We start from the raw sequence: 72,089 nt of genomic DNA on the forward strand, positions 1-72,089 counted from the left end.
CAGATGCAGCAAAACAGGCCCAAACCATGATACTACCACCACCATGTTTCACAGATGGGATAAGGTTCTTATGCTGGAATGCAGTGTTTTCCTTTCTCCAAACATAACGCTTCTCATTTAAACCAAAAATTCTATTTTGGTCTCATCCGTCCACAAAACATTTTTCCAATAGCCTTCTGGCTTGTCCACGTGATCTTTAGCAAACTGCAAATGTGCAGCAATGTTCTTTTTGGAGAGCAGTGGCTTTCTCCTTGCAACCCTGCCATGCACACCATTGTTGTTCAGTGTTCTCCTGATGGTGGACTCATGAACATTAACATTAGCCAATGTGAGAGAGGCCTTCAGTTGCTTAGAAGTTACCCTGGGGTCCTTTGTGACCTCGCTGACGATTACACACCTTGCTCTTGGAGTGATCTTTGTTGGTCGACCACTCCTGGGGAGGGTAACAATGGTCTTGAATTTTCTCCATTTGTACACAATCTGTCTGACTGTGGATTGGTGGAGTCCAAACTCTTTAGAGATGGTTTTGTAACCTTTTCCAGCCTGATGAGCATCAACAACACTTTTTCTGAGGTCCTCAGAAATCTCCTTTGTTTGTGCCATGATACACTTCCACAAACATGTGTTGTGAAGATCAGACTTTGATAGATCCCTGTTCCTTACATAAAACAGGGTGCCCACTCACACCTGATTGTCATCCCATTGATTGAAAACACCTGACTCTAATTTCACCTTCAAATTAACTGCTAATCCTAGAGGTTCACATACTTTTGCCACTCACAAAGATGTAATATTGGATCATTTTCCTCAATAAATAAATGACCAAGTATAATATTTTTTGTCTCATTTGTTTCACTGGGTTCTTTTTATCTACTTTTAGGACTTGTGTGAAAATCTGATGATGTTTTCGGTCATATTTATGCAGAAATATAGAAAATTCTAAAGGGTTCACAAACTTTCAAGCACCACTGTACTTGAAATCCTTGAAGATGTTTCATCTCTCATCCAAAAGGCTTCTTCAGTTCTGTCTGACTAGTGGGGAGTTCCAGGTATTTATCCTCTAGTGGACCAAAAGCAACCCTAAGGAGAGTTGTTGAGGTCACATGGGTCATTGACCCTCTCAGTCATCCTGTAGGTGTTAGGGTCACTGGGGACCGGCTGTGAACTGCGTTAGCAGCCTAAAGAGTCATGAGGGTGATCTGTGGGTCATTGGCTCTCTGCCATCATGTGAGTCTTTGAAATCAGCTGAGTGTTGGTGTGGATGTGTATTCAGTTTTCTGGGAAGTATGTCAAAGACTGCATTGTAGGTGGCTGATAAGTGGTGTCTCAGACCACCTCCTCTGTTCAGTGATGGTCATTCCAGGTTGACGAAGATGGCTTCTTTTACTCATCCTTCAAACCACCGGTCTTCTCTGGCTAAAATGCGTACATTGCAGTCCTGAAATGAGTGTCCTTTGTTATTAAGATGAAGATACACTGCAGAGTCCTGGCCTGAGGAACTGGCTGTCCTGTGTTGAGCAATGCGCCTGTGAAGTGGTTGTTTTGTTTCCCCAGTGTTCAGCTATGTGCATTCCTCACTACATTGAATCACTACATCATTTACATCACCGTCAGCAATGTTACGTCTGTAACGACATGTAAATCTGACGGTTCGTGTTCCCACTGGAGCCCTAACAAAAGATCTCCATAAATGTTATCCGATCAACAGGGAGGAGTAACCTTTCGATTTTGCCGTTTTGCTCCCATTCACACAGGACACTGTAATAATAGAACATTTACAACTTTCCCTGTGAGGTGAGTGGGACTGAGGTTTAATACACAATAATTCATCCATCCATCATCTGTAGCCACTTATCCTGTGCAGGGTCGTGGGCGGGCTGGAGCCTATCCCAGCTGACTACGGGCGAAAGGCGGGGTTCACCCTGGACAAGTCGCCAGGTCATCACAGGGCTGACACATAGACACAGACAACCATTCACACTCACATTCACACCTACGCTCAATTTAGAGTCACCAGTTAACCTAACCTGCATGTCTTTGGACTGTGGGGGAAACCGGAGCACCCGGAGGAAACCCACGCGGACACGGGGAGAACATGCAAACTCCACACAGAAAGGCCCTCGCCAGCCACGGGGCTCGAACCCGGACCTTCTTGCTGTGAGGCGACAGCGCTAACCACTACACCACCGTGCCACTCCACACTAATACACACAACTCAAAACTGTAAATGTGTCGTAAATATTAACCCGGGCTTCTAAACACTTATTATGGAGCAGGTCATGATTGTGGACACTCAACCCCGTGTGTGTGTGTGTTAGCTGTTGTGTCGTTTGGATGACTGAAATAAACGTTTGTAATCTATCAGAGCTGCTGGTTTGTCGTTTTCGTCAGAGAAATGTTGTCACAACTTCATCTCCTCTTGCTGTCATTCCTGTTTATGCTGTTGGTTGTGTAGCACAGGAGGTCATCTATCACTTCTTTTTGGTAGCGCACACACACACACACACACACACACACACACACACACACACACACACAGAAATTTCACAATAGTCAGTGTACAATAATACAAATCTATGACTATGTTTTATTCAGTAGTAAGAGCCCCGTCCCCCCTCAGACACGTGTGTATTCCAGGAAGAAACACAGAGGCCAGGTTCGGAAGCAGTGTGTGTGTGTGTGTGTGTGTGTGTTTTGAGTATTCACTGCTTTAAAGTCTCCTCATTGGCCTCTGGTGTGTCCTGGCTGGTGGAAGACTTTTCCTCTCATTCGGAAGACAATAACATGGGACTGGCTTTTGTTTTTTCCTTCCGGAAGACTACATCTTTTTTTTTTTTACACAGAAATTAAAACATTTCAAAATTTAATATATATATATATATTTTTTCCCTTTGAGGTCACATTGCTCACATGAAAAGCAGTTACTATGAGTTTCAGAGTTTCAGAGTTCTTTTCCCGTCAAAAGGAATCGGATGTTATTGCAGCGGCGAGATCGTCATTTTACAAAATCGCAAATCAGATTTGTAAATCTGCGAAAATCTGTTGACAAACATTGACATTGCGATTACAAATGACCATCGATGTATTTTTGCCAGGAATGATCTTTTTGTACAAATGAAGGAAGCAACTCCCAATTCTGATGTTTTCAGAGGTGGGAGAGAGGGGTACGAAGGGGGCGGGGCCAAAACAAACATTCCACAAGATGTGTCTAAAGTGATTTCGAGAAGCACGTGCACAAAACGATAGATTTTCTTTCTTTTTTAAAAAAATCACGATTAGAGCACTGTGATCACATGACTGACAGGAAACGAATCCCAACAGACACTCTCATCGCCAAAACACAGCAGGAAGTAAAATATGAGGGTAGGCATGTGCTCATATTCAGTTAAATCATCTCATCTCGTCATCTCTAGCCGCTTTATCCTGTTCTACAGGGTCGCAGGCAAGCTGGAGCCTATCCCAGCTGACTACGGGCGAAAGGCGGGGTACACCCTGGACAAGTCGCCAGGTCATCACAGGGCTGACACATAGACACAGACAACCATTCACACTCACATTCACACCTACGCTCAATTTAGAGTCACCAGTTAACCTAACCTGCATGTCTTTGGACTGTGGGGGAAACCGGAGCACCCAGAGGAAACCCACGTGGACACGAGGAGAACATGCAAACTCCACACAGAAAGGCCCTCGCTGGCCCCGGGGCTCGAACCCGGACCTTCTTGCTGTGAGGCGACAGCGCTAACCACTACACCACCGTGCCGCCCCAGTTAAATCATATGCTGCGTTATTTAATGCACTCAGTACTGTTGTCATGGCGATATGGCTTTGATGTAATGCTATGTTTATTTTTTATCCAAATAAACAGGGATTTAAGATATTTAAAGTAATTTTATTTAATTAAATAAACAGCACAGTTTGAACGGGAGAAATGTTTTACAAAACGTTCCTAAAACCCCATCTAGACTCGAGTAGAGAACTGTTTCAGTGGGCGTGGTCTAATAGGCTAATATTCTAATGAGCAGTGTGATTGACATGCGAAGACGAGACGTCGTCTATGATGTCAGTCAAGCAATTACTCAAGTGGACTCGTGAGATGAACTTCCACTCGTTTGGGATGAGACATGGGATGGGTCAGGGCGGATCTTCTACACATTTTACCCAAGACTAGCCACGCCCACTTTACAGTTAAAAGGGGAAAATTGTGGCCGAGTATGAGCACATGCCCATCATCTGTAGACAAACAAAACTCGTACAAACCCGAGTCAAAGATCATTCACAGAAAATTAAATATTAAAAATAACAATAAAAATAAAACTCATTACACATAATTTCTGTACAGTATTTCAAGATCATTATAGCTTTAAGAATTCTTAGGTGAAGGAAGGAAGCACCTGAAATCATCATCATCATCATCATCATCATGTCGTCCCTGGAACTCCATTTGTTCACCAGAGAAATAAATTATTTTGTACATATTCTCATTATGGCTCTTTTATATTTTGTCAAAATAAGACGAGCGATTTTATATATATATACTTTATATACACCTCTTTATTGGTTATTTACATTCCCTTTATCTGTGTTGTTTAATTCTCTGAGATAAATCGTATGAAATTCTTCATTTCTCATAAAAATAGAGGATCGTTTAAAAAAAAAATTCAGTTTGCAGCTCGTTTGCGAGCTCAACTCGAGGGCGAAGGGAGCGGTAAGTGACCGAACATGTCCTTGAGACGTCTCTGTACCTGGCCTGATTTATAATGAGAGAGAGAGAGAGAGCCCTGAGGCGGGCGGAGACACCGGGGATGATGGGAAATTTGGCCGGGGATAAATCCATGGCCCCGTTCCAACACTGTTTTTACTGCGCCCTCGTCGACTCCCTCCTTTGTTTCTTCTTCATGTCCTTGACGACAGTCTTTAAGGGCAACTATTTATCAGTGAAGAAGAGTGGGCGTGGCTATGTAGGATTATAGCATGCCTTTGAGGAAATGTAGAGAAGAGAATGCACGAAACCGGAAGTGTGACTGAGTATATATGTGAAAATGGGTGTTGCTCTGAGTGGGTGTGGCTTTTTAGGATTTTGGGTGTGTCTTTAAGCTCATATATGGAAATCGGAACTCGTTGCAATAGGCGTGGCGATATGGGATTGTGAGTGTGTCTTTGAGACCATATATGGAAATGGGAGTTGCTCTGAGTGGGTGTGACTAATAGGATTGTGGGCGTTTTATCTGAGTCCAGGTATTTAAAAGACTATATGGGATTGTGGGTGTGTCTTTGAGTCCAGAGATGAAAGTAGGAAGTGATGGTTCATGTATTGTATGTATGTCTGTGCATTTTGGCGAGCTAACATGAGTCATAATCTTTGCTGCTAACGCTACGCAGCTAGCTAACAAAAGCTCACTGGGTTTGAAGTATATTGATAAATGCTGATAATATTCTTGCTCACAGCTCTGAGGTCTGCGTACGGTAATGATGTTTAACATGTCGAAGCGTTTCGTCGGCTGTGTTTCATTTACTCCGACTTCTCCTCCCTGCAGCTTCCAGCAAAACTCGCGCTAATTAGCAAGAGGGCTAGTTAGCACAACATGACATTATATATGGTTTGCAGGAAGTAGAGTTTCTCTCCGCTGCACACTCGTCCACGAGGGGAAGTGAACAAGGGCGTGTGAAGTGTTATTGGAACACAAGTCATGTGACTGTTTCGAGGAGATTCCCTCTGCAGAATCGCTCCTGAGTTCATCGTGTGCTAAACGTCCTTCTGCTCACGGCGCTGTTCTATCGCTCTCCACTTCAGCTTTTATTGACTCAATCGATCGTTACTGCGCTGCTTCTCTCTCTCACTCTCTCACACACACACACACACACACACACACACACACACACACACACACTGCGCAGGAGTGAAGGTTAATGGACATTGGTTGGACACACAGAACGGGGTTTGGGGAGATTGCTCAGGAAGTGGAGCATGTCTTGTGTGTGTGTGTGTGTGTGTGTGTATGAACCTATTTGCCCTTGTGTTCCTCTGAGGAACCTCCCCTTCTGCCAGCTCAGCCATTTTCCAATAAAGAGGCAGCCGAGTCTTGAACTGTCTCACTCTCAGCACTAAAAGTACAGTAACACCTGAAACTGTCTCACTCTCAGCACAACAATTCAAGGAAAGCTTAAAAAATGTCTCACTGTCTGCATTAAATGTCTATTTAAACACTAAACTGTCTCACTCTCTGCACTAAAAGTAAAAACTGTCTCACTCTCTGCACTAAAAGCAAAAACTGTCTCACTCTCAGCTCAAAAACTAAAGGAAGGCTTAAAACTGTCTCACTCCCTGCACACTCTGAAACTGTCTCATTCTCAGCACTAAAACTAAAGGAAGGCTTAAAACTGTCTCACTCCCCGTACTCTCTCTCTCTGAAACTGTCTCACTCTCTGCACTGAAACTAAAGGAAGGCTTAAAACTGTCTCACTCCTTGCACTCTCTCTCTGAATCTGTCTCACTCTCAGTACTAAAAGTACAGTCACACTTAAAACTGTCTCACTCTCAGCACTAAAACTAAAGGAAGGCTTAAAACTGTCTCACTCCCTGCACTCTCTCTCTGAAACTGTCTCACTCTCAGCACTAAAACTAAAGGGAGGCTTAAAACTGTCTCACTCGCTGCACTCTCTCTCTGAAACTGTCTCACTCAGCACTAAAACTAAAGGGAGGTTTAAAACTGTCTCACTCCCTGCACTCTCTCTGAAACTGTCTCACTCTCAGTACTAAAAGCACAGTCACACTTAAAACTGTCTCACTCTCAGCACTAAAACTAAAGGAAGGCTTAAAACTGTCTCATGCCCTGCACTTTCTCTGAAACTGTCTCACTCTCAGCACTAAAACTAAAGGAAGGCTTAAAACTGTCTCATGCCCTGCACTCTCTCTCTGAAACTGTTTCTCTCTCAGCACTGAAAGTCCAGTATCTCTCTCACTTGCAGTATTAAAATCAATCAGAGTCAAAATCTGATTCACTTTTAGCACGACAAAGTAAACAAAGCCTAAAGCTGTCTCTCGCTCTCTCTCGCTCTCTGTCTCCTCGTCTCTTTCCATCTGAGCAGCTTCACATCGTCCATCATGTGAACACAAGCTCATGACTCAAACACTGAATCTCTCTCGCACTGCGTACTGTTACACATCACGTGAGGTCATGTGACTTTGCTTTGCTTTGAGTTTCAACACTTCGAGCGGGCCGTGATCCAACAATAACATTCCGCTGAACAACTTCTGCAAACATGACGTGACTTGCAGTAACCTCACGACAGCCGTCTTTGGACAACTTTTCAAAAACATTCCCCGTGACATTCTTCAGCCTTGTTTTCTTACATTTCATTTTTACATTCGACCTTCACACGACCTTGTATCCACCTTGCTCTACTTGCAGAAACGTTTCTTTTGACCTACTGTGACCTTCAGCGACTTTCACTAACCCGTTTTCTTTGAAGTTCAGTGATTATTCGTATTCACTCTTTCACATTTCAACTTTTCGATTAAACAAATCAGTTCTAGCTGCTTCTGTCGCTTCCAGTCTGGCTTGGAGTTTTATTTGCTTTGACCTTTGCATGACCTGCACTGGACTTGACTCTTGGACTTTGGGAAATCGTATTCAGCTCGAGAGTCAGTCGATGCTATGCTGTCATTCAAACGCTGCACAATTTTTACGTGAATTTCCAAAAAGTCTGCGGAAGAAAAAAAATGCAAAAGAACTTAAGTTTCACATGAAAAGATGACGTGAAGAGAACGAAAAGTGATGAGACTGAAATTTAATCTGCGTCTGTAAAGAAAAGAGACGGCGCAGGAGCATCAGGGAGAGTTTTGAAGTTAATTAGCTAAATCGAGGAAAAAAGCGTTTTGTGTGAAGGACATCCTTCAGGCGGTGTGGGTGGAAGGGTGGGTGGGGAATGCAAATGGATTAGCAATCTCTCTCATGTATAACACACACACACACACACACACACACTCGGAAAACAGCGCTGTGTCATTAAACCCTGCAAAGCGCTAATCATCTTTGATGAACTTTGGCCCATCGTTCCCATGATGCACTCTCAACAATAAAAGCAATCATGACTGAAATCCCTGGAAAGAATCGGATCAGGGAGTTAGCGCAGTGGAATGTACTGCCTGTGTATTCGGCCCTGATTAAAACCATAATTAAAATTTTTAAAAATTATTTGTGACGTTCTAAATTTAGTTAGAACATTCGTCTCTTCACCAAAACAGAGTTAGCTTAACTGGTAAACACATCCACATCCTCATCCTCGTCCTCATGAAATCCACTTTCCTTCGCGTCTCATGTTGTGTCCCCCCCCCCCCGCCGGTGATGGAAAGAGTACGGACTGAGAGGAAATAGATAGAGAGGAGACAGAATGGTGAACTAATTAGCATTCCTGTTAGCATTATTGCTAGCAGTTAGCTGAATTTATCTGACATAAATTCTGCATTTGGGGAAAAAGCAACAGTTCAGTTTTTAACAACTTGACAAATCGCGTTGCTGAAGTTACTCCAGGAGGTTATTGCTTGCTTGGTGATGTTTTGTTGCAAACGAGGAAATATTTGCTTTTGAACTTTTTAAAAATGGAAACGTATCTTTTATAATCTGCAGTTAAGAAGTTAATAAAACTTCTGGTGAAAGTCACCAGGAGGTTATTACTCGCATGTGAACATTGCAAACAGGAAGTGCTTTCTGATAAAAAATATAAAACAAATTTACAGTTTAGACATTGATCGTACAAAGTTATTTTTAAAAAAAGTTAAATATTTATTTTTTTTCCCCCCGAAACAAATTCTACCTCGTGGTAACTAAATTAAAAATGTAAAAGTGTTTGGTCTCCACATGAGTTTGTTCTTGTTATAAAGTCACCAGTGGACATGCTTGTTATTTGGTATCAAGTATTATTATTATTATTATTATTATTATTATTATTATTATTATTTTAGCGATGTGACGCGAAGAAACAGAAACGTTTGATTCTTATTTCAGAAACCCTGACTGTTGGTTTCATGATGTTAAAAATGCTAACTTTTCTGTGAAATTGTTTTATTTTGCTGCTTAGCAGAGAGAACTCCTCCGTGTGCTGGTGGATGCTAAGGCTAACGCTAATCACTGGACGCTAAGTGTTTGCTCTTCTCTCCCTCTTTCTCTGTCAAACACACTCTTCATTTTCAACACTAACAGAATCTGACAAAATAAACCACAAACGTAAACATAAATAAATAAATAAATAAGTAACCAATCAGGCCGCAGTATAATAAAGCGGTATAAGAGGATGACTCGTAATGTCGGAGTGCGTAAATGGCGGCCATCTTGTTCCACAGGACTGTTGCATGCTGGGAAATCCGAGTGTGAGTGTAACGACGCGGCTGAGGAAGCTCATGCTGAATCAGAAGGAAGGAAGGCGTGGGGTTCTCCTCGCTCAGGTCCCACCAGGACACCTCCCAGAATGTGAGAACTTCCTGCCATGGTGCATGATGGGAAATAGAGTTCCTGGAGTTGTTGGAGTTCTTTGAGTTCCGCCTCCCTCTCCTTCTGACCTCCCTGTGTTATAAGGAGGCGTCGGATCTTTGCGCCCCGTTGCGTTCGTTCTGCGGCGAGTCCGATGTCTTTGCTGTCTTTCGAGGCGGGCTCTGCTCGGACTCGAGCTCGTGCAGCGCAGGTTCCTTATACATGGCAACTAGGGGAAAGGAAAGATGCAAGTAACCATAGCAACCAGGTGTGAGCTCCTCCAGATGATGATATGAGCATCGTGACATTTTGGCTTGTTAACATAAAGGTTTGTGTTGGTGAGGAATAGAACATGACGGAAACTGACCTTCGATGACTTTGGGAAGGAAGTGGGCGGCGCCTTTGGTCTTCTTCACCCGGTTGCCCTTCATGACCTGGCCATCGCGGTTGATGCCGATGTACCACGAGCGACCCGACTGGCTCTGACGGTACAGCATGGACGAGTACGTCACATAGTAGTTCTCAAACACGCTCTCTTTAAACTTACACTCTGGGTTGAAGTTCTCCTGGAAATGTGAAAAAAAACAGTAAATAACAATTCTGATGGGTTATTTATTTATTTATTTATTTATTTTATTTATCTGCTCCTGTTGTTTGTTTGTTTGTTTGTTTATACTGTCCTGTCAGGATTTTTTCTCTTCCCATAAAAAGTAGGTGGAGCTAATTCTGTCTAAATTCCCATGGTCTCTTTAAGGACGAGCCACTGAGCAAGTGAAGGCGAACCAACAAAACGAAACCTAACTGACTGAAGGGTCACCGAGTGAACAAACATAATTTTAATGGTGCCAATACTTATGGAATTTACTCTACTTCTGCCCAGGGGCTTCATATTGCTGCATCTATAAACTACTGTATGAAAGCACTGATCCATTCACAGATTAAACATCTTACGGTACAAATTTTTAAAACTAAATAAATAAAAGAATTGTTAAATATTTATAAAATGAAGTAATTGTAAACAAGCAAACCTCGAAACGACCATGTAAACAATTGTAAAAAAAATTTGTTTCAAATTAATACTGCAAAAATTATTACAAGAAAGCATCGACTGTAAAAACATAAATTAGATTAAAAATAAATTACAAGATATTTAAATTATATAAAATATTATAATGCGATGTAAAAGGTGTAAAAATGTAATGTTTAAATGTAAAATCTTTGAATGTGAAGAACTGAAAAAAGTAAAAATTCATTTATATCAAAAATACACTCGTGTAAAGATTAATAGAAAACGTAAAAAAATTTTTAAAGTAAAAAGTATCAGAATGTAAAGAATAGTGGAAAATTGTAAAAATAAAAAAAGTTGTGATACTTTACGGCGGCACGGTGGTGTAGTGGTTAGCGCTGTCGCCTCACAGCAAGAAGGTCCGGGTTCGAGCCCCGGGGCCGGCGAGGGCCTTTCTGTGCGGAGTTTGCATGTTCTCCGTGTGGGTTTCCTCCGGGTGCTCCGGTTTCCCCCACAGTCCAAAGACATGCAGGTTAGGTTAACTGGTGACTCTAAATTGAGCGTAGGTGTGAATGTGAGTGTGAATGGTTGTCTGTGTCTATGTGTCAGCCCTGTGATGACCTGGCGACTTGTCCAGGGTGTACCCCGCCTTTCGCCCGTAGTCAGCTGGGATAGGCTCCAGCTTGCCTGCGACCCTGTAGAACAGGATAAAGTGCCTAGAGATAATGAGATGAGATACTTTGCTTGTTTGTTTGTTTTTGTGGATGTTGTGTATTTAAATCGTGATCACCACCTGAGAGGAAAAAAAAAAAAGACCAGGGTTCTGACTCGGCCTTTTCAGCGTATCAGGCCGCTACGCTGTGTTTCCTTACCGCTACGCCCACAATATCACTGACACGCCTGTAAAAGTTGCCACTACAATCATAAAAATACGTCAATCTTGAAAATGTGGTCTTTTGTTTAATTTTCTCTTGCTATCCCGATGCAGTGGTGACGGCGCACCGCCATGCGAATGTTCTACACTTGGACACGCTCCACGCCCCGTCCACATCAACACCCAGCGCAGAGCTGCTCAAGTAGCGCCTTGTGGAGATGGTCACTGATCATGCGAGTCCGGTTTACCGCCTTCCTTACGCTGTGTTCGCGGTAAAGTTCCATCCGTGTTGAAAGGTGCTGCCACGCCACCCACATAATCCGCGCCGGTCCCCAAGTTAGATCTGGATCGTCATGTTTTGTAATTGAACGGCTGAAGCTGAAAATAAAGCTGACACTTGGTGAACATCAACTGGTCGTTTTATTCTTATTCTATAAATATGTCTCTAATATAGTTGAATATTAATTATAATACGTCTTCAATCAAAAACAGTCATATTAATATTACCAAAAAAGAGTGACTTTCAGGGAGGACTGCAAGTGCCAGGAAATGTACTAGAATGCCTCTCCGAGCCGAGCATGTAGAACCCATGAGCTTCTGGGAGCCTAATGTGGCCCCCGAACCCCCCGGCCGTTATGACTGGTGTCACTACGCTGATATTTTGGTCTCGTTAGAACCCTGAAGACGTTCAGCTGCAGTCAGTGCACTTCCTGTGAATCCATCATCCCTCCTGAAACCTCAATTTAGTGAGTAAACGAGTCGGCACTCTTCATCTCTCCTTCACTCCATCCGTCCTCTGACACCAAGCCAGAGATCTGTCCATCATGTTCCGAGTTCCCGCTCTGTCAGGAGTCAGGGTCACAAACTCCCTCTGCAGGCGTGAAAGCAGAAACAGCTGACTGAAAAGAAACTCGTCCTGAAACTCTGCTGTTCTGTCTCCACCTTTCTGTCTCCATCCACTGCTTCGATGGAGAGATGAAGGTTTTCTGGATTCTGATTGGTCGTCAGGTGTTGATTTTTTTTCGATAACAGCAGCTCTGTAGTGCAGCAGGACGATATTAACGTGCTTGTTCTACTAGGTGATTGTTTCTATAGCAACAGCTCATTCACAGGGACGTGTCCAGCGGACGCTAAGGAGAGGTGATGTGATGTGATGTGATGTTTGAACATTAATGGAACACTGGAGTCTCCAGAGTCAGTGCTTTGTAACAGTCATGTTCTCAGTAACATGCCAAGCTGCATTTATTTTTTTTTGTCTTATTAACTTGAAGAGAGAAGAAAGAGAGGCTGGTGAGAGAACGAGTGTTTATCGCTGCTATAACGTAAGTGATAACAGGAACTAACACGTTCCATGGAACATTAAATGGAACCAAACAGCCAGAAAACACATCAACAATCTGTTTGAGACGCTCAACACCTCCATGAAGGTGAGTTTGGGGGGGGGGGGGGGGAGGCAAAATGTGATTCAGGCTGCAGATGAAGCGCCACCTTGTGGAGAAACTTCAGCCTGATGTGAGGCCCATGTGGTGCTCGGTGTCTAAAAATGGCCGAATTGCGTCTCCTGGCAGAATCTTAATGAAACGATTAGAGGGATTAGAGTGTGTGGTGCAGCCTTCTGACCTTCTCTCTCTGTCCCTCTGTCTGCGTGGTGTTTGATTACATCTCGAAGTGAATGTCCTCTGCGTTCATAAACCAGGCGTCTGAAACAGGAGACGTGTCTCTCAAACCGTCTGCAGATCAGCACTGAGACCTAAACATCGAACCCTCCTCTGTGTGCATCTTAATTCAGGAATAAAACACACCGTGTCGTGCTGTTATAGGAAACTAATCAACAACGACCTGGTGTGATGAAGCGGAGTCACTGTTACTGCTCTGAAGTGTATTCTTTTCTGAAAATAGAAGTGTTTTATTCCTCTGACACCACAGCGATTTAAAAATGAATACATTTTAATAATAATCTAATAAAGAGAATGGCATTTCATACTTTTTATCTGTTTGTTGTTGCGTCTCATGTTGCAGAAACAAGTTGGTTCTCGATGTCGCTTGCATTATAGCAGCGATAAACAGCCAGTCGTCCCTTCATCACCCTCTTTTTCTATCTTTCTCTCTCTCTCAGATTTTGAAAAAAATTAAAATTACTGCTTTATCTCGGAGACTGGAGACGCCGTCCTTAAGTGTTAATAATAAACATCTTACAGCAGTGTTGAAGTTCAAATCCTCCTCATTTAGTATTTAATTAAAAAAATTTAAAATAATAAAACTGACATGAAAAGAAACAATAAATAGATGCAAAAACAAGACGTAGAGAAGACTAAAATACTTGCTGAAAATAAATATATAAGTATAAAGTGTGTGTGTGTGTGTGTTCTCTAACTCGTCTCTGTATTACACACCACTTTGTAATCACTCCGACTCAGCAGTGTGTGTAAAGTGTCGCTGCTGATAAACTCCATCATTAACCTGATAAATCTGAAAAGCTCGGAGCGACGACGTCACCGACCCACACGTCCCGCAATCAATAAACTTCCTTCTCCTTTTTTTTGTTCAGCGAGCATGAAATTGACAGACGGAGGCGTGCGGATCTAATCGTCCCACAAATCTGTCCTCCTCCTCCTCCTGCTCCTCCTCTGACGAAGATGTCGAGGACAAACGAATGCCCTTCTGAAAATCAGAAACGCTTCACGACGAAGACACGCAAAAGGAAGATGTGTCGACGAGCTCCGAGTCACAGGAGCGGATTTGACCTCATGTAACCTTAATGTGTTTATGTGGAGCGTCCGCTGTACGTACACTCCCGTTCAAAAGTTTGGGGTCACTTTGAAATGTCCTTATTTTTGAAAGAAAAGCGCTGTTCTTTTCAATGAAGCTCGCTTTAAACTAATCAGAAATCCACTCTATACATTGCTAATGTGGTAAATGACTATTCTAGCTGCAAATGTCTGGTTTTTGGTGCAATATCTCCATAGGTGTATAGAGGCCCATTTCCAGCAACTCTCACTCCAGTGTTCTAATGGTACAATGTGTTTGCTCATTGCCTCAGAAGGCTAATGGATGATTAGAAAACCCTTGTACAATCATGTTAGCACAGCTGAAAACAGTTGAGCTCTTTAGAGAAGCTATAAAACTGACCTTCCTTTGAGCAGATTGAGTTTCTGGAGCATCACATCTGTGGGGTCGATTAAATGCTCAAAATGGCCAGAAAAATGTCTCGACTATATTTTCTATTCATTTTACAACTTATGGTGGGAAATAAAAGTGTGACTTTTCATGGAAAACACAAAATTGTCTGGGTGACCCCAAACTTTTGAACGGTAGTGTATCCCTGCGAAGGAGCTGTTGCTATAGAAACAATAGCATATCAGAATGTTACTGCGCTCCTGTCAGAGCTGCTGTTAGAGGAAATTAATCAACACCTTCCGACCAATCAGAATCCTGCACTCCACAGCTGTGTGGTGTAAAGTAAGATGTACAGCAAATATCATCATCAGCTGTTTCTCTTTAATAACCACGTAATTATGAAAGTGTTCGATTCCATTCAAGCTGACGAGAACATTAGAGATCCTTCACTGAGCTGTGTAATTCATCACACCTGCTACAGGAACAGTCCGACTTATAGCCTGGAAAATTCTGAGGTGTGTAGTTTTCCGAGATCGGGAAAGTCACTCTCTGTGTAATAATGAATATTTACCCCCTGTTCTGTTGAATTCTGGATTCTGATTGGTTGGAAGGCATTGATTAATTTTCTACAGCAGGTTTATATTGATGTGCTCATTCTAACGATCGCGATCGTTTCTATAGTAACAGTTTATACAGCGGGTGCTCCGCCTTCTAAAACACAGGCGTAACTTTAATAAGGACAGGTGGGGACATGTCCCCACCAACTTTGACAGGGCAGGGGACAGTCCCCACCAACATTTCACGCCTTTTCCGAACGTTTAGAGACACGCGCGACTGTTTTCCCCTGTTTTATCCCATGAATGACAAGCCCCGCTGTTGCCGCCGCTTAGCTGCTGTTTTGAGAGCTGTAACCTGATTGGCGGCAGCTCTCTGCTATGTGTGTAGCAACCAACGACTCATTGGACCAAACTGGACAATGTGAACATTAAAGACATTTGTCAGCAGTTTGTGGAAGTAAGTGAGAGGAGAAGGAAGGTGTTTGGTACTTGTAAATGAATACTGTGGTGCATAGTCTTACATGGAGGGCAAGGGAAGTTTCATTTTTTTGTTTCTTTTTAATTATTATTATTTTTTAAATAACTGTAAACTGGAGGCTTTTTTTACATTATTGTGATGTTCGTCCCTAATGTTGAGATGTTCGTTTCTTTTTGAAATGTTTTAAATTTTGTAATAATTTGAATTGAATTGTTTGACTTGCAAATACATTTTGTGGTTTGCACAAATTACACAGATTATAAAATCACCTAGATTTCCTTTATATGTAAGATTATATTATTAATTTGTGCCTTGTTGAAACTGCTACACCTGTTTCTTCCCAGACCTGGTGTAATCCTGGTTTAGTCATATTAATTCTAGTTTAGTATGCTCTTGTTTGTGGTTTAGCCTTGGTTTAGTCCTGATGTGATCCGTGTTTGCCCTGGCTGAAACATTGAAGTTCTGGTTTAGACCTGGCTCGTGTATAGTCCTGGTTTAGTTTTGAGTAGTCCTGTTTATGTGCTATCCCTTACCCCTTAGTTTGTATCTGTTTTGACTGAGCATTGTTGGTGGCCCTATTGTTTTTTTGTGACACTAGAATCAACAATAAAAAGATGGCAATGAATGTTTTAAGATGATACTATTTATTGTGTATTTTTTCATATAGCGGTTGTACTGCAGGACACAAGTCCTTCCACAGAATCTAGTAATAATGTGTAATGTGTATATAGTTCATATGTAAAGTATGTTCAATCAATCAGTGTGCAAGAGAGTATTTGGTAGGTGTATTTTACCACCTTTTACCCATCAGAGTGCATCAGATTGCTTTATTTATGTGTGAAGATTCACAAAATTTTCTGGGGCAGGATCCCCCCCAGTTCTACATTTGTTTGGTCCATCATGTTTCCAGCCTTTCACTGCATACCCATTGACAGCCTGCCCTGAAATGGTTTTCATAAAAGTAGTGAGGCCATAGTACGCATCTCAAAATGCATCAAAATTAAGCCTTAAAACGGGATCTTTCTAAATTTTCTCCAGGGGGACCATGCCCCCTGACCCCCCTTGAAGGGAAGTATCGTGCCTGGAAATGTCCCCACCAACTTTGAACACAAAGTTACGCCCTTGTTCTAAAACGTGTGTAATCTTTGATCTGGTGAAGTTTAAGTTACAACAAGAACCAACCAGATTCTCAAATATTAAATGGATTAAAAATGTATGACTTCATTCCTTCATAAATAAATTGCGATCACTGCAGAGTGCTGTGTGTCGGAGGAATAAAACTCTTCACCCTGGGGTTGAGTATTAAAGGGTTCAACTGGGAACCTTTTCGAGAAGGTGAACTCTCTACTGGAGCTCGACATGGAACCTTTACCTGAAGAATCAAGTGTGTCAAAAAGAGTCGACTCAGAGTCGATTCATTCACAAATGATACATCACCATCTCTTTCATACAAATTCTCTCTCTTTCTCTCTCTCTCTCTCTTGCTTCCTTTTTCTCTTTGTCTGCACCAGTGTCTGTACTTTTGTCTCTGTACACACACACACACACACACACACACACACACACACACACACACACACAAGTGGAGCTTAGTGAACTCTCTCTCTCTCTCTCTCTCTCTCTCTCTCTCTCTCTGCCTTTCTTTATTCTCTATTTTCTCTCTGCCAGGATTGAAGTGATTGCATCTCAGCTCTCTGCATCGTTCTGAATCTCAATACAGTTCAGAGTAAAACACACACACACACACACACACACACACACATACAAATGAATAATGTTCAATCATCAGGCATTTATTTTTTCTTTTTCTATTCCATATTGGGAGAAAGATGAAAGTTTCTCTCTCTCTGTCTGTCTTTCTCTCTCTCTCTCTCTGTCTCCCTCTCTCTCTCTGTCTCTCTCTTGCTTTCTCTCTCTCTCTGTCTCCCTCTCTCTCTTTGTCTCTCTCTCTCTGTCTCTCTCTTGCTTTCTGTCTCTCTCTCTCTGTCTCCTTCTCTCTCTTTGTCTCTCTCTGTCTCTCTCTGTGTCTGTCTCTCTCTCTCTCTCTCTGAGGGTGTTTCCACACTGAGTGATGATTATTAAGTGGGTCAGGATGAAGGGATGTAGCACTATTTTTATCAAGAAACCATTTTCACCACACACACACACACACACACCATGGGTGAGGAGATTCCCTCAGCATCTCAAATAACAAAGCAAAAAATTGAAATCCCTTTTTACACACACACACACACACACACACACACACACACACACACACACACACACACACTTGTCTCCTGATGACTGCAGCATTCTGTTATACACAACTACACAATACACTCATACAGAAAGATACTGTATATACAGTTGTATGCAAAAGTTTGTGCACCCCTGCCCATCTCTCATTCTCTCTCATTATCTGTAGCCGCTTTATCCTGTTCTACAGGGTCGCAGGCAAGCTGGAGCCTATCCCAGCTGACTACGGGCGAAAGGCGGGGTTCACCCTGGACAAGTCGCCAGGTCATCATAGGGCTGACACATAGACACAGACAACCATTCACACTCACATTCACACCTACGCTCAATTTAGAGTCACCAGTTAACCTAACCTGCATGTCTTTGGACTGTGGGGGAAACCGGAGCACCCGGAGGAAACCCACGCGGACACGGGGAGAACATGCAAACTCCACACAGAAAGGCCCTCGCCGGCCACGGGGCTCGAACCCGGACCTTCTTGCTGTGAGGCGACAGTGCTAACCACTACACCACCGTGCCGCCCACCCCTGCCCATATTACATAAATACAACCACTGCACCAAATGAGATTTTCAAAAATAACTTTTCTTCTGTATTTCATCATCTTAAAAATTTGAACAAATAGTATCGTAGTAATTGTATTATGTGCAAAAGTTTAGACACCAGAATAAGTCGGTTAGTGAGTAACTCCTCCTTTGTCAGATCCCATGCTTTTGTCGCCAGCTTCAAGTCTTTCTATTCTTTTCTCTGTGCATGAAGATTTCAGCACCATGGACAACTCTACCCCTGCTCTCATTTCTCATCATCAGGCATTTAACACACGGTGTGGCTCCTCCTCCTCCTCCTCCTCCTCATCATCATCATCATCACCACAAAGTTTCTTTCAGACATCATCCATCTCCATTACAGACAAATTTCAAATATAACACCAGAATTAAATCGTTTTAAAAACTGAATGTTTCTTATCCAAAATTCTGCCTTGAGACTTTAGGCCACGCCCCTTGTCTCAGTCTGACGCTAACCCGTGAGTGACATCACTAACGCTACAGGCCGTGACTTACAGAGGTGTAGAGGTAGCCTTCACTGTTCATGCCCAGGTACAGCCCCGTCTTCGCCCCCTGAATGGCCACGATCCTCAGACCCACAGGAATCAAGTTGAACTGAGCTGAAACACACACACACACACACACACACACACATTTATTTATTAAAAACCACAAATCATCTCTTTCCTCTTCATCTGATCAATAAAACATTACATAAACAAATCTGATGGAAACTGAGCTGCGACAAATCCCGTCTCACACTCAACGATCCTCCTCCTCCTCCTGAGATACGAGATGGTGTTCAAAATCATTTCTAACTTTCTCGCCCAGCTATTCTCGGAGGTGAAATGACCTGAACATCATTTCTCTAACAGGAAATCATTTTTAAAAATCACATTCAAAATAAATATTTCCTAGAGTACATAAACTGGCATGTTTTATTCATGTATTTCACAAAATACTTTTTATCAAGTGATATTTAACAGTTATTCCACGAAATCGAGTCGTACATGAGCTGATAGCCGACGAGGTGCATAGCACCGAGTTGTCTAGAATCCATGTATGATGAGATTGAGTAGAATAACTGTTTTATTCTATTCAAATTCACTGGATTTTGAGAAACAGAGCATTTTAATTTTTATTTTTTGCAAATTTGATAAATTAAAACTTTATACAAAATGTCCAGGGCGGCACGGTAGTGTAGTGGTTAGCGCTGTCGCCTCACAGCAAGAAGGTCCGGGTTCGAGCCCCGTGGCCGGCGAGGGCCTTTCTGTGCGGAGTTTGCATGTTCTCCCCGTGTCCACGTGGGTTTCCTCCGGGTGCTCCGGTTTCCCCCACAGTCCAAAGACATGCAGGTTAGGTTAACTGGTGACTCTAAATTGAGCGTAGGTGTGAATGTGAGTGTGAATGGTTGTCTGTGTCTATGTGTCAGCCCTGTGATGACCTGGTGACTTGTCCAGGGTGTACCCCGCCTTTCGCCCGTAGTCAGCTGGGATAGGATCCAGCTTGCCTGCGACCCTGTAGAACAGGATAAGCGGTGATGGATGATGGACGGACAGACAAAATGTCCGACAAAATAATTTCCGCTTAGAATGTAAACAAACCAGTGAAATGGCAGGAGCAATTTGTGAAAAATGCGATAATAATAATGATTCTTGAAAAATAAAAAAGATACATTCTTACCATCAAATACTTTTATTCCATATTTTGTTGCTTTTTTGTATTTTTTAGGGTTTTGTTTTTGAGTAGAGTTTTTATTTCGTTCTCGATTGGTTCAGTAACACTCTCCAGTTGGCGGTTGGGAAACCAACTTAAACCAAATTACCACCACCGACTGGGCTGGAGTGTGGAACAGGAGATATGGGGGGAGGAGAGACTATATTCTTTTATCTATTTCTGTTTCTTTTAAACACTTGATAACAAAGTGATATATCTGACTTGATGCGCTTCGCCATTTTGTTTTTCTCTACTCATGGTATATGAGCTGATATCCTAGAAGTAAAGTAACCAATCAGAGCACGCGATTGCTCATATATCCAGTGAATGGGGATAGAATAATAGTTAAATATTATGCCAACTAGGCTTATAGTGTGTGTGTGTGTGTTTGTGTGAGAGAGAGAGAGAGAGAGAGAGAGAGAGAGAATGAATGGTGAGGTGTAAAACACTTGGCACGTTTACACACGAACTCACGCACGGATGCAAGCAAGCGAGTGGTGAGAGTTCCAGCTCTGAGCTCTCAAATTGATTATTAGTAAATAGCACACTAAAAGGGCGGAGACATGGAGAGAATACAGGTGGAGACAGAGGAAGAATATGGGCGGAGACAGAGAGAACGCAGGCGGAGAGAACACAGATGGAGAGAACACAGGCGGAGAGAACACAGATGGAGAGAACACAGATGGAGAGAACACAGGCGGAGAGAACACAGGCGGAGAGAACACAGATGGAGAGAACACAGATGGAGAGAACACAGATGGAGAGAGTGTTTCAAGTGTTTAACGTGAATAAAAATTTCTGCACAACATGAGCTCGTCTGTTTCAGTGTGTTCGCCTTGAGTATGAGCTCGTCAGGTAAAATCACCTGCATTAGCAAAGGTACAGTTTGGTAACATCTGCTGATGTTGAATCACATTCAGTTGCACCAATGACACCTAACCAACTCGTGAATAACACCTTTTCACACCTTTAACACCTTTCACACTTTAGTATGGAGCTGTTAGCCCATGAGGAATATTAGCCTGTTTAGCATTAGCTGTGATCTGTGTCCCTGTGTCCACATCAGCACAGACTAAACGTCTCAGTATTTCGTATTGATTTCGTATTTGAACGATGTGAACAAACTTATTTCCTCAGATCTTTTTAAGACTAAATAAAGTTAAAGTATAAATTGAATAAATAGATGAACTGGTAAATATGTAAATGAATGAATATACAACTAAGTATTAAATTAAAAAATTAACAAGATTAATAATAGATGGGTAGGTATGTGGAGGAATGTAAAAGAAATATGTCGATAATTGAGTGAATTTTTTTTCACACAAATAGAAATACATAGAATAAATAGATGTCAATATTTAACAGGATTAGATTAAAAAACAAATAAATAAACTAATTGTCATGTTACCTGGAAATCCATCCTGAAAATCTGTACAGTTTATCTGCTTAACTGCATTTGATTCTTTACACACACACACACACACACACACACACTTACAGAAGGAGCTGCTCTCGTCCCTTGTGCCGTCCATGGTTCCATCTGGCTGCATCTGGAGGTAAAAGCCATGCTGACTGTACAGGCGTGTGACAATCCCTTTTAGCTGAGGCTCTGTGAAACACACACACACACACTCACAAAATGAAAAGATTAAAGGACATTAATCTTTAAAGGACCTTAAAGGTGCAGTCAGTGATTTTATCCATTACTGACAGGCAGTTAGACATGTGATTGACAAGTGAATAGACACACCTCCTCATCCTGATTGGTCGGATATTGATGGTCCAATACAAGTTTAATTTATTTACAGTCAGGGGCCTCAGAGAGAAGGAGAGAAGCTTCATCAAGTATTACTCATTTAAACATCACTGACCGCACCTTTAAACCCACACCGGTGTGGCTGTGAGCCTGCTGTCGTTACTCCCCGAGCAAGAAGAAGTTCAGGTTCCACGCTATAAAAGATGGATTAGTGTCGGGAGAGTGTTTGTGACTGAGGGAACAAGAGAAGAACAGAGTCTGAATGTTTTATGAGCTGCGTCCCTCAGGACTGTTATGTGTTCGTTCGCGAAATCAAAGAGGAAAAAACAGAGGCGTGACCATTCGTCCTCTCGCTTTATCTTCTGAAATGTCGGTCTGAGTGTGAACACTGACCCTCACGCTGAACACTGCTGAGCCCTGGTTCTGATTGGTGTTGATTAATTTTCTATAACAGCAGCTCTGGCAGTAGCGCAGCTGCAGATCACAGGTTTATATTAACATACTTTTCTAATACATTGTCGTTTCTATAGCAACAGCTGGTTCACAGGGACATGTTCAGTGGATATGGTGAAGTTTCAGTAAGGGGAGGAGGCGGGGTCTATATGTCTAAGTCCGTCTGTCCTAAAGAAGGAGGTGTGGCCTCTGTGTGTGTGTGTGTGTGTGTGTGTGTGTGTGTGTGTGTGTGTGTGTGTGTGTGTGTGAGTTCTAAAGAAGGAGGTGTGACCTATGTTTGTCTGTCCTAAAGAGAAGGAGTTGTGGCGTGTGTGTGTGTGTGAGTTCTAAAGAAGGAGACGTGGCCTGTGTGTGTGTGTGTGTGTGTGTGTGTGTGTGTGTGTGTGTGTGTGTGTGTGTGTGTGTTCTAAAGGATATGTAGCCTGTGTGTGTCAGTTCTAAAGAAGGAGGAATGGCTTGTGTGTGTGTGTGTGTGTGTGTACTATTTCTGTTCCTCCATCCTGATGTCGGCGCCATTAGGCCTCATGAATTACAGGCACTAATGAGTCATTATTCTCTCACACACCAGCGAGTGAAGCAAATTATTTGTATGGCTCGTGTTTATCGAGACTCATTTTGTACTCAGAGGAGGGAGGCGATGAGCGAGAGGGAGTGAGAGCGTGACAGGAGGAGGACTGCAGAGAGCCGCATAGCAATTGGGGAAATGGGGAAGAGAAAAAAGAAGGAAAAGATACCAGAGAGAGAAGAAGAGCAGAAATAATCAGTTTCTGGAATGAAAGCAGTCGAGTTGAGAGAGAGAGAGAGAGAGAGAGAGAGAGAGAGAGAGAGAGAGAGATTAGTGATTGTACAATTTTCTGGCCACAAGCTTCAGAATCATGAAGTTATAATCTCATTAAAGAGCCACATTTCTGTGTACGCACATACATGCAACAGAGACTTTTATTTTACTTTTATTTTTATTTTAAATTTGTCGTATTTTATGCCAGAAAATGTTTTTATATTAAAACATTGGAATAAATATTATTGTCTTGAATGAACTATCTATATATATATTTTTTTTCTAAAATGTTCCACCAAAAGAGTGTCTTCACAGTGAAATAAATATTTCTGTTCTAATTTCATACAAAAATAGACTTGAGAAAATTAAAATAATTAAATTAGATAAAAATTAGAGACAAATGATAGAATCCCCAAAGAACCTTTTCATCGATACATTTGCCAAATATCAAGAAAGATAGCTTGTTAAATAAATAAATAAATAAATTCAAATACAAAAAATACTACTATTGTACGACTATGAAGAGCTGCTGTTCTAGAAAATCCATTAACATTCTTCTGAGTAATCAGAACTGAGCAACAGACACAGCTGGGGTGGAAATATATCAGGGAAATTCCATCATTTCTCAATCACTCATAATTGCAGTAATTCTGTCTTTACATGCATTCGCAGAGGAACGTGGGCAGCTGATCACCTGCGTTCGATATAAAGGGAAAATTTGTGGACGTTTGATTTTTCATGTAACTGTTCCTTTAAAGCGCACCGCAGTAACCCGAGGTTGACCCTCAATGACAGATGGACGTTCGGCGCGATCGATTGACGTTCCACACATTAACCTTGACTGTTCTGCATTCTTGTCTTGTGTGTGTGTGTGTGTGTGTGTAAAGCGCTGCGGCTCCGTCTCGCTGTATCTGGATTAGAGAGCGGTGTAATTACGGGCTCCACGCCACTGAGCAGCCGAGGGCATTTCTCACTCCGCCGTCGGAGCCGAGCTCTGAGACACAGGGCTTCCCTCAGTGTGGATTAACTCCATCCAGCTTCCCACCAATCCCTGCTCTCCATCTGTTTACTGCTTCACTCGTTTAATCTCCCACTCTCTCCAACATGTCCATCATGATCACAAGCCGGAAAATCCACCCAAACGCTGCAGAAGATATGATCAGTCTGCCCTGGTGGGATGGTGGTGTTTATGTGGACGGTTTGGAGGAAATGGCACCTGAAGATCAAAAGCCACATGACTGTTTACACGGGGAAAGTTTCCCTGATTCAGAGTCGGGATACACACCTGCTCACGGAGGGGTTTACACCATTAGAATCATCAACGTGGAGTTTATGCTTCCAAATTTGGCAAATTAAACACTCACTCATCTGTAAATGGCTTTAAACGCAAACACTCCCCTTTAAATGCCTTTTAATCCAAACAGTCTCCTTTAAGCACAAACACCACATGAAAGCAGATACGCAGAGCCATGGCCTCACTTTTGCTTATAAATGCCTTGAGACTTCAAGAATGGCACAGGAATAGTTTTAAGCGTTAACAATAAATGTAATATCGTAATTTTTATGATTAAAGTGATTTATATAAGTAGCGGTCTGAGTGAATGACCTTGACGTCCTTAACGTCACAGCAGGAAGTCTATCGGTCTCCTCGCCATTTCCGCTATACTAAAACACAGATCTGACGGCAACCCAGATCCTCCATTTTGAGCTAATTTATCACCATGACACGTAGATGTGTTTTTGGCTGGTGCAGCAACATGACAGAAGGTGGATTTACATTGCATTCATGGCCCAAGAATGTTCAAACTGCAAAGATTTGGAAGCATTTTGCGAGAAGTTCACGGGCACGTTGGGTGCCTACGAAGTGGTCTCTCCTCTGCTCTGCACATTTTACTGAAGACTCATATGAGACCTCTGATCTGTTGAGGAGCGTTGGCTGTAAGCCTGTATTGAAAGAGGGTGCAGAACCAACAATTCAAGGAAAAGAAAACTACAAGAAAAGGAAAGTATTTACAACCCTGATTCCAAAAAAGTTGGGACAAAGTACAAATTGTAAATAAAAACGGAATGCAATGATGTGGAAGTTTCAAAATTCCATATTGTATTCAGAATAGAACATAGATGACATATCAAATGTTTAAACTGAGAAAATGTATCATTTAAAGAGAAAAATTAGGTGATTTTAAATTTCATGGCAACAACACATCTCAAAAAAGTTGGGACAAGGCCATGTTTACCACTGTGAGACATCCCCTTTTCTCTTTACAACAGTCTGTAAACGTCTGGGGACTGAGGAGACAAGTTGCTCAAGTTTAGGGATAGGAATGTTAACCCATTCTTGTCTAATGTAGGATTCTAGTTGTTCAACTGTCTTAGGTCTTTTTTGTCGTACCTTCCGTTTTATGATGCGCCAAATGTTTTCTATGGGTGAAAGATCTGGACTGCAGGCTGGCCAGTTCAGTACCCGGACCCTTCTTCTACGCAGCCATGATGCTGTAATTGATGCAGTATGTGGTTTGGCATTGTCATGTTGGAAAATGCAAGGTCTTCCCTGAAAGAGACGTCGTCTGGATGGGAGCATATGTTGCTCTAGAACCTGGATATACCTTTCAGCATTGATGGTGTCTTTCCAGATGTGTAAGCTGCCCGTGCCACACGCACTAATGCAACCCCGTACCATCAGAGATGCAGGCTTCTGAACTGAGCGCCGATAACAACTTGGGTCGTCCTTCTCCTTTTTAGTCCGAATGACACGGCGTCCCTGATTTCCATAAAGAACTTCAAATTTTGATTCGTCTGACCACAGAACAGTTTTCCACTTTGCCACAGTCCATTTTAAATGAGCCTTGGCCCAGAGAAGACGTCTGCGCTTCTGGATCATGTTTAGATACGGCTTCTTCTTTGAACTATAGAGTTTTAGCTGGCAACGGCGGATGGCACGATGAGTTGTGTTCACAGATAATGTTCTCTGGAAATATTCCTGAGCCCATTTTGTGATTTCCAATACAGAAGCATGCCTGTATGTGATGCAGTGCCGTCTAAGGGCCCGAAGATCACGGGCACCCAGTATGGTTTTCCAGCCTTGACCCTTACGCACAGAGATTCTTCCAGATTCTCTGAATCTTTTGATGATATTATGCACTGTAGATGATGATGTGTCCAAACTCTTTGCAATTTTACACTGTCGAACTCCTTTCTGATATTGCTCCACTTTTTGTCGGCGCAGAATTAGGGGGATTGGTGATCCTCTTCCCATCTTTACTTCTGAGAGCCGCTGCCACTCCAAGATGCTCTTTTTATACCCAGTCATGTTAATGACCGGCGGCACGGTGGTGTAGTGGTTAGCGCTGTCGCCTCACAGCAAGAAGGTCCTGGGTTCGAGCCCCGGGGCCGGCAAGGGCCTTTCTGTGTGGAGTTTGCATGTTCTCCCCGTGTCTGCGTGGGTTTCCTCTGGGTGCTCCGGTTTCCCCCACAGTCCAAAGACATGCAGGTTAGGTTAACTGGTGACTCTAAATTGAGCGTAGGTGTGAATGTGAGTGTGAATGGTTGTCTGTGTCTATGTGTCAGCCCTGTGATGACCTGGCGACTTGTCCAGGGTGTACCCCGCCTTTCGCCCGTAGTCAGCTGGGATAGGCTCCAGCTTGCCTGCGACCCTGTAGAAGGATAAAGCGGCTAGAGATAATGAGATGAGATGTTAATGACCTATTGCCAATTGACCTAATGAGTTGCAATTTGGTCCTCCAGCTGTTCCTTTTTTGGACCTTTAACTTTTCCAGCCTCTTATTGCCCCTGTCCCAACTTTTTTGAGATGTGTTGCTTTCATGAAATTTCAAATAAGCCAATATTTGGCATGAAATTTCAAAATGTCTCACTTTCGACATTTGATATGTTGTCTATGTTCTATTGTGAATACAATATCAGTTTTTGAGATTTGTAAATGATTGCATTCTATTTTTATTTACAATTTGTACTTTGTCCCAACTTTTTTGGAATCGGGGTTGTATTTTATTTATTTATTTTTTTAAAACACAAAGTTCAGTTGCACCAGTCCTCCCGGAGTGAGCTGAGGATTGTTGCTAAAACCCGGGATGGAATGGGACGTGACATATCGCTCGGTGCAGTGACCTCCCCGCAGTTGTTGCTAAAACCGGTGACATCTCGTTTCGTCCCGGGTTTTAGTGATTGCCTGAGCCAAGCAGTAATGGCGGAATACACAGTATGGAGAGAATGAGTGGAGCAGCTGTCTGATTTCGAAACTGGATATCGCTGCCATCTTGCCCTTACATGGAAGAAGTGAATGAATGGAGAACTGAACGAACAACTGAAAGTCAGATTGTTTCAAAACAGTCGGCCACAAGATCGTCCTTCAAGAAGGGAGAACGCAGACGGGTTACGCGCCGACTTTCATTTGGATACAAAAGAACAAAAACAACTCGTTGTTTCCCTGCGTTTAGATTAATCCATGTAACTTGTATTGTGTGTTTAAGTTAGTGGTATAAGATTATTTAATTTGCTTCAGAATGTGATTGTCTCAGTTCATCTGATTATTTAATGAGCCTTTTACGTTTTATCAGTGAAAATGCATGCGTGTACATGTATGTTGCATAAGTTATAACACCCATTCTGTTTTAATGAGAGTCAACCCACAATCAGTGAAGTCAAATAAGTCTTAGTTGAGCAAGTCGGTAACGCTATTTCTTACTTTCACCATAAATTTTTATTTATGTGAGTTTGGTCAATAGCTGTAAAAGGCCTCGGCCTTAAAACTGGTTCCCGCTGTGACGTCACGCGCTCAGGGCTGGCCGGCTCAGCGGGGCAGCGCCAATCACAACTTTGCGGTCAATTTTAACTCTCAAAAATATATATTTTTATTCCCATTTATGCAGCATACAAGAGTCAGGGATGGAGATACTATCCACTCAGAAATGTATTTACAAATAAAGGCTCTGCGTATCTCCTTTAAAGGGGAATGTTTACATTTAATGGGGAGTATTTACATTTAAAGGGGGTACATAGGTAGGCGCCCAATGTGGCCGTGAACAACTCGCATAACGCATCCAAATCTTTGCAGTTTGAACATTCTTGGGCCATGAATGCAACGTAAATCCACCTTCTGTCGTATTGCTGCCGCAGCCAGCAACACATCTACGTGGCATGTCGATAAATTAGCTCAAAATGGAGGATCGGAGTTGCAGTCAGCTCTGTGTTTTAGTATAGCGGAAATGGCGATGAGACCGATAGACTTCCTGCTGTGACGTTACGGACGTCAAGGTCATTCACTCAGACCGCTACCTATATAAATCACTTTAATCATAAAAATTACGATATTAGATTTATTGTTAACGCTTAAAACTATTCCTGTGCCATTCTTAAGGTCTCAAGGCATTTATAAACGAAAGTGAGGCCTTGGCTCTGCGTATTTAAATGCCTTTAAACACAAACACTCGCTGTTAAACGCCTTTAAAATCAACACTCATGATGGTGTTTGTGTTCTGAGTAGTGTGGTTTGGGACACGCCCACAGTAACGAGCAATAACGGTTAAGCGTTATCAGTGATGAGCGCAATCCATTGAAGAAAACTCACTCATTCTTGTCCCCAAATTAGTGTTTCACACAGGGCTCCTCTGCAGAGAACAGACACATGATGAACTTCTATCAGGTGATTGTGGAAAAATATAAAAGCACCACTTTCTGAAAGCTCGAGTGCCACGTTTCTGTCAGTTTGTGTGTTTCCAGCGTTCAGTACCCGGGGCGTGGGACGCACAGGTGAACCCCTCGGAGTGAATAAAACATCCTCGTCACGTCATTCAGAGCTCTCAGGATGGTCCCTTGAAACCGGATTTCCCACCGGGAGTGGACTAGTCGTGGTGTGTGAACATTAGAGGAACACGTCGTTGTCTTTACACCATACGGAGTCGATCAGCTGAGACGTAGTGCTTCTTTAGTGAAGGAAGTCAAACTCGTTCCATTCCCGAATGTCTTTTTGTGAAAAGTTGTGTACAGTATGAATACGATGAATGATTTGGAACGGGTCCACTAAGAAGTCCACTAAGAAGATTGTCATTGTGTTTGTACACTCATGAATAAAGTGCATGTGTTTGGTCTGTGATGATGTTCGTGCTGCCTAAGTAGTGATCAGGACGTGTGGATTTAGGACATGTCCATGTTGGACTGATGGTGTAAGGTGAATAGTGAGCAGTGGGGTAATGATGGGAACACACTGCAGATATGTGATGCTGATGACAGGATGCAGCCTGTCTTGGTTTGGGACGCGTCCACAGGGCAATTCCATGTAAATGTCAACCTCACCATGCAAAATTAAAGCAACATGTAATACATCAAAACCACTCCCAGAGATCTCACCTAGGCCTGTATTTTACAGATGTGAATAAGTTGAACCAATTTGTAACCAACCTAATCTGTCACTGTCAGTCTTTCTTTCTTATAATGTAAAACCCAAGCTAAAATCAACTTTGATCATGTACAATTCTATATTATTGCCACAAGCCACAGAAATGTATGCTAAAATCCACAAAACAGCAAAACAATAGCCATCCTAAATATTATTTAAGAACTTTGATAGTTTTAGCTGATATTTAGAGAGTTTTTCAAAGGGTTATGGTGGTTAAATTGCTGATTTTCTAAACATATGCCATGTCTATTTCAGACGCATCACATCCATAACGGAATTTCGTCACATCCATAACGCTGACTTTTCCTTCTGAAACTCTGCATGAAATACAAAATATTTTAAACAAAGATTTTTTAATATTCACCTTGGACCCCTCTGTCAAATGGATATCTCCATTTCGACATTAGGTTTACAGTTTCACAGAGTTTGATAAAAATGTACAGTCACCCAAGAAAAGTGATACTTTTTCTGTCACATCCATAACGCATCTTTTATTGGCACTTTCTGGCATGCCCTAGATGTACTATGGGAATTGTTCTTGTTCTATCACTTCTCCAGTATGGTACAGCCTTAAAATATGCAACACCTGTTTAAATACTGGGAGACAATAAAACATGCACTGGGCCATTTGTTGCCATTTTGAGTTCAAGTGTCATGTCCATAACGCTGGAATTGCTCCACAGTGGACTGATGATGGGGATGGTGTTTGTTTAGTTCCCTCTGGGATTGAAAAGTTCTATATTGTTAGTAAGTCAATTCAAAGATGGCGGAAGCACCTTTCTGGACCTTCCAGTATTTCTGTCACCAATGCACCGAAGAGATTAGTTCTCATCTCCCGGATTACATCTGTCCACGGTATAAGTCTGACTTCATTGAGGAGAAAAGTACAGAGACTGGGTCCACATCCACACCGTCCACCGGTGATCAGAATCTTCATCTGTTTGAGAATGTGGACCCGACTCTGTTTACCTTGCCACACCTGTACAGCCAACTGGCTTTGGGCGTCTTCAGAGAAGCTTTGGCTCTCTGGATGGGCATGCCATCTGAGAACTGGCACGAGAGGGAGATGTCATCATGCCCGTCTGTGAATTTTATGAGGCTTGGAACTCATGACTGATGTCCAGTGTACCCATTAAAGGTCCAAAGAACCCTGAAAGAACGCCAGCTTCAGTACTCCATCAGAGAACTAGCTGGCATGGTAGCGTAAATTAGCACTGTAACAGCATCAGTGATCAGAAAGTGAAAGTTAATTCCAGAGTCAGTGATGTTTTAGTGTTAGATGATGATGATGATGATGATGATGATGATGACACAGTGTAGATGGTGCTGAAAACACGAGAGATGGTGACTGTGTGTTTGTGCGAAGATTAATGCTGAATGTGCAGAGCAGCGGTTTGAAGTGTAAACCAACACTGCAGTGTGTGTGTGTGTGTGTGTATCTGCCTGCTTTATTTTTCTGCCTCGTTTTCAGGACTCGATGTGTCGTGTTTTGTAAAGAAATGTCCTGCAACACGAGGCTCTGGGACGGCGGCCCACCGGTAACGAAACCTGGAACCGCCGCTGACGTCAACACACTCACAGAGCTCAGAGATTAGAAATGGAAATGTCTCTCTGTGTCTACTTATCTTAACCCCCCCACACACACACACACACGGATAGCGTCTCTCCGTATCTCCTCTCGTTAGATTCGAGGTCAAACTCAATCTGTCCTTGTCGCTTTTAATCAGACCGTCTATGAATTTCATTTCAGCCGAGACGATCTCGAGGTCTCCGCTGTCACGCTGCACTCGTGATTCCTTTAACGATTTGAGACAAAATGTTAAACGAGTGTTTCTGCAGAGTTTGTGTTTACTGCATGCCAAGGAATTAACCTTCAGCTCTTCTACATATATTTATCTCCGGAGTCTCTGTAAATTCTCCTCCTGTAGACACCACGATGTTCTCGTCCCACATTTTCGGTTAAAGCCTTAGTTAAAAAAATTCTCTTCTTTTATAAATGTGAGCTGTTTTATATCGCTGTTGTCTCTTTTTGAGGAACCTTTAAAAATGACAAGTAGAACCATATCAAAGGAGGCTTTTTGAGAAATAGTTCTGAAGAAAAGTGTTTTGGGGAACAAAGAACCCGATAAGTATTTCCCAATCAGAATGAGTTCCAAGAAGAACCTTTCACCTTTAATGTCTTAGAACCGAGTACCACATGTTAAACCTCCGACAGCTTCTAAGAAGAACCCGAGCAGGTGTTTGAAGTTTGTTACACACACACACACACACACACACTGGAGAAAAAATGCTTTGCTGATAAGTTTTTATTCCTTTTATACCACAGAAACGTACCAACTTTCTGAGGAACAACACGTCATACTTTGAGAGTACGTCGTGCGCATTCTGGCTGCTGCTTCTCACCGGAGCTTTTTTATTTTATTTTCTCTTTTTTATTTTAATTTTTTTTTCTTTTTTCTGTGTTTGATGTTTGTTTGAGTGTTTTGTCCGCCAGCTGTGGTGTAGCCCCCTCCTTTGTTTTTCTTTTTGTGTTTGTATAGTTTGATGTTTGTTCTTTGTTTGAATGTTTTGTCCGCCGGTTGTGGTGTTGTGCTTGACCCAGTTTTGGGCGTCGGTTCCCTCCAGGCCTTGGTTCGCTGTGGGTGATGCCTGTGCTCCCAGCTATGGACTGCAGTGAGCTCGTTGCTCATTTTAACATCGTGGTTGTCCAGCGCTCTGTGCTTTAGTGCTTGGCGTGATGTTCCGAGCAATTGTTGCTCGGTGGCGTCGCGGCAGCTGTGCAGGCGGTTTGGGACACACCAACGCTCTGCATGGCGGTGCTTCTGTGCTCGCTTTGTGGATCCATGGCGTGGTGTTCGAGCGATGTTGCTGGCGGCATCACGGCGGTGGTGCTGGAGATGTGGGACTGTGGCTGCTACACCACTGGAATGATATCCTGACCTCTATTTGGTGGACTTTTTTCTTTTCTTTTTTCTGCCTATTATTGTAAAGTGACCTTGGGTTTTGAGAAAGGTGCTATATAAATTGAACTTCTTCTTCTTATTATTATTATTATTATTATTATTATTATTATTATTATTATTATTATTATATACTTTTTATCTGTTTCTAGTTACATTTAATACGCAGGGAAACAAACAAGTTCCTGTTCTCACTTACGTTAAAGCAGCTGTAAAAATCCATTCCCTCACCAACCTTTCTTTCCTTCTTGTAGAATAAAACTGAGAAACCGAACACCGTATTAAAAAAAAAGTCAGAAAATGTTCCAGTTTCACCTCTGACTGTTAGAAAGCACTGACACTGGAGACTCCTTCCACAAATACAGAGAACTTCACCATGTCAACAACTCCAAACATGGTTTTAATCCGTCCCTGAGAACGAGCTGTTGCTATGGAAATGATAACGTATTAGCGAGGTGTATATATAGAACGAGCGAATGATTATAATCCGCAGCTGCATCATTATACACGCAGTTATATAATAATCTGTTCTCGTGTTTCATTTATTTGACATGATTCACTGGGCTTTCTCAAGCAAACACGTGTCAAAGACCCAAAAAACAATCATCGTTAATATTCATCAGCTCCGCTGTAATAATCGCAGCGTGACGGATCGTACATGGGGCACACAGGAGGCTGTTCTTTCATTCTTTCTTTTTATTTTTTTCCTCTTTAAAAAGCTGTGATGAATGTGGGTCGGTGAATCTCCTGGAAAGATTCTCACATGATCCTGATCAAAAATGTCCGTATTATTTTCATTTGAGTGAGAAAAGAAAAGAATTCACGTGTAATGGAAGATGAAGAGCAGATTTTCAAATCAATAAAATGTAAATTTATTGGTGTTTTTGGTGAAAACCGTCAGTCGAAGATGTTTTGTGCATAAAAGAATCTGGAAATCTGCTGGATTTGTTCGTACCGAGATTCTGATGGCGCATGAGCACAAAAAAACAAACAAACAAAACCTTCAGAAAGTCAAAGAAACTGGAACTCGGAACTACTTGATGGAACGTGAAAGAAAAAACAAGTTCATGTCTAAAATATTTAATATTGATGTTTAAAGTTATGACCAAAAGATAACGATGTTCTTCACGTGTAAACATTGACACAGTTTACGAATGTTGGATGATTTGGAAGGGAAAAAAAATCTACCGTCAATTAAAACAAAACTTCCCTGTAGTTGAGCACAAAGTTTTATGATTTAATTTAAGATTTTGTGTTGAAGTTTGTAAAGATGGAACAGAGACGTGCTGCACTGAGACAAAATTCACGAGCGTGGACACGACACACGACACGACAGAGTTCAGTTCATATTAAACGAGCCATTAAATATCCACAAATGCGTGTTTATTAACTAACTTTTGGTGATGTGTGATAAATGACAATAATTTTGCGTTTTTAATACTTTATACAGCTGATAACATTGCCTTTATTCACGTTGTGCTTTATTTACATAAATTTAAATGTAAATGTGTAAAAGTTTGAGTAAATAAATCACTGTGCAGTAGCTCGTGAATTAATGATCGATTTATACAAATGTTGAAGTTTGTGAAATAAAAGATTGAACCATAAAAGTCCTGTATATTTAATGTTGATGATGAAATCTGTTTTAAATCTGGATTTACAAAGAAATCAAATGAAAGTGAATTTCAGATATAAAATGCACAGCCGTTTATTTTTTTTAAATGTGTATTTTTCAGAATATCATTATTTGTATGTTCCAGGTGATCACAGCTTTATTTATTGTAAAAGCTCAGTATTGTATAATTTAATTATTATTTTTTATTTCCTCTACTCATTTTCACACAACCAGAGAGAGACATGGTCTGTCTCATACTCTGTCTCTCTCTCTCTCTGTCTGTAGGTTTTTCTGTTGGTGTCTTACACTCTGTGTGTGTGTGTGTGTGTGTGTGTGTGTGTGTGTGTTTCTCGCTCTGTCTGTCTCTGTGTGTGTGTGTGTCTCTCTCTCTCTCCCTGTCTCCCTCTCAGTAGGTTTTTCTGTTGCTGTCTCTCTCTCTCTCTGTCTCCCTCTCTCTGTTTGTCTCTCTATCTCTGTTTCTTTCTCTCTGTTTCACTCTCTCTGTCTCTCTCTTGCTATGTGTGTGTGTATGTGTTTTTCTGTCTCTCTGTTTCTCTCTCTCTCTGTTTCTCTCTCTCTGTTTCTCTCTCTCTCTGTCTCTCTCTCAGTTTCTCTTGCTCTCTGTCTCTCTCTCTCTCTCTCTGTTTCTCTCCCCCTCTGTCTCTCTCTCTCTGTTTCTTTCTCTCTCTCTGTCTCTCTCTCTGTTTCTCTCCCCCTCTCTGTCTCTCTCTCTCTCTGTTTCTCTCCCCTCTCTCTCTGTCTCTCTCTCTCTGTTTCTCTTTCTCTGTCTCTCCCCCTCTCTCTGTTTCTCTGTCTGTCTGTTTCTCTCTCTCTCTCTCTCTCTCTCTGTTTCTTTCTCTGTTTCTCTCCCTGTTTCTCTCTCTCTCTCTCTCTCTCTCGCTGTTTCTCTCTCTCTCTCTCTCTCTCTCTCTCTCTGATGAGGGTATCTTACACTGTGCAGTGTGATCAGATGTTGTTGACGAAGCAGAATAAAACGTGCGTCTTTAACGGTCAGCTTAATGCTATCCTCCTCCTCCGGGCCGAGTTGAGTGTGTCCTCGTGTCCTGAGCAGGACACACACACACACACACACTCTCACACACACACACTCACAGGAGGTTCACTTATCAGACATTTTCTCCAGGCTGAAACAGTCGTAATATAGTGATCAGTCAAAATTCGCCACCTATAATCATCATTTATTGACAAAAGTTAGCGGAGTTACTGTATTTACTTCCTGACTCACTCATTTATTTGCTTCCCTACTAACTAACTTACTGACTTATTGAGTTAGTTAACAAAATAACACTCGTGTAAACACAATCATGGCATAAAATATAAAATGACGAATAATATTTCTCCAGGAGTGGAATGTTGCCTTGGCTAAGAATTCTCCTTGCTGGCTCCATGTTTTTAGCTCGCGCTTTACTAAATCACCAGCATCAGTTCCACCGGTAATCCTTTACGGAAGCGTCTCTCACTCACTGATACTTGTCGGATCCAGCATGCCACTTCATTTTCTTCATGAACGCTTTTAAATAATGAGCTAACAAACGATAATACTGCTTTAGATCAGCGAGCTGCAGAAGGAGTGTGTATAAAACACTGTGTAAAGGTAACTCTCAACAAGATGCTACCACCACCATGCTTCACAGAGGGGATGATGTTCTCAGTGTCGAGTTTCCCACAAATGTAACACTTTGTGCCAGGGCAAAAAAAAAAAAAAAAACATTCGTTTTTGGGTCTCATCGGACCAGAGAACCCGTTTCCTGTACGTTTGATGGATCTCCTACACTTCAGCTGCCTGAAGAACCCTGAAGGAAGGATTCCTTTTTTTTAATGAGAGTATCAGAAAAGATTCAGACTGAATGTTCTCACTGCAGAAAAAAAGCTTCCTCTGGGGCACAAAACAACATTCTCGTGTTCTAGAGTTCAAGAGTTCTGATGTTTTCTTTCAGAATCTCCTTTCTCAGGTTCGAAAAACGTTTTTATCATCAACCATTTTAGGAAAAAATTCTCAAGCCAAGTGCTTTATAAACCTGCACTTGAAAGGTGTGTGTGTGTGTGTGTGTGTGTGTGTGTGTGTGTGTGTGTGTGTGTGTGTGTGTGTAAGGGGGTACAGGGAAAACAGAGAGCTCAGTTATTGATTAGTTGCCACACGTTAATGAGCAACATTGATCCACAGTGTGTGAGAGAGAATCTTAAAAATGCTGACGCAGCTGTAACCAGGGTTCCGTGTGTGTGTGTGTGTGTGTGTGTGTGTGTGTCCGTGCACTATTTTATCGTAGTAACAGTAGAAAAGCACAATGTTCTCAGTGGATATCATGGCAGTATTCGAAAACAGCACACACACACACACACACACACACACACACACACACACACACACGCAGAGATACATACACACAGCATTTCCGTCCTTCAGAAACGTTTGTTTATTTCAGTGTTTCTGCTCTGTAGGTTGTCAAATGAAATATGTATGTGTGTGTGTGTGTGTGTGTGTGTGTGTGTGTAATATGAGAGTGTGTGTTTCTTTCTCTCGCCAGTGGCAAGGTTACCTGTGACTTAAACATGAGCTGCCATTTCTAAATGACCTGAGTGTGTACTGTAGCATGGATTAAACATGTATGTAGGACACACACACACACACACACACACACACACACACAGGGAGCTATTATAGGTCTGAGTGTAATATTTCATGTCCCAGAGGACTTAAAGGTGAAAGAAACCCAGAATAGCACATACATGTGGGACACTTCAACACACACACACACACACACACACACACACACACTCCATATTAACCGAATTAAAGAAACAAATTCCTGAAGCATTTTGCCAATGTTAAAAAAAATAGTGTGTTAAATACCTCAATAAAAAAGTGCTCAAAAATTAATTTATAAACATTATTTCTAAAACAATTAAAGTGTTACATTTTTTTACGTATTTTTAAATCATAAAAATCATATTTAAACCTAACTAGCAATTTAATAGGTTTCATACTTGTACATGTAAATAATGTATGATGTTTGTATGATGGTATACATTTATTTCAGTAAGCCCCGCCTCCTCTCTCCACTCATTGGTTGTTATTCAGAAGATTGACTTTACATGAATCACATCGATTAAAAACCGACGGAACGATGATGTCACAAGGATAACGATGTACAGAGCTCACGATAGAGATCATTAATCTTAACGAATAGTCAATTAATATGTTAATTAAAGATAATCGATGATTCAGTGACCTTCAAACGGAACTCTCGTGTTCTGTGTTATTTCTCACGTGATGTGGAACCTGGTTTATTTTACAGAAAACTAAGTTGAAACCCTATAAAAAACAAACCTTATAGAACCGCAGTTTCATCTCCTCTTCGTGTCATGAATGTGTATAGAGACGTGATGTGTTACGAAGAAATATAAAGCTTGGAAGAAAAGAGCCGACATCGTTGGAGTCCCTGGAGAGTGTTTGTGAGTGACAGTGCTAATCTGCTAATCTGCTAATAGCTGATACGAACACGAAGCCTGGCATGTAGCGTCCATCAAACAAACCATTTTCACAAGTTCTTTTATATTTGTTAAAACATTTGAGCTCATTTTAAAGATGAATAAATCGTATTCTGGAGTAAACTAGTCATTGAGCCTCTGATCAGTGTATTGTTAGCTGGTAGCTCCTTCATCACCTGGCCCTGACTGCTCCACCACCTCGTCCTCTTCCTCAAACCTCCATCACATTACCACGTGGTCTATCTAAGAGTATTTGACTCTTCAAATGGAGAAAAAAATCTGTAACATTAACAATAAAACGCTAAAACCACGCAGAACAAGTCAACAATATTCACGATCATACATAGAAGTTATGACCTATAGTTTAACAGATTAAATACAATTTCTAAACATCTATTTAAAGTAGCATCGTCAGTCAACAGGCTGCTTGACTCGATGATGAAATAGTTTTGGAAGGACACTACGTTTACCTGTATGTTATAATCCGTGCGCAGAAAGGGAGGGCTGAGAGCAGGGCATTCAGCTGGTTGTAATCTGCATCCTCACCACTAGAGGCCAGTAGATCTGACATAGTGTCTCTTTTTTATTAAATAACATATTAATGAATTGGTATTAATAGCTAATAATTACTCAGTTAGTTGATGAGTTACTATATTACATCTTAATGACCACTAGATTAATTCTTCATCACATCGCTGTTAACTGAGCAACACTGAATTATTGACTCTGTGATAAATCCTTCCAGGTTACTTATTAAATCAATTATAGATAATCAATGATGTAATAAATGATTCATCAGCGACCTGTTACATGATTCTGCGATCTGCGATGCCACACAGGGAGCGGAAATGAGACAAAATTGTCTGGAAAGTCAACGTGTCCCTCAGATGTTCTGGTAACAAAGTCTCTGTGTGAATAAAATTTCTCTAAACGTGTTCGTCACGCTTTTCAACAACTTGATAGAAAAATTTACTTTCGAAATCATGAACTCATAAGAAAAAAATCAACGATGTTCAGATTACAAACAAACCCCGTTTAAACGTAGCATGTTGCTCGGCAACTGAAAAAACAATTGACACTAAGCCCAAAGCAGCTAAAATCTGAGGTGATTTAGCGAGCTAGCCACCACATATCTGTTAACGCATTTGTACAGATGAAAGAAAATGATCAGGAATGTTAACGTTTACCTCAGAAGTGTTGGAAAATTACTGAGAAGAGTCTCAGAATGACTCAGAAGTTACTACACAAGTTCCCGTGAAACATCAGCCAAACATGTAGCAGATCAGTCAAATCACAGATCTTCATTTATATGAGTGTGCTTATTTATTTCAACTCTCAAGTGGATGTGAAATCAAAATGGCTGCCCACAGCGTCTCCAGTAAACACAGCAGCATGTCTTACTTTAAACGAGTTACCGTATATACGTTTACTTTAGATTAATCAACATACAGACACGTTCAGAATTCAGGTTTGAGGAGGCAGATACACATTACTCAGCACAGTTAGCTGGCTAGCTGAGTTGCTAATAAAAAAATGAACACGGAGGCGTCCACATTCCATGTTTTTTTCGTGATTTTGTAGCTCGACATTGAAAAATGGTGTAGTTCTGAGTTCTGACACTGAAAAATGGTGTAGTTCTGAGTTCTGACATCGAAAAATGGTGTAGTTCTGAGTTCTGTAGCTCGACATTGAAAAATGGTGTAGTTTTGAGTTCTGACCCCCCAAATCTTGAAAGTTGAAAGCAGCATTTCTACGACAAATTTAAGTGAAACAGTGGACGGATTGACAAGCCACACCCCCAAGAGACAAACTACAAGTGACCCAAGTGGCTTGTCGGCTGGTAACATGAGCCTTTTCGGTTTAACAGTGAGACGGTTAAACAGTGAGACAGGTGTACCTGGTCTTTTGTCGGTTCTCCCTCTTCGTCCTCCACATAGTCGCACTTTCGAGATGAGAACGAGGATCTGTTTCTGGCACAGCGACTTGTTGCTCTTGGGGCACGGCCTGCGCTTGTTGGCGATTGGTCGGTTGGCCTGGTCGTCCTTCACCGCCCGTTTTTGTCTGATCAGAGAGCTGGCGAGAGCTGCCATCTTCCCCCCCTCTCAACTGTGGGAGGGGGGTTGGACTGAGGTTTTGACTGAGGTTCTGCGCTCGGTTACTCACTCCTGGTCCTGATGCAGGGTAAAGTGCTCGCTGGAGGTTTGAAGCCCCTCAAGGGTTCAGGGCTTTGTGTGAGCTTTGGTTTGGTTTTTTAACAAAACAAAATACTTGCAGAGGTAGAAGTGTTAAGTTCTGTTCGAGTGTCTCCTTGCTCTGGGTTTCCTCCTCATCGTTATCGTCGTTTGGTTTGGAACGAGTCCATTTTTAAATTTGTGAAATGCGTTAACGTTTCCATAAAAAAAAAGAGAAGAGATGAAGAGACCGAAGGAGTCCTAGTGATATCGACCCCGATCCCTGCCTGCCCTCCCCTCCCACCCCGCAAGTCTCAGCCCCGAAACCCAAAACAGTGACGAGGCTAAAGTTCACATACTCGTTAAAAAAGAAAAAATAGAGAAACAGAGATGTTCTCACCGCTGGAACGTGTCCCTTTCTCCTCGGATTATAAAGTTTTCTTCTGGAAGATCCTGAAGCAGAGGAATAATCTCAAAAAAATGATAGACTGGAGCGCAAATCCTGCGCGATCACAGGCACTTCGGCGTCAGCTGTCGGACGAATGAAGACAATGATGGAAGGATGGACAGAGAGAGATTTCCTTCCCGCCTCTTTTGGCAAGCTCTCTCACAGTCTCTCTCTCTCTCTCTCTCTCTCTCTGTCACCCAGCCCTACCTGTGTGTGTGTGTGTGTGTGTGTGTGTGTGTGTGTGTGTGTGTGTGTGTGTGTGTGTGTGTGTGTGTGAGTGACAGAGAGAGAGAGAGAGAATGAAACCACCAGTAAAGGTGACATTCATGAGAGAATGGAAAATGGAGGGAGGGAAAGAAAGAGCAATGGAGAGAGAGAGAAAGAGAGAGAGAGAGAGAGAGAGAGAGAGAGAGAGAGAAGAGAAATGCACCGAGCTCTACAAGAACACAAGCTACGATTCCACTCTCACTCTGTTACACTGTCCTTCACATGAGAGAGGGAGAGAGAGAGGGAGAGAGAGAGAGAGAGAGAGAGAGAGAGGAGTGTGTGAGGTGCCAGTGGTGACAGTTCTTCACTCGCCTCAGGAGAAACAGTAGAAGATGAGTCAGGCATTGCTGCCAAATTCAGGCACAGTGTTTTACACACACACACAGAGAGAGAGAGAGAGAGAGAGAGAGAGAGAGACTTTCAGGAATACACACACGTACATATAATAAGTTATAATAAAACATTAATAAACAGCTGCATCACATTCAGACAATAAATAGTTTCGACCTCTTCACTTTCCCTCTCTCACTCTGTTTCTCTCTCTTTCACTCTTTGTTTATCTCTCTCTCTCACTCTGCTTCTGTTTATCTCTCTCTTTTTCTCTCTCCCTCTGTTTCTCTCTCCCTCTGTCTCTCTCTCTCTCTCTGTATCTCTCACTGTTTATCTCTCTCTCTCTCTGTTTCTCTCTCTTTCGCTCTGTTTATCTTTCTCTCACTCTGTTTCTGTTTATCTCTCTCTCTTTCTCTCTCCCTCTGTCTCTCTCTCCCTGTATCTCTCTCACTGTTTATCTCTCTCTCTGTTTCTCTCTCTTTCACTCTTTGTTTATCTCTCTCTCACTCTGCTTCTGTTTATCTCTCTCTCTTTTTCTCTCTCCCTCTGTTTCTGTCTCTCTCACTGTTTATCTTTCTCTCTCTCTCTCTTTCTCTCCCCTGTTTTTCTCTCTCTCTGTCAAACACACTCTCCATCTTTTTCCCTCCTTTTTCATTTCTCTTGTCTTTCTCTTTATTCCTTGTTCTCTCCATTCATTATCTATAGCGCTTATCCTTCAGGGTTGCAGTGGAAGTTGGAGCGAATCCCAGCTGACTGCAGGTGAGAGGCGGGGTTCACCCTGGGCAGGTCGCCAATCTATCGCAAGACTTCCACAGAGACGAACAACCATCACACACACACACACACACACACACACACACACACACACAGTGCTTGGCCAAAAAAAAGTCACCATTTGGATTTAAATATCAAATACTTAAGAGCCGTGAAACACATGCATGTCGTCTCTCACACACTCTGAGCAGAAACCCCAGGCTCCTTTATCTGGATGAATTCATGAGGAGCATCGAGATGTGACTCAACTCGAGTATATTTTGGGACATAAATGTGCAAAAATGAAACATTTCTACTCCAGTTATTAGTGGTCAGAATTGCGAATTTGTCAAATATATTTGATAGAAAATCACAATTTCTGGTGTATTTTCATGAAACACTCTGTTTTTAGAAGAATGTTGGTCAAAGTTTCTGGTTGTTAGTAGATGGACATGAAAATGCTGAATTATTGTCTGTTTTTCATTCAAACCGACCAGTTACTAAGATCATTTCAGGTCAAAAACATTGCACTTGTGGTCAAATTTTGTAATTTATTCGCACTTTGTTGTGAAAACACCAGGTTTTTGTGTTTTTGTGTTTGTTTGTTTGTTTTTGCTGATTTTGATTAAAATCACTGAGTTACTGTGTTCTTCTCCACTCATGTGTGGTTTTTTTTTTTTTTTGAACAGAGAGGAGATTTTAGCGAGCCCTGCCCTCCGGTTACACTCCTCCAAATCCGACTCAATCCCTCTTTAGAGTCTCTCCGTCTCATTGCGTCGCCTTTTCCCTCGGAGGAATTAAGAGGAGGAAAAAAGTACTTGAATACGAAAGATTAATTTTACTGTTAATCTGTATAAAATGATGAGCAGTGTGTGTGTGTGTGTGTGTGTGTGTCAGAGTTAATCGAGTAAGTGAGGTTTCTTTCATCTGCATACTAAACACTGATGAATCCACAGAGAGGAAATACAGAACATCTCAGAGAGCTGAGTTCACACACACACACACACACACACACACACACACACACACACACACACACACACACACACAGAGCAGGCCTTTAGTGGTTTTTAATATCTTGGTTTTATTTTTTTAAAGCATTTAGTTCACAAAAATAAAACAAAGTTCTGTTCTCTGTTTGCTGAATCTGCTGTAATTCATCACGCCGCGTTTGAGAGCTTCACTATCTTTTGTCTCGGGGAAAATCTCACCGTTATCACGTTAGGAAAAGCTGCAAAGAGTCGTTTATTATTCCGGGGTTTGGAGCCTCAGTGCATGTGATTCATCTCCGCTTCACGCTGTACGTCTCGCTGTGCTTCACTCAAACTCACAGTAAATCAGCAGCGTGACACGAATCACAAAACCCTTCCTTATCGCTCAGTTCCCCGTCCACCTTCCGCTGTTCGCTGTTTGATCGGTGGGATTTTATTCATCAGTACGGTTCAGCAAAAACATTTCTCACACGCTCACTAACTCATGTACAACACGTCTTTGTTCAAAAAATAAAGGTTTTATTTTTTCAAATATATTTTTTAATGAAAACAACAAAACTTTTCCTAATTAACGGATTTTTAAAAAATAAAACATCAGATTATGAGTACATATTTGTTGAAACGCTAATTTCTGGCAACAATTTGATTAAGTTTTGCATATTTCCACAAAAATAGATTATTAGTCAATAATAGCGCCTGTTCCACACTCCAGCCCAGTCGGTGGCGGTAATGCACCTTTAAGTTGCTTTGCCAGCTGCCAAAAAAAAAAAAACCTAAAGAAGAAGAAGACAACCCCCCCCCCCCCCCCCCCAAAAAAAAGGAATAAAAGTGTTTAATTTCAAGAATTATTATTATCGCATTTTTTTTTTTTACAAATTGCTCCTGTCATTTCACCGGTTTGTTTACATTCTAAGCGGAAATTATTTTGCCGGACATTTTGTATAAAGTTATTATTTATCGAATTTGCAAAAAATAATAATAATAAAAATGCTCTGTTTCTCAAACTCCAGTGAATGTGGATAGAATAAAACAGTTATTTCGCTCAGTCTCATTGTACACGGATTATTGCCGACTATCAGCTCATATACGGCTCGATTTTGTGGAATAACTGTTAAATATTAGAAGATAATAACGCACAAAGGAGACACACAAATGGGTTCTTAGTTGATGCTTGTTCCGGTTTATTATGATATTGTTTTGCTAAAATGTTAGGAATATTTTTAGCAAAACTGCCTGGTCAATAGTATATTTTTAGCAGAAATTTAAAGTTATTAAATTTTGGTGAAACTTCACAGTTTCTTTAATTATTTTTGTAAAAAACAAACAAAAAGCATTGGGTTATTAATATATTTGGTTGAGATTCCAGATTATATTCTAGACATCAAGTATAATGTGAAGTATAAAGTAAGCAAAAGCCTCCTGGTTATGAACACATTTCTCACTAAAAATGTTTTATTAATAATAATCTATAGCGCCTTTCTCACACCCAAGGTTGCTTTACAGTTCCAAAAAAAAAAAGTCAGGATGTAATTCCACCAATCCTACAGTCCCACCAAAAGGCGCACAAAAGTATGTCCCACACCACCTGCACAGCCACTGCAACATGACTGGGCAACATCCCTCGGAACACCACGCCAAGCACAGAAACACCGCTGCACAGAGCGCTGGACAACCCCGATGTTAAAAAAAAAAAAAAACGAGCTCACTGCAGTCCATAGCGAGGAGCACAGGCATCATCCATGGCGGACCAAGGCCTGAAGGAAACCGACACCCAAAACTGGGTCAAGCACAACACCACAACCAGCGGACAAAACATTCAAACAAAGAACAAACATCAAACTATACAAACACGAAAAGAAAAACAAAGGAGGGGGATAAAAAGCTCCAGTGAGAAGTGGCAGCCAAAATACGCACAGCGTTCTCTCAACCAGAAATGGAAGCCATGCATACTCTCAACCGGAAACCAGAACCAGAAATGTTTTATTCTTGTTAGTTTAAGTTCAGGGCGGCACGGTGGTGTAGTGGTTAGCGCTGTCGCCTCACAGCAAGGAGGTCCTGGGTTCGAGCCCCGTGGCCGGTGAGGGCCTTTCTGTGCGGAGTTTGCATGTTCTCCCCGTGTCCGCGTGGGTTTCCTCCGGGTGCTCCGGTTTCCCCCACAGTCCAAAGACATGCAGGTTAGGTTAACTGGTGACTCCAAATTGACTGTAGGTGTGAATGTGAATGGTTGTCTGTGTCTATGTGTCAGCCCTGTGATGACCTGGCGACTTGTCCAGGGTGTACCCCGCCTTTCGCCCGTAGTCAGCTGGGATAGGCTCCAGCTTGCCTGCGACCCTGTAGAAGGATAAAGCGGCTAGAGATAATGAGAATGAGATGAGTTTAAGTTCAGATTTATTTTTTTTAGCTCTGGTCACTGGATTTTCTGTAAAAGTTGTTAAACGAAACTGTAAAACATGAACACAGAGATGAGCTTTGTGTTCTTATTGACAGGAATTTGGTGAATGATCTGTTTGGCTCGGAACCAGAAAGGTATAGTGATGGAAGTGTCCAACCCAAAGTCTTTTCCATAAAAAGGAGTTTGCCGTACGATTCAGAGGAAGGATGAGAGATTATAATTCATACAGCAGTGGGATGTAATCCGGCGTGATGGCGTTGGTGCCGTTCTGTCTCACGGAACTTGAGTGTATCAGTGAAGAGCGCTATAAATAGAGCTTCGGACGCTTGCTCAGTTTGGATGACATTCACTGGCCCCAATGTTTCAGTTTATTTTAACTTGAAGTAACATCTTTTTTTATTTCGTGTGACTCGTGCGGTATCATATCGTTTCATATTACGATTGTAAATGTCAAGGACTAAAGTCCAAGAATCGGCGTGATTTAATCTGAAGCCCGGTTTAAATTAATGTCACAAATCACATCACAACACACTTCCTTATGTAAGAAATAACACACTGCGTGTCGTGGTGTTACAGGAAAATAATCAATGACACAGAGTTGTGATGACGCAGAGTCACTGGTACGTCAATAAAGCTGATTATTTTCCTCCAACACAATGTCAGGAAGGTGTTTTATTCCCCTTATACTCCAGCAATCTGCCAACACTTATTATTATTCTTTATTCAAGAACAAGACGTCGTACTTTTTCTCAGTTTATACTGTAGTTACATTTAACATTGTGGAAAGCAAGAACATCAGATGTGTTTACTCAGACTCGCTTGCGAGCATGACATCTTAAATAATGATAGCGATCATTTTAAAATGTTAACTCGTGTCGCAAAGTACAAGCTGACTAGCACCTGAAAACCGCAAGTAGGTGAACTTTTGAATGTTTGATGGCTAAACAACAAACATCTGATGAAGATCTGATACATTTTTTTGAAACGAAGCCTTTGTACATCTTCGCTGTGCTTCAGAGGCGGTCGTGGACGGAGTTAGCATGTAGCGCAGAGTTACTGAGCTCTTTATTACACCACATCACACAAACCACTGAGCTCCATAAAGCACACATCGCCATCATCTCACCATTAAAAAAGCAATTACACCAGACGCAGTAAATGTAGCAGGAACGCCGCGTCTGAGCGATCGTCCTACAAGGTCACTTCTTCATTACCCAGAAAAACGGATGTGAATATAACGCCATTGTCTGAGGTGTAACGCCGCTAATTAATGATGGATTCCCACTGGATATTGTGCTGTTATTCCATCACTCGCTCCGGCAGGTCCGGATTTGATTTCTCTGCACCGTCTGAAGTCCAACCAACAACACGAAGCGACGCTGCTTCATGTTTTAGTGTTCATGATTCCTCAGTCAGGTTTAGCGTTCATAACATTTCCTTACAGCCCTGAGACATGAAACTATCTGCTGACTCGCAACTGTTCCCAAATGCTAGCGCATTAGCTCACTAGTAAATAAGAGCTTTGATTTATTCAAATCTGCTCGCGAAACATAAATACATAGATATAATAAACAGCGAATAAAGATTACTTTCCAAACATTATACTGAAGTGTCACCAGAGAAGGAGCTGTGAGTACAGAGTAAATAAATAGCGACAGAAAAATATCCAGCTCCAAAAGCATCACTGCATTCTAGAAATATCTGACACACAACTTCATTCCATGGCAAATTACGTCGCATGACTCTCTGCTCACGCGAACATGACGCTTGGGGTTTGTCTTTAATGGTTCTGTAGTGACTGATACGGTTATTATTATTATTATTATTATTATTATTATTATTATTATTACGGGTGTAGCCTGTTCAGTTTTTCTTTTAGTTCCAGTGAGAAATTGTCAGCTACAATATACCCTCACCGGCTACTTTATTAGGAACCCCCATCTATCCACCTGCTGTTTTATTTTCTGCAGTTCTCGAATCAGCTGATCCCTTAACCGCAGCACCATGCATCAAATCACGCAAAAAGAAATCAAGAGCTTCAGCTAAATAATGCTCACAATGTTCAAACATCAGAATGGGAAAAATTGTGATCTCAAAGTGTGACTTCCTTTCACTGTGGTATGGGTGTCGGTTTGATCCAGATGGAATGGTTTGAGTATTTCAGAACCTGCTGATCTCCTGGGGTTTTCACACACAACGGTCTCTAGAGTTTACACAGAATGGTGCGAAAAACAAAAAACATCGACTGAGTGAGTGAGCGACAGTTCTGTGGGTGGAAACAAACGCCTTGTTGCACTGCAAAAAATGGCCTTTCAAAAGTAAGAAATAAAAGATTAAAACAAAGCATATTTGCTTGAGGGGTGGCACGGTGGTGTAGTGGTTAGCGCTGTCGCCTCACAGCAAGAAGGTCCTGGGTTCGAGCCCTGGGGCCGGCGAGGGCCTTTCTGTGCACTGACAAGTGCACTGTCTCTGCAATATCCTGCAATATGCAGTCAGTTTACGGGAGTAGTCTTTCCCCTTCCGAATTAAACGAATTCAATCACAATATTGTGAATCCATTTTCTTTCTTTGTAGGCTAAGTTTATCTCCGTTTATGTTGGTGTATCAGCAAGAAGGTCCGGGTTCGAGCCCCGGGGCCGGCGAGGGCCTTTCTGTGTGGAGTTTGCATGTTCTCCCCGTGTCCGTGTGGGTTTCCTCCGGGTGCTCCGGTTTCCCCCACAGTCCAAAGACATGCAGGTTAGGTTAACTGGTGACTCTAAATTGAGCGTAGGTGTGAATGTGAGTGTGAATGGTTGTCTGTGTCTATGTGTCAGCCCTGTGATGACCTGGCGACTTGTCCAGGGTGTACCCCGCCTTTCACCCGTAGTCAGCTGGGATAGGCTCCAGCTTGCCTGCGACCCTGTAGAAGGATAAAGCGGCTACAGATAATGAGATGAGATATTTGCTTGAATCAGGTGAAAAAAATCTGCCAATGGAACTAGTCAAATTTGACTTGGTAAGATTTCTTAAAGTAAGATGAAAAATCTAACCTGTTTTTAGATGAAATAATTCCAAAATAAGATTGGGGAACTTATTATGTTAGATCTGATTAACTCAAAATGATCAAAATAGTTCTTATAACAAGATCGTACTTCTTACATTTAGCCATTCAAGTCATTTTTATTTATTTCATTTTAAGGGTATTTCACTTAAATTCATGACAAAGTCTTAGCAGTAAAAACTGAATTTAAGATAAATATACTAATATTAGGATTGTTAAATTCTACAACTAAGCATTGCTAGCTTAAAAGATTCTCCTTTTGTGACCTGTAATTAGTAAAATACTCTAGATATGAGACCAGAGACTATCTTGAATCAAGTTGACGACACGTGTAGCATTGCAACAAGTTTATTTTTTTTCCCATTTCAACATTCAAACATTAAAACATCTCTTAAGATTCCACTTCCCCAGGACCTCAGGCACCAAAAAAAAAAAACATCTACGCATTTTGACTTACAGTGCTTACACAACGCCAAAGCAACAGTGCATTTTGGGGGCACTAGATTCAAAGATTTCAGTAAAGTTCATTTATTCCCAAAACAAGCATACTTTTTTTTTTTTCTTGAAACAAGATGAACCGCGGCGGCACGGTGGTGTAGTGATTAGCGCTGTCGCCTCACAGCAAGAAGGTCTGGGTTTGAGCCCCATGGCCGGCGAGGGCCTTTCTGTGTGGAGTTTGCATGTTCTCCCCGTGTCCGCGTGGGTTTCCTCCGGGTGCTCCGGTTTCCCCCACAGTCCAAAGACATGCAGGTTAGGTTAACTGGTGACTCTAAATTGAGCGTAGGTGTGAATGTGAGTGTGAATGGTTGTCTGTGTCTATGTGTCAGCCCTGTGATGACCTGGCGACTTGTCCAGGGTGTACCCCGCCTTTCGCCCGTGGTCAGCTGGGATAGGCTCCAGCTCGCCTGCGACCCTGTAGAACAGGATAAAGCGGCTACAGATAATGAGATGAGATGAGATGAGATGAGATGAGATGAGAAGATGAACCGCATTTGACAAATGTCCAAAATGTACTTACTTGTTTTAAAAAAAAACTTGTTTTATTTTCAAAGGTGCTCCAAATAAGACTTTTTCAAGACATTTTGTCTATACAAGATTTTCAAGATGGACTGTCTAAAAACTAGCCTTTCTAGCTAAATGAGGTGGGCAATTATGTCTTATAATAAGGGTGGCTAGATGTTTTGACTTGAAAATAGACAAATAAACTTCCTAAGATTTTTATTTTTTGCAGTGTGATAAGAGAGGGTCAGAGGGAAATGGACAGATTGGGTCGAGATTTTTTGTCAGGAAGGATATAGTAACTCATATAATCACTCTTTACAACCGTGATGAGCAGAAAAGCATCTCAGCATGCAACAGCAGAACACATTGGGTTCCACTCCTGCAGCCAAGAACAGGGATCTTAGAATCAGCAAGAAGTTCCTGGTCCAAGTTAGCGGTTATATTGAAATAATGTTTCTAAAATATCAGATTCAGGAGTTATAGGGGTAAGGAGCTGTTTAATATTTCCCAGCACAGTGGACAGACTGTTACGTGAGTACGACTGATCAGTTCATCAATCTGTTACAAATGAAAGGAGAAGTCTTAAACATATTACTGTATGAAGTGAAAAATTAAAAGCTGTATTTGTCATCCAAAGATCTTTCAATCCAGCACAATCTGTTTCGTTTTCGTATTTCAGTTTGCCAATTATAACGTAAAGGCAAGTACAAGCCGTTTCGTTTCAAACACACGAGGAGCGTACGAGCACATCCACCATCAGCTGTCGACTTTGCAGGGAGTTTGTGTGAAACCTTTGCTAGATGAGAAGCGACAGGAGGCTGGCGCTTGTTCTCTGACTTTAGATTGCCAAATATAAATTTCATTTTGGAAAAAAAATGGTTTTAAATATTGTTCCAGTTTGGCGGTGTTTACAATCCAAACACAACAGAATGGGTTTTAATCAGTGTCTCTTTGACCTTTATGTTTTCCCCTGGTATCAGCCCTACATCCAAAATCTGGCCAGTGCATACTGAAGAGAGGATATCCCTCCCTCCGTCTCTCTCTCTTTCTCTCTCTCTCTCTCTCTCTTTCACACACACTCAATCATCTCAGTGGGAAAGCTCCTGCTAAGCAGGCGTCCTGCCAGGCTCTGTGAATGCACATATTAATATGAGATTTCCAAATCGGATGCAAATCAGCCCACAGATGCTCAGCATAGAGGAGTGTGTGGGTGCTGAGGCTGCAAAAGAGAGAGAGAGAGAGAGAGAGAGGAGTGTGTGGGAGTAAAAAAGAGCCAGAATGAAAGCAGCCACTTGTTTCTCGAAAAAAAATTTCCGGTTTCTCTGATATGTGATAATGCTTTAAATCTTGTTTCACTATCTTCATTATCAGGCTTCTAAAATCGTAATTATATTGAAAGAGAGAGAGAGAGAGAGAGAGAGAGAGTTGCTGAGATTATTTTGCTGTGCATTCTTCCTGTTTACTTCCTGGTTTCTGGTTTAGTTCCGTCCTGACCCCTCCTCAGTGTTGGTTTGTGGACAAGAAAAACGTCTTTCTGAAAAAGCTCTGACGTCACCGTGTGAACCCGTGCGTGTGTTTTGGATGTGCTCGGACTCTGTTTATCACGGCTCTTGATCTGGTCATTGCTCTCTGATTTGATAACGTTCACTTCTGCGATGATGGATGATGTCGTGTGTCTCTTCGACGCTTGGACGCCATGTTGTGAACGGAGCATGATCATATGACCACGTACAGATCTAGGCTACATCCACACGACAACGGCAACGAGATTTTTTTTTTAGCGGGTAAAAAAAATATCGCATCCACATGGGCAACGGATCAGTAAAATATCAGGTACATATGGCAACGCAACGCTTGCTGAAAACGATGCAATACACATGCCACACCTCTACGTGCGCTGTGAGACGGTCCCATCGGAGACACCAGAACAATAGAAGAAGTAGGACGCATGCGCATAAACCCCTTCTTCTACCCGGCGTGAATGAGTGAGTGCTGCTTGTTCTAGTCATGTGGTTGTGATGTCATCGTAAACAAATCTGTTCTACTCATCCAGACGACTTCGCAACAGCGCCGTTGCCAGATTTTTCCACTCTGGAAACCGTTCTCAAAAAATATCGTTTTGGGGCACCCAAAACGCCGGTGCCGTGTGGACGCCAGGCCGAAACGATAAAAAATGTTATCAGATTCACCTGAATCCGTTGCTGTGTGGACAGGGCCTTAGAGAAAATACAACCCGCTAGAAACTCCTCCTGCAGTCATTTTATTGCTGTCTGGATGCAAGAGACGTGTACAGGAATTTATTATTGATCAACTAATCCAGTCCAAAGAGGGCTTTAAAAGTTCTATCTCGTTAGAACCCGTACATCACGACAAGCGTATGTGTGTACATCAGGGTACCGCCTGAGCAAATGGCTGGGAAAGTACCGGTTTGCATTTGGGCTATGATCACAAAAATGGGGCCTGTAATAAAGGAGGATATGAATGACAAATTCTTTAAAAAATACAGAGCTGATGTGAACTATGCAAGCTTTTGCACTCATCCCGAAGAGTCCAAAAATCCCTTCTGTGTCTGAACAACTGGATCCATATGTTCTCATCGTAATCATTTTCAATGCCGTAGTTGAAGCAGAAGATAATGTCGCTGAGGACGCAAAGGGGGCGGGACTAATTGACTCTGTATCGGCAGTTAGTCGTTCAGAGACGTAAGCGAACATCTGTTCATAGACAGTATAGTGCCAGAGCAATTTAAAAACATGACGTTAACGATGTGTGTTATATATTCACAAAGATGTCCATTTTAAATAAAAAACAATAATCATAAAGAAAAGTATTCTTCTTCTTGTGTCTTCTTGGTGTGATTATTCACTCTGCTGTCATACTCATCCTCCATCTCTCTCTCTCTCTCTCTCTCTCTCTCGCACACAGCTTTATACTGAAATCTCATCATATGCCAATTACCCAAACGTCTGTCAAGTCCTCAAAGTAGATACAGAGAACCCAGTTTTGTATAACTGCAAAGGTATGTATATATTTATCTGTACAAAAATCCAGGCAAACCTACAGACAACCTCGAACCACAAATCACCCGATAAGTAAATACCCCTTTAACTACAAACAAACATATGCCTCATCAACCACAAATAACCCCATAACTAAACACCCCTGCAAACACAAATACCCCTAAACCTAAATACACAACCAAAAACGCTAAGCCTCGATAAACAGCATAATTTAAGACAACTTGTGTCTTGTGCTCATGTGGCTGCAATCGTAATGGAAAAGAGGAGAAAGGAGATGAGAGGAGTCGACACAGAGAAGATTCTCAGAGAGAGAGAGAGAGAAGTGAGTGATGGCGTATTACCCTGTCGACTTCTAATCCTGTTTTTTTGTCACTGAAGCAATTTCACTTCAAAGCTCCGGATGGCACGGCTAATTACAGCACTCTTTTGAAAAGAAATATATCATTTAAAAGAAATGTTAATTAGCACAGAGCGAGACGGAGAGAGTCGATCTGGCACCAGTCGGACAAACCCGGAATAAACCCCACACATGCTGTCAAAATTCCTTCCGATGAGATTAGAGTTTTAATGTGTTGGAGCAGCGAGAGACTCTGAAGAGACTGAGAGAGAAGAAAGGAAGAAATAAAATGAGGGATCAGGACACGGAGAGAAAAATAAATCTGAAACAAAACAGCACGTAATTTATTCGTTGGGTTCATAATCCCTGTAGTAATCCCTGCTTCCTGGAGAAACATCTGTCATGAATCAGGAAAACACTGAAAGGGAAAAAACATAGAAAGAGAAGTAAAGAAAGATGGATGGAAGGAGAAGACAAGGACATGTGAAAGACGGGTGGATTGCGTCAGAACCGTGTGTTCTGATTGGCTGAGAACATCAGGGTCAAGAACACATAGACGAGCGGATCAAAGCCAAACGCTTTGACAGAATCTCACAACCTCCTGGAGTGAAACACCCCCTCAACCACAACTACCCTCCCAAAAGCAAAATACCTCCTTGATCACAACTACCCTCCCCAGAGTGAAACCCCCCAACCACAACTAACCCCCCAGAGTGCACCACCCCCTCAACCACAACTACCCTCCCCAGAGTGAAAAAGCCCAACCACAACTACCCTTCTCAAAACTAAACCCCCCCTCGACCACAGCTACCCTCCCAAAAGCAAAATACCTCCTTGATCACAACTACCCTCCCCAGAGTGGAAAACCCCCCAACTACAACTACCCCCCAGAGTGAAAACCCCTCTCAACCACAACTACCCTCCCCAAAACTAAACACCCCCTCAACCACAACTGCCCTCCCCAGAGTGAAAAACCCTCAACTACAACTAACCCCCCCAAAATGAAAACCCCCCTCAACCACTACTACTCTCCCAAGTGAAACACCCCCTCGACCACTACTACCCTCCGCAAAACTAAGCACCCCCTCAACCACAGCTACCCTCCCAAAAGCAAAATACCTCCTTGATCACAACTACCCTCCCCAGAGTGAAACCCCCCAACCACAACTAACCCCCCAGAGTGCACCACCCCCTCAACCACAACTACCCTCCCCAGAGTGAAAAAGCCCAACCACAACTACCCTTCTCAAAACTAAACACCCCCTCGACCACAGCTACCCTCCCAAAAGCAAAATACCTCCTTGATCACAACTACCCTCCCCAGAGTGGAAAACCCCCAACTACAACTACCCCCCAGAGTGAAAACCCCTCTCAACCACAACTACCCTCCCCAAAACTAAACACCCCCTCAACCACAACTGCCCTCCCCAGTGTGAAAAACCCTCAACTACAACTAACCCCCCCAAAATGAACCCCCCCAACCACTACTACTCTCCCGAGTGAAACACCCCTTCAACCACAACTACCCTCCCCAAAACTAAACACCCCCTCAACCACAACTGCCCTCCCCAGAGTGAAAAACCCTCGACTACAACTAACCCCCCCAAAATGAAACCCCCCCTCAACCACTACTACTCTCCCGAGTGAAACACCCCCTCGACCACTACTACTCTCTGCAAAACTAAGCACCCCCTCAACCACAGCTACCCTCCCAAAAGCAAAATACCTCCTTGATCACAACTACCCTCCCCAGAGTGAAACCCCCCAACCACAACTAACCCCCCAGAGTGCACCACCCCTCAACCACAACTACCCTCCCCAGAGTGAAAAAGCCCAACCACAACTACCCTTCTCAAAACTAAACACCCCCTCGACCACAGCTACCCTCCCAAAAGCAAAATACCTCCTTGATCACAACTACCCTCCCCAGAGTGGAAAACCCCCCAACTACAACTACCCCCCAGAGTGAAAACCCCTCTCAACCACAACTACCCTCCCCAAAACTAAACACCCCCTCAACCACAACTGCCCTCCCCAGAGTGAAAAACCCTCAACTACAACTAACCCCCCCAAAATGAACCCTCCCAACCACTACTACTCTCCCGAGTGAAACACCCCTTCAACCACAACTACCCTCCCCAAAACTAAACACCCCCTCAACCACAACTGCCCTCCCCAGAGTGAAAAACTCCCAACTACAACTAACCCCCCCAAGTGAAAAACCCCCTCAACCACTACTACTCTCCCGAGTGAAACACCCCCTCAACCACAACTACCCTCCCCAATACTAAACACCCCCTCAACCACATCTACCCTCCCAAAAGCAAAATACCCCCTTGATCACAACTACCCTCCCCAGAGTCAAAACCCCCCAACTACAACTAACCCCCCAGAGTGCAATACCCCTCAACCACTACTACCCTCCCCAGAGTGAAACCCCCTCAACCACAACTAATCCCCCAGAGTGGAATATCCCCTCAACCACAACTACCCTCCCCAAAGTTAAATACCTCTGTAAGAACCAGATAAATGCATAAACAACACATACTCCTCCTCCCCTCAAAAAATGCCATTTCAAACACTAACAACCACAAATTCACTTCAAAACCAAATGTCTTCTTGACCACAAATAATCCCATAACCAAATCCCCTCTCTATCCCAAATACCCTCCGAACTGCAGATACTCTCCCCAGCAAAATACACCCTCAAATACCTCATACCTATTTACCTCAACAATAAACATCCCTATTGATATAAATATGGACCCCCATGACCATGAAAAACTCCATAAATAATTACCCCTGTAATTACAAATCCATTCTCAAAACTAAATTCCTCCACAACTACAGATACCCCACAACCTCAAACACAAAATGCCACCATATGAAACTACGCTTGTGACCATTAATACCCCCTTTGCGAAAGAACCAATGTTCAGTGAGCCAGTACACCCCAATGCACCAAAATCTATTTTAACACTTTTTTCACAAATTAATTTTATAAAACACGTTTTTATGTTGCTTACTGTTTGTGTTTTGTGCACTTTGGATGTTCATTTCTATTTCTGCGCTTGCACTGGAGGCTCCTTCCATAAATGTTCGATTGCTGAAAAACGCACCCTATCAGCGATTACACTGGTTTATGAGGAGCATCCCTTATAAACCTGTTACTATGGAAACCATAATATATTAATATAGAACGAGCGCTTTAATATAAACCTGTGATTTCCAGCTGCACGACTGTCAGAGCTGCTGTTCGAGAAAATTAATCAACACCCTCTGGCCAATCACAATCCAGAACCCAGCAGTACTGTGGCGTATTGTCCCGCCTCCTGCTCCTGATTGGTTGGATGTTGATGGTCTGAGCTGATGTTTTATTAAACTTGCTGGAACACTGGAAAATTAAAAAGTGATCAGATTAAAAAAATCTCTAACTCCAGCTTTAACAGAGCAACTCAGTGATGTTTATTAAAAACAGGGAGAATAAACAGCTCGAGCCAGGAACAGATACCGGAAATGAACGAGTGTGTGTTTTATTATATTATTGTGTTCCTGTGTTAATATTTAACACATTTGACATCATTAGAATATTACAGTGTTGAGCTCTGTGTAGTGAACTGATTCAGATACTCCTTTAGGTTTGAATGTACAGTTTTCACAACTTGATCACTGACCAAAGCTTTTATAAAAGTGATATTAATTTTTCAGTTGGAAATTTCACCTCATGGTGGGGAATTCCTCTCACAGAGAGATTTGCTTTGTGCTGATGGTGGAAAACAGCTACACACACACACACACACACACACCTCCTCATCTCTGGGATTTAGTGTGTGTATGTGTGTGTGTCAGAGAGAGATGAAACGACCTCTCTCTCTCTCTCTCTCTGCAGTTCCATTTCTGATTTTCCTCTCCTCTTCCTCCCTGATGGTCTTACTCGAACCGTGACTATCACACTCCATACAGAGTCACCCTGGATTAGGGGTGTGTGTGTGTGTGTGTGTGTGTTTTACAGTGAACCATTCAGACACTGCCCTCTGCTGGTCCTTTATTTTATCTGCAGTGAAAACGAAAATGGTCCATTAAAGTGATTCACAACTGAGTCACATGATTCACTGATATAAACAATTGATGCATATTTCGTTTTTGATATGGAGGTGTGTGTGTGTGTGTGTGTGTGTGTGTGTGTGTGTGTGAGAGAGAGAGAGAGAGAGAGAGAGAGAGAGAGAGAGAGATGACGGCGCCCCCTGGAGTCCAGACCCTGATATAACTCTGATTCAGCTCATCAGGGTGGTGTGAAGTCGGATCTCAAATTTCTAGAAATTGCATTTTCAAATCACACTCACTCAATTTAACAGTAATATAACAAAGAAAATATTTTTAAAAAGTTATTTGATATATCTTTTAGGGGGAAACTGTTATTTTCTGAAGTTTCCTATGAACATCTGTGAACCCTGTCCAGGATGTTGTTGACAAACTGTGTTTCAATAAAAATGGCGATATGGCTTTGTTTGATCCTTGGGGAAGTGAAGCGAAGTCTGAGCTCATCCAATTCGTTTGTCAGAGACTGAACATTAGCCAAGAAGCCGATTGGTAGCAAAGTTCTGTGCGTTAGCGACGTTCTGTGTGTGTTAGTGATGTTCTGTGTGTGTGTATGTGTGTTGCGACGTTCTGTGTGTGTGTTAGCAATGTTCTGTGTGTGTTAACGATGTTCTGTGTGAGTTAGCGACGTTCTGTGTGTGTTAGCGACGTTCTGTGTGTGTTAGCGACGTTCTGTGTGCAAGTTAGCATTGTTCTGTGTGTGTTAGCGACGTTCTGTGTGTGTTAGCGACATTCTGTTTGCGAGTTAGCATTGTTCTGTGTGTGTTAGTGATGTTCTGTGTGTGTTAGCGATGTACTGTGTGTGTTAGTGATGTTCTGTGTGGGTAGCAATGTTCTGTGTGTGTGTGTATGTATGTTGCGACGTTCTGTGTGTGTGTTAGCAATGTTCTGTGTGTGTTAACGATGTTCTGTGTGAGTTAGCGACGTTGTGTGTGTGTTAGCGACGTTCTGTGTGTTAGCGACATTCTGTGTGCGAGTTAGCATTGTTCTGTGTGTGTTAGCGATGTTCTGTGTGTGTTAGCGATGTTCTGTGTGTGTGTTAGCAGTGTTCTGTGTGTGTGTTAACGACGTTCTGTGTGTGTAGCAATGTTCTGTGTGTGTGTAGCGATGTTCTGTGTGGGGGTAGCGACGTTCTGTGTGTGAGTTAACAATGTTCTGTGTGTGTAGCGATGTTCTGTGTGAGCGATGTTCTGTGTGTTAGCGATGTTCTGTGTGTGTTAGTGATGTTGTGTGTGTTAGCGATGTTCTATGTGTGTGTTAGCGACATTCTGTGTGTGTAGCGATGTTCTGTGTATGTAGCAACGTTCTGTGTGAGTTAGCGATGTTCTGTGTGTGTGTTAGCGATGTTTTGTGTGTGTTAGCGATGTTCTGTGTATGTGTTAGCAATGTTCTGTGTGTGTTAGCAATATTATATGTCGTTCGCAGCCTTCTCCTGCTAGTGTTTCTGTTCTCTCCACTGGAGTGGTGCACTTCCGCTTGGCCATGCTGAAAGTGAGGAATTCAATTCAATTCAATTAAAAAACACTTTATTTGTCCCCTAGGGGCAATTTAAAAGGCACGCAGAGAAGGACAGTTAAACACCTCAATAAAAACCAAAATAAACCATGAAACATGATCATGATGTCAAACGATGCACCTTTTAAACACTCGAACCCAGGAACATTCGAAGTTTAGCAGGTGCTGTCAGCTGGATGATTTATTCCCACGGTTGAGCCGAAAAACAAAAAGCAATGAAACTATCATCCAGTCTCAATGGGACGCATCGCCATTCCAGCTGTTCAGGCACTGTGTTTCTGGTGTCAGTTACATCTGGGTCATAGATCGAGGATATTACACGGTTGTGTGAATATACGAAGTTTATCTTCGAGTGGTGAGTGTATATATCATGAGTCAGCAAAGCGAAGGAGTGAAAATATTTTCAACATGAGAAGATAAACTTAATATCTTCGCCCCACCATGTGATATTCTTTATATTATATGGACACATCCACAAAAAAATGCACAAGTTAATCAAAAGAATTTTAATTTTGAACAGTTTGCTGTTTTAACAGCGTGCGTCCAGCCAGTGGGAAAACACTGGGAGTGGCGTCACTGGAGTGAAATATCCAGAATTATTATCCATACAGGAGACTTTTTCGATGGAATAAAAACGTGTCCTATTCCCTTCTACCGGGTTTCATTCATTTGGTTTGAAAGCATGCGATATTGTTAGCATATCGCTTATCCTACGTGTATTACGTCACCCTACCCAATGGAGAATGAGCGTTGAATATGGTTTACGATACTGCAAGACAGGGCCCTCCATGAGTTCCTCTGAGAGGAAACTAAAACTGGGTCGTCATTGGATCTTCCAGCAGGACAATGATCCGATGTCCAAATCAACATAAAAAAGATTTGCTGAGCACAGAATCAAGGTTCTGCCCTGAACATCTCAGTCCCCTGAGCTGAACTCCAGTGAAAACCTGCACAAGAGAGGGTCGAGGACCCTGGATGATGTGGAGAGACTGTGTAAAGAGGAACGGGCTCAGATGCCCTGCTCTGGATCTCCAACCTTATAAAATGTTATCGGAGATTCAGAGTTATTAGTTTTTCTCTGAATAAATGTATTTCAGTTATCTCATCTCATTATCTCTAGCCGCTTTATCCTGTTCTACAGGGTCGCAGGCAAGCTGGAGCCCAGGCCCGGCGCGATGGGGGGGCGAAAGGGGGCGTCGCCCCCTCGTGGCTACAGCCCCGCCCCCTCAACGGAGACTCAGATCACTTAATTGTTTTCTTATGAAAATATAATGTATTATAGACGTATTAATAATTTGCATTTTCAAATACGAAATATTAAGTGGTTGCGCATTGCACAAAAATACATTTCACATAAATCACTACTAAAACTGGCACGGTAGAACAAATCTGATTGGTTGTTATGATTCTTACGTTGCAATCGTAGAATTCAACTGTATTAAGGTAGGATTATTTCAAAAAGCCTGAATTTAATATTAACCCTGTTTTAGACATATGTATCAATCCTAACTACTGGGGACTAGTTATTGTGGGTGTGTGTGTGTGTGTGTGTGAAATGCTGACACAGCCGCGCACACACAGACCTGTGATAAGGACAAGGGGCGGGGTCGTGCGGGCGGGGTTTTACATGCACACTTACAAGTGCACTGTCTCTGCAATATCCTGCAATATGCAGTCAGTTTACGGGAGTAGTCTTTCCCCTTCCGAATTAAACGAATTCAATCACAATATTGTGAATCCATTTTCTTTCTTTGTAGGCTAAGTTTATCTCCGTTTATGTTGGTGTATCAGCAAGAAGGTCCGGGTTCGAGCCCCGGGGCCGGCGAGGGCCTTTCTGTGTGGAGTTTGCATGTTCTCCCCGTGTCCGCGTGGGTTTCCTCCGGGTGCTCCGGTTTCCCCCACAGTCCAAAGACATGCAGGTTAGGTTAACTGGTGACTCTAAATTGAGCGTAGGTGTGAATGTGAGTGTGAATGGTTGTCTGTGTCTATGTGTCAGCCCTGTGATGACCTGGCGACTTGTCCAGGGTGTACCCCGCCTTTCGCCCGTAGTCAGCTGGGATAGGCTCCAGCTTGCCTGCGACCCTGTAGGACAGGATAAAGCGGCTAGAGATAATGAGATGAGATGAGATGATTTTGGCCGCCGAGCCAAGTACCTTAGACTTGCATTGACGTTTTGTTTTCATGCCGCGGAGCTATTTGTATGTATTTTAAATTTAAAGGACTAGCCTGTAGGTTTGTGTGTGTTGTTTTATGTTTGGCATCTTTCCGGTTGTACCGCGTGTCTGTGAGAAAATTGGAGGGGAGGGTTAACAGGTGGGCACGGGTGCTGATAAAGCGCAACTGCCCTGGTAATATGTCACATGATTTTCCCGGACTAAAGCAACCTTCGGGGCCGTGGTTTTGTGGTTGGCGCAGTTAGTTGTTTGAAACACGTTGTCAGACCGCCATCACTACTACACACTATATGAAAAAATATTTGCCCCCTTGCCATTTCTAATTGCCCCCTTAGTAAACTGTTCCTGGCGCCGGGCCTGCTGGAGCCTATCCCAGCTGACTACGGGCGAAAGGCGGGGTTCACCCTGGACAAGTCGCCAGGTCATCACAGGGCTGACACATAGACACAGACAACCATTCACACTCACACCTACCGTACGGTCAATTTAGAATCACCAGTTAACCTAACCTGCATATCTTTGGACTGTGGGGGAAACCGGAGCACCCAGAGGAAACCCACGCGGACACGGGGAGAACATGCAAACTCCGCACAGAAAGGCCCTCGCCAGCCATGGGGCTCGAACCCGGACCTTCTTGCTGTGAGGCAACAGCGCTAACCACTACACCACCGTGCCACCTGGGAGGCTTGATATTGGCCAATAATTGGACAGCTGACAGGGATCAAGGACAGGAAATTTATTTGTAGATAAAGTTAAAAAGAAAAAAAGTTTGTTTTTGACTCTTTCAGCCGAGAGAGATGATCTGAGGCAGTGTGGAATTTTATTGATTGAGGCTGTGTGTGTGTGTGTGGGGGGGGGGAATACTCCTCCAGCAGAGGGCGATATTTCCTCATTTATTGTCTTTCCCTCTCAGGCCCCACGCATGTGGAGGTCACGTGATCACAGAGCGCCAATCAAAACATTTTACAGCTATTTTACTTTAATCAGTTTCCCCCTTTACACATTTTCTTTTGTCCGTTTTCTCTCTTCTTTTCTTTCTTTCTTTCTTTTCTCTATCATTTTTCTATTATTATCCTTTACTTTTTAATCTTTGCCCATTTTTCCTGTTATTATTCTCTCCCTTGTCTCTCCTTTATTTTATTTTAAAGTTTTTTTGTGAGCTATTAAACTACTTTAAACCTTTATTATTATTATTATTATTATTATTATTATTATTTGTTCTTTTATCGCTCCATTGCTTTTGTGATTGTGGTGTTGGGAGGTGACCTTTGACCCCTGGGTTGCTGTAGAGCACTGTGGGGTAAAGCAGACCATCCAAATTCATCTCAGACACTTTAGCAACATGCTATGAGATGATGACACACAGTGTTGCACAGAGAGTTGAACCTCAAACCTCAGTGATGCGGCTTTGACCCCAGTACCCTCGCTCCCTCAGAGCCCCCTTTTTAGCTCCAGCCCCAAACCTGAGGGTCAGTTGGAGGATTTTGGAAAAAAAATAAAGTATCTGGGCCTCAAGTTATTGACTGTGCAACCCTATGAACTGGAAGAGTTTATTACACACCACTTTCTTTCTTTAATTTTTTCTTTATTTGTTTATTCTTTTTTTTCTTCCAGTGAAAATATTTAATGCGCTGTTCAACACTGTTTCATTTTTACAGCCGCAATCAACGTTCAATTTCATTCTTTATTGTTCTTTAATATTCCTGAACTTTATCACCTAAAAAAGACTGGCAATAAAATATTTACAGTTTATCAGAGAGGGAAAGAGAGAGAGAGGGAGGGGGAGAGAGGGAGAGAGAGAGGGAGACAGAGAGGGAGAGGGAGAGAGGGAAAGAGAGAGGGAGGGAGAGAGGGAGAGAGAGGAAGGGAGGAGAGAGGGAGAGAGAGGAAGGGAGAGAGAGAGGGAGGGAGAGAGGGAAGGAGAGAGAAAGAGAGGGAGAGGGAGAGGGAAGGAGAGAGAAAGAGAGGGAGGGGGAGAGAGGGAGGGAGGGAGGGAGGGAGGGAGAAGAGGTAGAAGGAGAGGGAGAGAGGGAAGGAGGGAGAGGGAGAGAGAAGGAAGGAGGGAGAGAGAGGGAGAGTGGGAAGGAGAGAGGAGGGGGAGAGAGAGGGAGGGAGAGGGAGGGGGAGAGAGAGGGAGAGAGAAGAGGAAGAAGGAGAGAGGGGGAGAGAGGGAAGGAGGGAGAGGGAGAGAGAAAGAAGGAGGGAGAGGGAGAGAGAGGGAGAGTGGGAAGGAGAGAGGAGGGAGAGGGAGAAAGGGAAGGAGAGAGGAGGGAGAGAGGGAAGGAGGGAGAGAGAAAGAAGGAGGGAGAGAGAGGGAGAGTGGGAAGGAGAGAGGAGAGAGGAGGGAGAGGGAGAAAGGGAAGGAGAGAGGAGGGGGAGGGAGAGAGGGAAGGAGAGAGGGAAGGAGAGAGGAGGGAGAGAGGGAAGGAGGGGGAGAGAGAGAAAGAAGGAGGAAGAGGGAGAGAGAGGGAGAGTGGGAAGGAGAGAGGAGAGAGGAGGGAGAGGGAGAAAGGGAAGGAGAGAGGAGGGAGGGAGGGGGAGAGAGAGGGAGAGAGGGAGGGGGAGAGAGAGGGAGAGAGAAGAGGAAGAAGGAGAGAGGGGGAGAGAGGGAAGGAGGGAGAGGGAGAGAGAAAGAAGGAGGGAGAGAGAGGGAGAGTGGGAAGGAGAGAGGAGGGAGAGGGAGAAAGGGAAGGAGAGAGGAGGGAGAGGGAGAAAGGGAAGGAGAGAGGAGGGAGAGAGGGAAGGAGGGAGAGGGAGAGAGAAAGAAGGAGGGAGAGGGAGAGAGAGGGAGAGTGGGAAGGAGAGAGGAGAGAGGAGGGAGAGGGAGAAAGGGAAGGAGAGAGGAGGGAGAGGGAGAGAGGGAAGGAGAGAGGGAAGGAGAGAGGAGGGAGAGAGGGAAGGAGGGGGAGAGAGAGAGAAAGAAGGAGGAAGAGGGAGAGAGAGGGAGAGTGGGAAGGAGAGAGGAGAGAGGAGGGAGAGGGAGAAAGGGAAGGAGAGAGGAGGGAGAGGGAGAGAGGGAAGGAGAGAGGAGGGAGAGAGGGAAGGAGGGGGAGAGAGAGAGAGAAAGAGAGAGAGGGAGGTGAAAGTGTGTGTGTGTGTGTGTGTGTGTGTGTGTACCATACCAGCAGCTCTGTTCTTCCTCCGGTCTGATCTACTTTTTGGAAACACACACACACACACACAGGCGCGCGCACATACAAACGTATGCACGCACACGCGCACGCAATCTCACACGCGCGCCGTGCACAAGCTCTCTCTCTCTCTCTCTCTCTCTCTCCTGCGCGCGCGGCTCCCTATTAGTGCTCATCTGTTCTTCTCCATCATCAGGCTGCAGGACTCAGAGAGAGGGGGAGAGGGAGAGGGAGGAGGAGGAAGAAGAGGAGTGGAAAGGAGAAGAGACATTTTTCCGGGGTCTTTCTTTCTTTATTAATTTTAAATTTATTTTTTTTTTTGAGGGAAAGAAGAGGGAAGGTGAAAACGGCGCGCGCTCAACCACACGGAATTATGGAATGAAACGTCCGCGTGCACAACGAACACCGGGGGGGTAAGAGCTGTGCCAAACGGTGCTGTGTGTGTGTGTGTGTCTCCGTCATGTACCGTTAGTCTATTGATCTCGTCTCGCGCACCTTTCCCGTGTCGATGTTTCATTCAGGATTAATCGCATTCCTTAAAAAAAAAAGAAAGAAAAATGCTACATCCGGTTTGGGGGAAAATCGGTGTTTGAAGCCTCACGTTCGCACCTTATTACATTTGTATAATCCGTGTTATCAGGTCGGCTCACTTCAAAGCACTGTGACATCACGACCTGAATCATGAGATGTGATTGATGGGATTTCTGCCTGGCAACGCAACAGTGGGCTTTAAAAAAAATAAAAATCTTTTTGCACCTGATGATGATGATGATGATGAAGGTGATGATGCACATCCTCATTCTCATCCTCATCTCATCCTCTCACTGCACCTACATGTCATTTGTGTGAAATAGGACAGGAGCAATAGTACCACGGGGGGGGGGGGATGAGGAATGGTGCAGACGTGGTGATGTGGTCCACATTTACATGCCGGTCCGGTCTGGTGAGCCGGCGCTCCGTCAAAGGCAGGATTCATATCAGTGCACAAGGCGAGCTCTGTTTCAGTGCACACTCTGGTGTAGTGCTCCAATTATCACCTCGGTGAAGTGTTCACTACTCAGCAACGCTGCGTCCTGCTCACCACAACCATCTCGCTGTTGAAACCAGCACCTCCACACTGTGCTACTTTATCCCAAAACCTTCAGTGTCTCAGAGAAGTTGATGGAAATGTTCTCCTGGAATATCGATCATGCTGCGTTCACTCACTCCACCGTTTGTTTCCAGTCCAAATGACCAGGTCCTTCCATTCATAGCCTGTCACAGAGAGAATATGAATATTTAGACTGAACAGATATTTTCTACACAGATTCAAACAGGAGACACAGTCCCTCTCTCTCTCTTTCTTTTGGCTCCAATAAAACACCATCTTTCTCTACAATCTGGTCTGGAGTTCACCACAGAACTGATTTTATTTATAGAGCCGCCTCTCCATATCACCCACGCTGCAAACACGGCAGCATTTCTCCACTGGGGTTGTCCAAAAAATGTGTTTAAAAAATGAAAAAAATATTGGCTTGTAGGCTTATTGTGCATGGTTTTCCCAGAAAATGATAAATGACACTTGAAAGACCCCATTTTGACTCGCGGCAGCACTTTTTTTTTCTTCCTATCTTCGTAGCAGCTTCCGATAGCAAACTTTTCAGATCTTTCTGGCATGTAATAAACCGAAAAACTAAAATAAATCTTATAATAAATATTAGATCGTTATTGGTGAATGATAGATATATCACCAACACTTCCTTGTTTCCTTAATTTGTCAGGAGACGTCATTGTTTTGGATGAAAATGACTTTTTTTTTCAATGTTTCCAGGAGCAGTGTGATAGAATTCATATTTAATCAGTCATTCTGATTTGAAGCTACACCCACTTCCAGCGATACAGTTAGAGATCATGTGATTGGAAGATACCAAATTTACCCAATGTTGACCACTGGAGCTGTCCTTTTCTCCACCGAGTCAGAAGCTCAGCGATTGTCCCTGTTTCCATTTCCACTTATTCAAGTTTTAATTATGACTTGAATCGATGATGTTTGTTTGTGTGAATGTTTTGGGCTAAAAACTCGTATTTACAGTCATTCCTGTCGCATGTGAACGAAGCATGATGGAGGGAAGGAACAGAACATTTGGCTTGGTTCTGATTTCCATTCCTCATATTGCTTTTTCTGAGAGCTTGAATCTGAAAATAACTGAGTTAGGTTCATCTCAGCTTCTGTATGTGTGTGGAGAAGCTCAAGTGGGCCATTCTCAGAAAATGTGACGAGTAGCAGTAAAGACATCTCATCTCATCATCTCTAGCCGCTTTATCCTGTTCTACAGGTTTGCAGGCAAGCTGGAGCCTATCCCAGCTGACTACGGGCGAAAGGCGGGGTACACCCTGGACAAGTCGCCAGGTCATCACAGGGCTGACACATAGACACAGACAACCATTCACACTCACATTCACACCTACGCTCAATTTAGAGTCACCAGTTAACCTAACCTGCATGTCTTTGGACTGTGGGGGAAACCGGAGCACCCAGAGGAAACCCACGCGGACACGGGGAGAACATGCAAACTCCGCACAGAAAGGCCCTCACTGGCCACGGGGCTCGAACCCAGACCCTCTTGCTGTGAGGTGACAGCGCTAACCACTACACCACCATGCCGCCCACAGTAAAGACATTTTAAAAAATTCTGTATACACTAATTTTAGTTAATCCCTGTCAATATATTTAATAGACAAAAAAAGTAGATTTAATGAATTCACAAAGCAAGAGATATCATTATTATGAAAAAATAATGCCCAGTTGTTGTCTTTACCACTACCCATAATGTCTTTACTGTTACCCTATAGAGTAATGGTAAAGACAACACTGGGTAACAGTAAAGATGTCTCATGGCATTTTGAGGTCACTGAGTACAGAAAAAAAGATAAACAAATTATGCATTTATTATCCCATTCTAACTTGCTACTTGGCTAACTAAACTTTGTCAACATGCAGCATCATTATCTTTATCATTTCTGGGTAACGGCAAAGACAGTTATTTTCCTGGACATCTCGAAATTTCATATTTACCTGATCAGTCTCCTGGATTCCAACATTCATGCACCAGTGATTTTTCAAAATGGCTGCTCAACATCCTGGTCCTTCCTCATGTAGCTGCACTGCCCTCTGTTGTCAAAGCTCTAAGTTACAGCATGATTTTACCATTTGGGTAACGGTAACGACATCAAGAAAGTACACATTCTTGCGTATATATTTTAGGCTATACACCAAAATCCATTGAAACAAAGATCATGATATTTTCCACAATAAAAAGTGAAGGTATAGACGTAATATTTTGGAAAGAAAAGTGAAAATAAAATTAATAAAAACAAAGGAATTATTTTCATTCAAATTTCACTCATTCTCATTTAGACATATGGCAGTAATGACATTTTGGTGTATTTAGGCTAAATACAATTTTTGCAAATGCAGCCAAGTTGTCTCAATATTTTTTTTACTGCTCTGTTAAATTATTTCTTAAAATAAATGTATAATTGAGGGTCAGGATTAATGGCTTCAGAGAAAAAAACAAACTTCATGTTTAAAACTGAATTTGTCACATTTTCTGAGAATGGCCCAAGTTAACGAACTGCAGAGGAGATACGGGAAGTTTTTTTTGTCATCCATTTTACACTTTCTTAGATGTTTAAAGTCAGATTTGAACATTTTAACTCACAAATTCACAACTGGAAACTTCCCTATAGACCACTCTCTTCATGAAGTTACTGGAACTAGTCTTCGAGCTAGTTACAAACGTAGAATTCTCGTTAATTTGCAAGCTAGCTAAAGTTTAAATTTGGAAAAAATCCTGCTAATTAGTTAGTGAGCTTGCGAATTACTATACTAGGTAGTTCGTGAGCCAGCAAACTTCTTTTGACTGAAAAAAATCTGTCGTGTATCTAACAAGTTCTTCCTCGTCACTTTTCTCATACACTTCAGTCAAAAGATGAGACTTACTCTGCTAGCTGGTTCGGTAATTAGCATGCTAGGATGTTAGCAAGTCAGCAAAGTATCATTGCTGCAAAGAAATCCTGTTATGCTGCGAGATGGACGCTGCATGAGGAATGTAGATGATCTGGTCAGCAAGCTAGTTATTTAGTATCAGCAGAAAATCACTAATGTGAGCCATTTCATGTTTGACAATTTTATGCACACATTTCAGAATTATAGGAACAGAATAACTGTAGTGTTTGAGTGTTTTCAGATAAAGTACCGCAAGGACTGTTAGATGTCGAAAACTGCACATTGATATCTGCAATAATAAAAATTTGATGGCAATGAATGTGGGTCAAAATTGCGACAATTTCATGGATTTTTTTGTCTCATTTTTTCAATGAGGAAAGTCGTACATCTTCTGTATTGTAATATAATTTGATTTCAGCTTATTGGATGCACTGTTTTTGTTAGTGTTAGTGAATATTTCTTCATCTTTCAGGCTGAAGTACACCATTTTGTTGCAAAACATACATCTTGTTGGACCATGCGTGAAATATCTGCAGTGTGACAGATTTACTACTGAGATATTTTCTGTCAAATTTATCAAGCTAATGATGTGAAATTTACATTTTATATCTAGTTTATAATGAATTTCTCATCTACAAAGTATCCAGATGGGGAAAAAAAAACAAAAAATGTTCACAGTATAACTTCCTAATACCTAAGGTATGATTCAAAATGGTATGTCAAAATGACAAAAATCTCTGTAGTGTCCGTTGGCCCCCTGTACACGATGCTGAGAGACACAATGAGCTCAGAACAATAACTATGAAGGGTCTTTAGTAACAGCACAATATGTCAATATGGTACTTGGAATGTCTTGCTGAATTACAAAATGCAGGACAATTAACTCACCTGTAGTGTCCGTAGCCCACTTGTAGTGTCCGTAGGCCCATTATCTCATACAGAGAGTCAATTACATAAAAAGCTATAGGTAATTTACTGAAGTAATCAGAAAAAATCATTCATTTTCTCTGTATGTGACACAGAAACAAATATGCAAGGAACTTTTTTCATGATATTTGGAAGATTTAATTACAGTTCAAAACACCACATGCCGAGAATTCGGATCTTGCTAGAGTTAAAACAAAGTATTGGGGCAGTGTTGCTTTTAAAAATTGTAGACCTGAATATTGTTAGCTAATCAGAACATGACAAGCATCCTTAATAAGCTAATAAATGCTTTGAAAACAATTCAAAATAATGGGAGTTGTAACTGACTACCTTGTAGCGTCTGTAGCCCCTTCGCAGTAATATTCTTCAAACCATAAAAATCATTCTTTGAATTCAACAAGATTGGAATATAAATGTAAATATCATTGTAGAGATGTAAATGATAAGACAAATGTACGTTAATGACAAATTTCAGGTGTTTCAGTGGTTTACTGACTTCTTACAAGGAAGAGTTGATATGAACTTTTTGTTTGTTTGTTTCAGTACATATATTAGCGGAGAGCAGTCTTTTCAGTAATGGGGAAGATGTTGTTGTTCTCTGCTCTTAATATGACTGATTTACATACCAAATCAATTTCTGTCAATAATTTTGTCCTTACAAGTATATTTATAGCATTTCTTTATCACAAATACAAAGTAATATGGCAAAACGTAGTGTCCGTAGGCCCCTCATAGTGCCATAACTTGAATGTATGTAACATTTTTGCCATTGAAGATTAGTGAGAACAATTTTACAGGTCTAAATTAGACATAATTTGTGGCAATATACCATAGGTTTCTGCTGGAAAGGACATGGGCAAGTTTTGGCCCTCAGTGAGACACATTAGTGATTTTCTGCTGTATGCTCACTAGTTAGCGAGCTAAAATGCTTTTAGGCTCCTCCCTTTGTGAAGTAAGTGGGTACTTGTGTCACACAAGCTAGTTAATTAGCAAACAGGGCAGTTAGCAAGCCAGCAAATGTTTATATCGAGTTCCTGCTTCACACGCCTCTCCTTGTGCTGCAAATGAACACTGAAACATGGCTGATTGTGCTTCCATAAAGGGCAAGCTGGTTATCTAATTAGCATAAAATCTACTTAGCATCTATCCACTGTTCCCTTTGTGCTGGAGTGATGTTTAGGTGTCGTGATGAGTGATGTGCCCTATATCACACTCCCTGTAGGTGACCTACTCACTGCACAGGTGTATATTTAAAACACTGCAGTCACACCATGAAATTAGGCTATTAGGGTTTCTTTAAATTAATCTTGGAGAAACATGCCACATTTTTCCCAAAATGGCTCCGTGGCTGGAAGAGTTGGAGCTGCAGATTGATGTAAGATGGAGCAATACGGAATAGTGTGGATGAGCCCGGCTCCTCGAGAGATAAATAATGCAGAGGGATGCAGCGTTAGCTTTGTGCAGAAATGCTATATGCATTCCCTCCGAGCTGTGTTGCGTGTATGTGTGTGTGTGTGTGTGTGTGTGTGTGTGTGTGTTGTCTTGGGAAACTCTTGCATGGACTGCAGGCTGATTAAAGTTTAACGTGTTGCGAGAGGGAGGAATGCAGAGGGATGTGCTTTTTGCTCTGCGCTGTTTTTTGAAAGGGAGGATTTTTACAAAGTTTGTGCCTTTACCCAAAAAGGCAGCCATTTTAAGAAAAGTTCTAAAACTGCGAGAACCGGTTCCAGTGAGAGCACTTAGCAGTCATTCTCAGGCCTTTCAATTACATGAAACCTGCGATAGATTACGTCGTAGGCGCCCAAATTAAAAAGGTGCCCAAATTAAGGTCACATGCCCAAAATATGCTAACAAAAGTTAAAAAAACAACAACAACGAAATGTTGATTAAATAAACTTGACTGCATAAAACCCAATGTTTTGACTTTCTTCTTTAAAAACACAGAACTTAGCGAGAATTAGCATGTATTTCTCATAATTGACGCGAAATCTGCACCATTCCCATGTTGTTCCAGGTTCGTCGAACTAGCCGTCAGCCTCACGCAGAGCACAAATTCTCCATCAACGGCGATTGGCATGCCATGATTTCATGAAGGAGTGAGACTCGCGTACCAATGACGGTTCTTCTATTTTTAAATGTTCATATGGTTTGTATATCATCAGACCTGCCAATAATGCCACTGCAACCAATCAGATTGCACTTCCCTCTCGGGATGTCACTTTGACCAATCAGATTGGACATTTCTCTCGGAGTTCCGCCGCAACCAATCAGATTGCATTTCCCTTTCTGAATGCCACTGCAATGAATCATGCGTTAGTTTCCAAGTGCTCAGCACTTTATCTCATTTGTAAAAATGTCCTCTGATTAAGAAGAATTTCCCAAAACCCTTTGCATACCATTAGCTCATCTGTCCATAAGGCCAATGAGTGATTGCCATGACGTGGCGTCCGTTGTCCGGCCGTCATCCACAATTCAGTTAAATCGTATCTCCTCCGTCAGTTCTCCATGGATTTCCGTTCCAATTGTTTTGTTTGAAAGAACTCATCACTCTGCACAAAATGTGGTTGTTGTTTTGTCAGTTTTTTTGTTAACAAATTAGTAATTAGGCCAAATTAGCAAATTTCCAGGCTAGAATTGTATCTCCTCTCTCATTTCTCATCCAATTTCAGTTCTGATCAATGTTTTGGGTCGATCTTCCCATGAGAAACAAAATTTAGTCATTTGTTGATTTTCCTGTTCTAAACAGTTTGTCGTGGAGGTTGGTCCTCTCTCGCATTGTCACGTTTCAGTTCTGTTTGACGTTTTGGTCGTCATGGTTATTTTGATGGCAGGCCAGATGAACGACTACACCCTTGACGTTCTGGTATTTCCCTCCCTGACATGTTCCTGTAACCAGTAGGATCTCAGATCCCTCCTGAAATACTGTGTAACAAATAGGAAACCATTTCTGTCCCAGAATGGTTTGCAAACAATGAGATTTCACAAATCAGATTGTGGTTCCCTTGAGAAATAGCACTGAATATAAGATATAATTGACCACATTTCCTTTGCAAGTTTCCACTGGAACCAATCAGATCACGGTTCCCCTCGAAGCCGCTGTCACCAGGTCACCAATGAGATCATAGTTCTCGTTCGAAATGTAACTATAACCAATTATTTGTTTTTCTGCTCATTTGCATAAAGAGTGCCAATACTTCTGGAATAGAATTTCATATCATTTATCCATCGCGCCACTGATCCATCCATTATCTATGCCGTTTGTCCGTTAGGGTCGCTGGGGAAGCTGGAGCCAATCCCAGCTGACATCGGGCAAGAGGCGGGGTTCACCTTGGGCAGGTCACCAATCTATATCATTATCCACAACTTTTATTTATTTATTTATTTTATTTGTTTGTTTGTTTGTTTGTTTGTTTGTTTGTTTGTTTGTTTGTTTATACATAAAATCCTCCTGCAGTGCACAAGATATATTCGGCAGTGAATTACAGTGATGATGAACATGAACGAACACAAACTGGGACGTATATAATTACACAGTACTTTTAACAGTTGTATAACAGTTTTAAAAGTATTATTTCCGTTATGTAATGTGATGTAAGATGAAGCTACAGTATTACAGTGCATTTTATATCATGTTAAAGTCTCTTATATGGTTTAAAATCACATCAGGTGTGTGAAGTAATTCCTGTGTATGATTGATGTGGTTTAATCATATAAGCTCTGAGGAGTGTGTCGTTCCAGCTAAAGCGATGGTGTGGTCCTGAAGTCTGGGTTCAGTTGGATTCAGATGATAATATATCACTTAAAATCTCATATGAAATGCTTATTTTATATTCTACAGGACGTTTGATGTCACTGAATGCTGTATTGATGAATGCTTAAATCTTTTACTTAAAAAGTTTCATACTTTTCACACACACACACACACACACACACACACACACACACACACACACACACACACACACGTATTATCTTTGGCTAATGCTATAACATAATTTCCGTGCTGTTATCCTGCGCCTT

The 72,089-nt window shown here is 42.2% G+C and overlaps 1 protein-coding gene across 1 annotated transcript; it reads right to left on the reverse strand.

Annotated features, from left to right (window-relative positions):
- Nucleotides 1-9,267: 9,267 nt before the first annotated feature.
- Nucleotides 9,268-39,866, reverse strand: fgf11b (fibroblast growth factor 11b). Its single transcript, XM_060909216.1, is given in 6 exon segments — nt 9,268-9,594; nt 9,596-9,699; nt 9,838-10,036; nt 18,801-18,904; nt 21,499-21,609; nt 39,382-39,866. Coding segments are annotated over 6 exon segments (864 nt in total). The 5' UTR covers nt 39,575-39,866; the 3' UTR covers nt 9,268-9,441.
- Between the last annotated feature and the right edge of the window lie 32,223 nt (nt 39,867-72,089).

This window comes from Neoarius graeffei, chromosome 25 (genome assembly GCF_027579695.1).
Source record: "Neoarius graeffei isolate fNeoGra1 chromosome 25, fNeoGra1.pri, whole genome shotgun sequence".
In the NCBI taxonomy this organism is placed as follows: Eukaryota; Metazoa; Chordata; class Actinopteri; order Siluriformes; family Ariidae; genus Neoarius; species Neoarius graeffei.